General features: G+C 32.3%; 4 protein-coding genes and 1 pseudogene across 4 annotated transcripts in view; 3 read left to right on the top strand and 2 right to left on the bottom strand.

Moving 5' to 3' along the window:
• LOC130441498 (helix-loop-helix protein 1-like) overlaps positions 1-17,730 on the top strand; it is a 22,644-nt gene extending 4,914 nt beyond the window's left edge. The window contains exons 2-3 of the mRNA XM_056775211.1: positions 9,554-9,674; positions 17,434-17,730. Of these exons, the coding sequence (XP_056631189.1) occupies positions 9,607-9,674; positions 17,434-17,680 (315 nt within the window). The 5' untranslated portion in view covers positions 9,554-9,606 and the 3' untranslated portion in view covers positions 17,681-17,730. The remainder of the gene's footprint in view (positions 1-9,553; positions 9,675-17,433) is intronic.
• LOC130441165 (uncharacterized) lies at positions 4,812-7,554 on the bottom strand. The gene is made up of 4 exons (XM_056774727.1): positions 7,318-7,554; positions 6,816-7,240; positions 6,134-6,212; positions 4,812-4,904 (listed from the first exon to the last, which is right to left on the bottom strand). Exons 1-4 carry the CDS (start codon positions 7,552-7,554, stop codon positions 4,812-4,814), a joined length of 834 nt encoding a protein of 277 aa, XP_056630705.1.
• Positions 17,731-22,803: 5,073 nt separating the features above from the next.
• LOC130441152 (uncharacterized) lies at positions 22,804-23,349 on the bottom strand (annotated as a pseudogene).
• A 2,539-nt stretch (positions 23,350-25,888) lies between these two features.
• On the top strand, positions 25,889-30,131 carry LOC130441347 (39S ribosomal protein L17, mitochondrial). The gene is made up of 2 exons (XM_056774974.1): positions 25,889-26,143; positions 26,246-30,131. The coding sequence occupies exons 1-2, from the start codon at positions 25,946-25,948 to the stop codon at positions 26,717-26,719; spliced, it is 672 nt and encodes a 223-aa protein (XP_056630952.1). The 5' UTR covers positions 25,889-25,945; the 3' UTR covers positions 26,720-30,131.
• A 7,287-nt stretch (positions 30,132-37,418) lies between these two features.
• Positions 37,419-64,004, top strand: LOC130441467 (uncharacterized). Its single transcript, XM_056775168.1, has 5 exons — positions 37,419-37,871; positions 53,501-54,114; positions 54,173-54,613; positions 54,670-55,146; positions 58,998-64,004. Exons 2-5 carry the CDS (start codon positions 53,551-53,553, stop codon positions 59,193-59,195), a joined length of 1,680 nt encoding a protein of 559 aa, XP_056631146.1. The 5' UTR covers positions 37,419-37,871; positions 53,501-53,550; the 3' UTR covers positions 59,196-64,004.
• The last annotated feature ends 8,085 nt before the right edge of the window (positions 64,005-72,089 follow it).

The following is a 72,089-nucleotide window of genomic DNA, read 5'->3' as shown; positions in this document are numbered from 1 at the left end:
AACATAAAATGTAATTTAGTGAGATGGGTGCGCTTGCATGTTCTGGATGAGTTGACAGATCCTGGGTTGAGTTTCAGACAAAGCACAGCGTAGGTCACTTTCGACATCAAGTTTGTTACGGTACTTGGTTTGATGGCCACAAGAGTTGAAAACACTTTTTCGCACATGTATGTTGTTGAAAAATGCAAGTACATTCGAACAGCTTTCTCTAAAACACTGGGGTAAACTTTTAAGTACTTTAACCAAAATGTGGGCTTGTCCATTTTTTCAAAATCATATCTTGCAGTATAGTCATTTTTTATTTCTATTCCTTCCTCTTGCAACTCTTCCGGCAGCAACTGTATATCCATGTTAAACGAGTCGGTTGATAGTTTGTAAAACAAGTTAGGAATGTATCTTCTGAACTCCTTCCCCAATTTTTGTCTAAGGCTTAGACAAAAATTGTAGATCATAAAATTATCCTCAGAAAACGTATTTATATATTTTTCCCTACGAGTCACTGTTTCTGAGATAAAATGATTCCCGGTTAGGCCTATTCCAGTCTGTTGTGGTCATGTTTCATTTGAAACTATTGCAAAATAATTGAAATTAGCAGAGATTGAAAAGATAAAAGCGATTTAAATTGAAAAAAGTTGTGAAATTTAATCGTACGAGTCGTAAATTTTACATTCTTCTTATTATTTTTCTTCTTATTCGGAGTGCATGTAAATTGCGTCAATAGCGATGTATCGCATTTCGCCTCGTTGTAATCAAAGGATCCTCCACTGGGGATTCAATATTAGAACACGACCGGCCAGAGTACAAAAGAGACTTTTTTGCAACCACATTTAGCACTGCATCACTTTGTTCAGTTGCAACAAAATGTGTTCAGCAGTTTTTCCGGCGAAGGTGGGAGTAAAGTTAGAACGGCAGCAATTTAGGTTGGAGAAAGACAAGGCAATTCAACTTGGTTTTTACTTTTAGTATTTTTAGGGCAACACGCATATCGATACTTTTCTAAGCAGGTAGATTTTTAAGAGCTCCGTACATAGAAAGTAGAAAGCGAATGCCGTTGGTAATAACTTCTTGTCGAGTTGAATTAATGTTTTATAAAATTTCAGCACATAGAACTGAATCTTGTTTTTAAAAAATTTTGAAAACTGTAAAATGCAGATATCGTGTCACAGCTAGTTATTGCATGTAAAAATAGTAGTTGATATTGACACTTTGCAAAAGTAGATAAACTTTTTGAAGTTGAGCTTTTCCTGGTTTTAAGGAAAAAATAGTTTTTCAGTTGCAGTTCGAGCAGTATAAATCTACATATTCACCACAGTTACAATGACCGATAGAAAAATATTTTTAACATATACTACAACTCTAGAGATGTATATACGTGGCGCACTCATGCGTATTATGACGATTACAACTTTTTGAATCGTTATATCTCAAAAACAGTGGATCGTAGGAAAAAAGTATTCCAACGTTATTTGTAGATAATTTTATGGTCTGCAATTTTTGTCTAAGGTATTTTTAAGATAAAACTCACCGTTTCGCTGAAAATTGCGAAAAACCCATTTTTTTAACCTTCGACATTGAATAAAATTTTTTCCATACACGAGAATGATAAGGAACTTCGAAATTTTATTTTTAATTATATTTTAATCAATTATACTGATTTATAGCTTGATGGGAATTTAAGTAGCTTCACTCTTATTTTTTGATCAAATTTGACCAAACTATAAATGGAATCCGTGAAATTAAAAAAAGAAATTTTCAACTTTTATTGGCAAATAGGTGCCTTGAAAGAAATCTTATGATACAGCTATGTTATCTTCAATACATAGGGCTTTTGGTTCATTCAAACTTCTTCCTATTTTCTAATAACTCAATATTTTGAGAAAGTACGGACGGCGAAGTAAGTTAGACAGATTCATTTGGGATTATAAATTTTAATAACAAATTCATAATTTTAAAAATATGTTCATGATTTTTTTTGTTGATATTAATATAAAATCGACAAAAATGTATCACCGAGGGCGCAAATAACTGAAATCAATATTCATTTGACATTTAACTTCAATCCTCTTTTGAGTATTTTGTGAAAAATAGAGTTTTTTTTAAATTTTTATTAAACAAATGAAAATTTCAACAAAAACCTTTTATTGAATATTTTTCTTGACAATATATAAATTTTTACACTTAACAGAAACAAAAATTTGAATATTTCATTTGATTCAATTAAGCAAACAAATAAAGTAAAGCGATTAAAAAATATCGAAATGGAAATAAGCCACATCTTTTCGAAATATATTATTTTAAAGAAAATGAAACCCAATTAAATTATTTACAATTATAATAAATTCTTTCATTGCTGCTTACACAAATTCATTTGAATCCAAATCAGGATGGTAAAGAGGCAATCTTCATACGTTGTGACCCTTAGAATTAAGAAGTTCATCAATTTCATAATTCTCATTTATACATTTCTTCGTGGAATTTTTCGGGACCTTGACCATTCCTGCCTGATAGTTTGAGTTGCCCAGATTTGTAATGTCTCTTGAAATTTGTTGAGTAGGGACATTATCAATAACAACTACATTTCCATTTGGTAAATGAATGATCAATTTTTCAGTTACCTATTTTTTTGTAATTACATTTCATATCATTGTGACAGGGCCGGATTAAGATTTATAAGGCCTGGGGCTAAAATAATGACGGAGCCCCCTTAAGGAATTCAAAAACCCGGAAAAATTCACAAAATAATATCAATACGTTAGATTTGTGGTATCAACACATCAAAAAATACAGTATGATTTCCAAATGATGGGGCCCTCTTGGACCTGAGGCCCTGCATTGTGATAATCAGTGATAATCACCAGTACTACAGTTTGGCTTCCAGTTAACATATTAATTGGATACAAAACTTGTTCCATCTCCAGAATCAATTATTACAAGACGAGCTCCTATAGAAATCATTGGTTAAATCATTCCATCCTTTAAAATGTGTATGAGAAAAATAGAATTTCAACAATGTTAACAATAGGAAACTTTTCAACATCATGTAACTACATGTCGCTGTTCTTCTTCTGATAGCTTATTTCTTTGCGTCATTTTTTGTGGATTGACTTTAAGGTTGGTAAGCACTTTTAAAATGTGCGCAAAAGAGCAAAATCACATTCATCAAGTGCAACTGGAAATTGCTTGACATCACAACTACCCTTTTTCTCAATTTTAATTTGCTCAATAATTTTGAAACCAACACCAATAGCTGCAGCAACACTTTCGTGAACTTTTGAATATTCAAATTTTGTGTATTAAAATATTAAGAAGTGAATCTATAACATAAATAAAAGGTTTAAAATTATTTTGACAAATTGAAAATACCTTAGTCCCACTTGTTTCTTGCTTAAAAAAATTTAATTCTTATGTAATAATTTCACGACTTCGACTTGTTGAAATCCTATTTTTCACTTCACTTTTTAATAAAATTTTGTTTGGCAAAATATACCATACAATTTAAAAATGAGCTCTCTGCATTTAGCAAGTAGTGGGATCAAAATCTCAAGGGTCTTCCCAAGTTTACCAAGATGTATAGTTGCGTTGGTCAAAAAAAAAAAATAATATGCGAATTTATTTATGAGCTCTACTTAAATCTGCTTGAAAAAGTAAGAGACCCATCAATAACAATAAGTTATAATTTTCTAAATCTAAAGAGTGTTTTATTTCCAAATTGACACCTTGTATTGTTGAAATTGATTTCGGAGTTATCACATTTATTAACGAATAATTTGTAATAAAATTTGATTCAAATAAAAATAATTTCAAACACATGTGTCGGTTAGCTTCCAAATTTTTCCACATACCCTTTGGATAATTCCAAGAAATATTTCATAAGCAGAGTCAATATTTCCACAAACACTGACACATACTAACTATTTACTCAATCATTTATAAGGAAAAAGGGGAAATGTGAATGGAACATTCTTCGGAATTGGGATTTTAGTGGAATGTCCCGTGGGAGCAATGCAGGACTCGGGGGATTTGGATTTCTTTGGAACACGTGGCTTTAGTTATCACCCTTGAATTATCCCATTATCAATCATAGGAAGCTGGTGGGCGTAATATAATTACATTTCACGGGTACTTGGTGGGAATTATGCACCGAAACATTGTTTCGTTTCATTTTTATTGGATACATTCGTATTTCTATCTCATCAGACAAATACGATAAATTCGAATTAAAGTTTGATGAAAGATACAATTACATTTTTTAATGGAAATGTAAATAAGTTTAGCAAATTAAAAACGGAATTAGTCACATAAATTATCGGTACATAACAGCATTCTAAATAATTATATAAGAATATTCAAATTTTATCATTGGAAATAAGTAGGAAATGAAATATTCTAAAACGAGGCACGTTTTTAAAGTAACTACAGTTTTTAAGCTACAGGATAATAGTCTGGTAGCCAGGTGAAAATTTGGTTAATTATTTCCTCTCGAAAGATAATTGGTGAGATGCATCAGAGTAATAAAACCTAGCGAACGCCAGCTAAAAATTTTTTAAATTGTAACTATCCCAATATCTAGAAGAAACAAAACAATCAGTTATCACAGCAGTATATTAACAATCTGCTTACAAAGTTTCAACTGGGAGGAAGTGTCCTATCATTAATTATTCGGTATCACGCTCCAATATGTTATGATATGAATATTACGTATCAATAATTTTGAATGAAATAAGTATATTATTGAAACATTTCGGAAATATCTAAGTAAATAATATTTATTATAAAAAATCATTGATAATTACATCAAGCTAACTATGTATTTAATTTTCACTTTTGCTTAAACTCGAGTCGCTTTCATCCCTGTTTGATTCATTATCAGAATCGCTGTCACAGCTGTCTGCCGTCATCGTCATCTGTGAAAAATATTAAAAACAATATTAGGATGTATTTTTAGTATAATATAATAAAAATATTACCTTCTTCTAGCTGAATAATCTCATTAATGGATGTTGCTAATTGCCTTCCAGAAAACCACGTCAACTCAAATTTACTATCGATTTCTTGCCAGCCATAATTTTCAGGTTCATTATTAGTCGGAACCCCCATGTAGGCATGCGTCCAAATTTGGGCAATGTGGCATGCTCATTCGCAATGCTAAATGCTTCAAAGCAGTTGACATTCATCGCCAAATAACTGATGTTTCTGAAGAATATTTTGTCAGTGCTGGAATTGTTCAAAAATAGGTTAGGACAGAAAGTCCGTTGTGAACTTTGAACAGTGGCTGCGGCTCTCAAGTATTGATCCACAAGTAGTTTAGTGCCAAAGGATGTGGCCTCTCTGCTCCTCTGCTCGAATTTCTGTAAATCTCCGAGGTTCGCGTCCGAGTCGGCTTACGGTGCTCAATAAGTAGAAATTTTTACTCATGATCTTCGCATATGGTGCGAGCTCAGTCGACCAATCACAGTGCTCACTGCTTCGTATGATCTCCTCGCTTTGTGTATGGTGGACGGTCACCCGCTTTTCTCGTTTTTCTCGAGACATTATTCAATGTTGAGCTTCTTTCGTGATGGCATCATTTGCTTTTTGCCCAGTTTCTTACTTCCAGCATGGATCGGTGGCTGAAGTCGGGATCTTTAAAGAAGCTAGCAGCTTCTCTATCACCTTCACAGCAAAAAAGCGACCGGTTGAAATTAACAGAGCTTTGCAAATATTCGATTAGTTGCAGTATCCTGCGAAATTGAAATACTTAAAAAGCAAAAGTGCAACAAAAGTCGTTTAAGAAGAGGTTTTATCAATATACAGGATAAAACTCGGCGAATTTCTCCGAACAGTTCGATGATTCCAATTGATTTGAAGACAAACACTCTGTGAATTTATATCATTAAAAAAATTATTAAAAATCAAAATATCGACGAAAGCTAAATATGTGTGGTTCGGTACGAAACAAATTGTTTTTTGGGGATAGAGTCAGCATATTTTCACCCCCTTTGTATTCAAAATAATAATCGAAAAATTTTTTGTACACGTTTCTAAGAGTTATGTGATAATTAAGAATCGTTTGTCTTAGCCGAGTTTTTTCCAATCGGTCCAGAGATATTTTGGTTTTTCTGCCATATTTTTTCTTTTGTAGGGATGAATTTACTTTTCTATCATCCACCATTTTACTTTCTTTAGATGTACGAAGTACGGTGCTTCGGCTTATACCTAAAGCAGCTACACACCTTAAATATGAAAATAATATGAATTAATACTTCTCCGCAGTTTTTTGTGTTCAAAGACTTGACAATAGAAAACAAAATTTTGATATTTTCGAGAAACTTCTTGAATGCTTGCAAAAAAATAGTTTCAACAAGGATTAGCCTTAAGCTTTAAGCCCCAAGTCTTAAATAGAATAACAGTTTTTAAAATTAAACACATTTATACTTTACTAGCAAACCCGGCGAACTCCGTTTCGCCACCAGATGGCTTCGTTTTATGTAACATTTCATTTAATTAGATTAAAAGATGAAGAAAATTTTTTTTTGTTTTATATTTGAAAAGGAAAAAATTTATTTCATTTCACTACATTACAAAAATGAAATGTTATTTAGATGAACTTCTCTAAGTAAATGAAAGTGAATCCAAAGTAAATACTGAATCGAAGCGTTATACGTGTCCGCAAATTGTCCGTTTCATTGAAGTGCCCTTTGGTAAACCACATTTTTTGTTTTTTGGTCTGACGTTAACACAAACAAAGCGGATGTTTTCCCAACTCGTGAACACGCAACGTATAACTGCCCATGTGAAAAACAAAGATTTTCTAAATTTATCCCGCAAACACTAACCAATTGGCGAACGCAAGGCGAACTGGAAATTGCAATCGTTTGAATTCAAACGGAAGATCAGTCGGAATCATTGGTATTCGAGGAATACATACATTTTCATCTGCGTACTTTCCGTTAATAATGGTTGCCTCAATCAAATTCGGCATAAGTCTTTTTACCGAAAGTCGAGTACCGTTGCAAAGTCGTGGTGGATTCAAATTACGCAATATCATAATAACTGTACCACCTTTGAGTTGCAAGTTATGTGGTGGAAATCCTGGTAACTCCAGAGAGTTCAAAAACTCCGTTGGATAGTTTACTACATCATCGGGATTTGTTATAGAATCAACGGATTTGTATGTCACCAAATCGCCAGCAATTTTTGATTGAATGGTGAAATTCAGTGCGTGTACATCATTTTTTTTGCGGCAAGAATTGATCGTTGACTTAACCAAGCATAATTCTGATAATTCTCACTAATGTTTGGGAAAACATTTTCAATAAGAGCTAATTGAGAGTCTACAAATCGGCAAAAGTCGTTGGTAAGAGTAATTAATCCAGATATCGCATCAACTGGGACTTTTCCATTTCCAACAGCTAACAATGGTTTGGAAAATTGTGCAGCACATTGATCATTTTGAAGTTGAGCTCTCATATTAGTGGTTAACGATAATGTTTTTACGTTATTCCATAAAGGTGATACCTTCAGCCAAGCATTCAATTTATCTGCAGGCGTTCCACGGGGAATTACTGGCAACATCTGCCTGTAATCGCCTGCCAACAATATAATTTCTTATGTGCCATTGTGCACTCATCTCAAACAATGGGCTTGCATTGCATCAACAATTTTCCCATTGCACTGGATCGGGAAATATTATATGTCGGAGTATCAATTGTGTTTAAATTGAGTGGCATCTAGAAGAGTCGCCGCAATTTCAGATGATGCTAACGCCAAAGCTATGTCACATCTTGATCGACTTAAAATATTGATTTTTAGTACATGCTATGTATCAGAGATGGAGTTGTATGTGAAAAAAGATTTTCCCGCTTTTCTGTTGAAACTTTTCCTGAATTTTCTTTGCTATAAACCTCACGGAGCCCGAGACCTTTCCAACGAATGCAAAACCGTGAAAATCGGTTCGTGCGTTCTGGAGTTATATCGTCAGGAAGGAAAACCCGATTTATTTTTATATAGTAGATTTCTACACGACCCTTTTTTTAATTTCTAATTTTTATGACAATTCCTGACGATACAAAAATTACATTAATGAAACATACCTTAGAAAGAGATATAACAACTTCCTGCCTTATCGCTTCCTCTTTCATGAATTTTAGGAGATTACTTACTAATTCCCGACTTTAACCACACAAAATTTTATTTTTTAATTTACTTCTAAACTCCATGTTGAATAAAATGTATAAGAGTACAACAAAAATGAATAATTTCACGCCGAAATTTTTGCTACGGCGCTGGATTAGCTGCGAGGTGAACAGCACGGCTTACTGGCACAAAATGAGCTCTCGACATATTCCGACCCGCATGAATATCGCGCATCCAAAACTCAAGTCTTAAGCTACACTGGTCGAGTTATAACTACCACAATCATATTTGTGAGGGCATAATTCCAATATGATGCGTGAAACTTAACGTTTACTGGTGCCGGAAATGACTGAATTCGCAATTTAGACGTGACATGAATGAATACTGGATTGTTATTAACAGATTTTACACAAATAACATGCAAAAGACAGTGGCTCATATTAATTTAAAGAAAGTGACAGTGGATTACTGGAGAACATCAGAAAAATCCTTATATCCGAAAAGCAAATGGGTGACTACCACTAGGACAGGAAATGCAGATCGCTTAGAATTGTTTTGAGTCCGTTTTCCACTTCAAATAGTGGAAAATCTGAAGAGCAAGGCCACGTGAAGGGTGAATTAGATACGACGCAATTGCAGAGTTATATGAATGCGAGTTTAATCTGATATACTCGTAATTGATTTGGACATAGACAAACAGTTGAGTGGCTCGCTACGTATCGCACAAGTTGTTTTTCATACTAAAAATTAATAGCTTCATATCACCAGAAATAAGTCGTATTGATGAGGTACTTAGAATCATGACATTATCACAAAGACTATGTATCTGTTAAATATACAATAGTGATTAACAAAAGGTTCTATACGTACTTCAGGCCTAAGAATAGAACGACTAAAAATTTATGATCGAATTTTTTAATACATTATCCATCAAGATTTATATACTTTTCCACGCATTTAACTCAATTTTTGAACCAAGTTCTTCACTCCAACTTAAGTACTTACAACATAAACATTTTGGACGCAAAGGGGGTTTCTTCTGGTGTTAAAAAACTTGGTCGCGAAGTCTATATTGGATGTACGGGAAGAAAAGAGCTGATTTGGAGCCTAATTAGGGCTGTATGATGAATAGTCTATCAACTCGATGCATTTAGTAGAAACACTGCAAATTTTTTATCCAAAAGTAGAGTTTACACGATGGAAAATTTGATATCTTGATATAAATTTCAATAAAACGTTGTAATTACTTATAATAAACTGTACTACAAGATTCTAAACTGTACTACAAGATTCTAAACTGTACTACAGGATTCCCATTCTACTCGTATACTTCTAATCCTTTATTTGTAAATTACTATGATGATTAATGTTCCACACAAAACTTCGTTAATTATTTCCTCAATACTGTCAATTTTCTGAATCAATATTTTTGTTTCAGTGGAAATTATAGCTCAACAAAATCGTTGGTTCTCACAATCCTGTGATGATGCTATGAATACTGAAAATAGGGAAGTTTTACAATCGATAACGACATGCACTAATGTAGTATCGAAAAAAAGGTAAGAAACTTGAACTCACAACAATTTTCAATATCCTTGATTCATATACATTTGGTAAGTTCTACTGAACCCAATGCCTTTGTCCGCTACCGTTGAAATATTCGTTCAATTTTGCTAAAAAATCCGCTAGTGGAAGTTTGGAAACGTGAGTTTACGATTGCAATTTCAACAAAACTGATAACACTGTAATGTAAAAATTAACTAATGTTGCCACGTTTTGATAGAAGATCATCCTGATTTATAGGTGTAGAGTGTGGAACGTGGTAGCGAATATGCCGCCATCTATGATGTCGTTTAATTGCTTGCCGTCACGGGCCTCAGGTGGAACGATACGTAAGGCTGACAATTTAAGAAAATAGGTAAACGTAGGGTAAACAATTGATTTTCTCGTATATCCCGTGTTAGCTTTTCTTGGTTTTTCCGATTGTATTTGTTTTTTTTTTGTTTCATAGTGCTAAGAGGACTCCATAGATCTGTTTCAGTCAAACTAATACAGCTGAAACTGAGTATTTTTCAATGAGTAAGCTTTCAAGTAATTCACAAAATTTAGGTCACTTGTATTTATTTTTTGCTTAAATTACGGGAGTTTTTTTTTCATTAATTTTCACTATCGCGTCAAGTTTATCAAACATAAATAGGTAGTAAAGTGATAACCCTAAAATACAAGTACAAAGACAAACTTAAAGCTTCAGGTAGTGTTCCCCCTTTTCATTAGATGAAAAGAGGTTTAGTCAGAATCATGCTCATTTTCCACAAGTCTCCTATATTCTTGCGTTTTAAATTATATTTACCGCATGCCTACACTGAGCTAAACAAAACCTCGTTTCCTGGAGGAAATTTCGCACTTCTTCTAGCAACTCTTAAAGAAACATTTTTGTATCAAAACTGAAAATAATGAGCTCTATAATCGGTCAAATAAGTTCACAAATGACATAAAAACGGAAAAAGCATTTGCTTACTCCACGGTGAGCATTTTTAAATTGGCATCAACTGATTTTGACAATTTGCTAGATAACTCAATCGTTGCAAGCGTAAATTGGAAACTATAATTTCCAATGGAACCACCACCACGTTTTAAAATTTACTGATAATTATTCTTGAACATTGAATAAGTAACTTATAACTGGTAGAGACGCATGATCACAAATATTAATTACCTAATATTTAATATTAAAAGTATATGTGGCGGTTGTTTAACCAGAACGTCGTTAGAAAATAGTGAGTTCAAGTGTAGGCCACAATAAATCAAAAACGTGTAATTCGAGTCGATTAACAATCACGTACCGTTAGATACGCGACATTGAAACATAACAAACCTTGTATCTAGAACAGTCCCCAATCATAACATTGATATTTTGTATAAATATATTATTTAGCATAAACAAAAGAGACAATTTTATCGTTGTCAAGGATACGTACTACGGTCACCGGCAAATTGTGGGAGTTCAGTACCGACAATTCAGACATTGTTAGCTGTTACTACATGGGAAATTTAAAAATTCACCAGTGATTTTAAAGTTATGATTTTATTAAGTTCCCTCTGATCGGATACTCCTCGCCTTCAATTAACCTTATTTTTTTCAACGTCCTTCTGATGCAACAACCATCAAATATGGGCGTTATATTATTATGACATAATATTAAATGACAACCATGTAATTATAAATAAAAGATAATCGTTGAAGCAATTGAACTCATATAATTAATATTTTTTCAAAGATAAATTTTGTAAAGGTCATCCAAAATCGGCTGTTGTGCCAGAAAACGACGATGCTGTGCGTACTCTGATATTGCGAGATCCTCATGTGGCATACAGTGAGATTGAGCATATTTATGCATTAGTTCCACTCGCATACATTCAATAATGCATGAACATTTAGCTGTTAAAAAGATTTGTTCGAGTTAGATACGATGTTTCAAAATACGTCTATAAGATCGTGACAGGCCAGGCATCATGGATCTATGCATATGAACCCGAAACTAAACAAAGATGGACTGTATAGGTCTTTTGAGATCAGCTAAATCCAACAAAACTTATTCGCGCACGAAGCATTTCGAAGCAAATATTTGCCTGTTTTTTCGGAATAACTGGATATGTTCCACCATTCCATTAGAGCAACCTAAAACGGTCAATACTGAATGGTATACCAGCATTTTATTACCAGATGAGTTCGAAATAATCAGAGAAACCAATCACAGAAGACGACTTATTCTTCACCTCGACAATTCAAGCTCTCACGCATCAGTTCAAACAAAAACGTTTTTGATTAGTCAAAACATCGAATTGATGGGTCATCTGCCGTAGCGTCCTTATTTGGCACCCAATGATTTCTTCTCATTCCCACGAAAATAAATTGCAAGCTGAACGTTTTTCTACACTTGAAGAAGCAGTTGATGCCTTCAAATCACATGTTTTGGAGGTACTTCAATCGGAATGGACAAAACGCTTCAACAATTGGTTCAAACGCATGCAAAAGTGTATTGATCTTAATGGGGAATATTTTGAAAAATAATGATGCGATAGAAAATTATAAATATCTCGAAACCTAAGTAGCAACCCTTGTATTATTGTTTGTCAAAAACAACGAATAGAAAAACTAAATGATCAAACTAAGTATTCTAAACTTGATTTAATTTCAAACTACAGACTCGTCTAGAAGATCAACAGTGATATTTTGGGTTACTTGGACACGTTTTTATGAAATAGTTAATAAAAAACCGTGAGCAGCAGAGCTCCATCACGAAAGTCGAATTTTTCGTCGAATGAAGAATTTAACTAATACACAAACAAATCTTTCCATAAAATGAATTTCTTGGAAATGATATCAATTCTAAATCTCATTTCTTTATATGGAAAATTTGCTATTCCTCAATAACTTTTCATTTCACAAGTTAACTCTCTCTCTCTCGAATGAAAATTCATAATTTCAATAGACCCGGTGGTCTCGAACCCTCTAGTTCAATTCCAATTGACAACAAAGAAAAAATTGTCATAATGACAAGAAATTTCGAAAATGGGAAGTAAAAAAAATCACCCTAGGAACGATCATACTCGTATAGGAGGCGGTCCATTTCAACAATTAAAACGATCAAAATGATTTCGGGCGTTTTGTGCTAGAAGAACTGAAGAAGAAAACTTTGAACTTGAGAAAGACAATTCTTCAACATCACCCCTACTTGCATGCGAAGTTCGAACCCTCTAGTTAAACTTTTTCTGGCCAAAAAATAAGAAAATATAACAAAAATGACCATAAAATGGAAAGGGGTGGAGATGGAGAGTTTCGACCTTAGACAGGAAATCATCTCGCAACTAATTGAACCTACATGGGAAATTTCATTATTCAGTCGATTTTCGTTTGACCTGCAGAGGTAAGCAAAGGTCAAAAACCACTTTTTTGCACTGCGACCCCTCGAAAAATTCAGACATTCGAAAAACCATCATAATCGTGTTCAGGGGGTTCAAACCATGGGAAAAATAATGTGCCCCCCATTTTTCTTCTAGTCATGCCTACCGTAACAGTCTAATTTTTCCTTGAAATATACGACTAAAAACAATGAAATATCTTCCGTAATTAATCTAATTCCATATTTTTATATTATTAATGACATGCCATTTCGTGCCAGGTTTCAGTAAAATGCGGATGCAACTTTTAAAGACATAATCGTCAAATCGATTTTAAACATAATTGCATGAACATGATACAAATTTATACCGCATCACCTAAATAAATTCAATTTATACAGTACTATTCAAAAAGTTTACCACATATTGTGAACTTTCCTGGTTCCTACTAGTATGATAGACGACTTATTCGACAAAGATGATGCCACAAGGTCATTGTGACCAATATTTTGAAATAAGTCATTTTAGGTTTACGTCAGCTACCATATTGACTTAAGAGACGAACATTGCGATATTCGTTTAGAAATTTTTATTAGTAGTGGTGTTTCATCTCCATTTTTTGACCAAAGATATTTATATGTATAAAAAAGTACAATTCTATATACACAGATGAAGCAATGTCTTTGATCACCATGGAAATACGGCCGACGCTTCAGGTCACGTTACTCGAAATTATCTATGGAACCTTTGGAAAGCGATACCCCTTTTCAATTATACTGATAGAACAAATGATACTTATCTTGTCTGTGTTAATCGCAGTTTTGGCAGTGATCAGTTAATAAAAATTCAATCTTAGCCTCAGGATGCTTGTTAAATAATCTAAATTTTTGAAAGTCTCTGTAATTTGTAAGATAAGTTATGGTAAGTGAACTGCATATTTAAAACTCATCCTGATATTCGATGGAACTAAACAAAACATTCAAGCAGCAAAACACATTTTCAATGAGAAGTTTCTGATTTGGAGTAATGGTTTGTGAGAGCTTATAGTACAATCGACGAGGTGATTGAAAAAAAAATCACCCTTAAAAATGAAAAATGATTTATCAACTCTTAAACGACAACCACGATCGAATAGAACAGTTGGAAGATAATCTAGATAATGTTGATAGGGCTTGAGAATCCAATCTCTACTAGTATTCTCAAACAAATTCCAAGGTCCATAAAAATGCCCATTATAGTTTAACAACATTATTTGCAGCATAAAAGTGAAAAATTTTAGAGTACCAATAATAATGAACTGTTTACTTTCAGTCCCTGAAGACAGAAACTTAGCTATCGAAACGTGCGTCAGACAGTGTAATTGTATGTTAGTTTGGTTGTAGTATATACAGTGTGCTCAATACAATAGACAGCAGTTGATCCTTTTGGTGTTATTCAAATGTCAATAAAAAACTACTAGCACATCTAACAGCATGTTCTATAAGCGAATCTCTTAAGCAACCGGATGACAATATAAATGGTTTTGCTGATTATTTTAGTCAGTATTTATTACTTATTTACTCCTAATTTTAACAATATTAATTCAAATATAAATTGCATGCCATGTGTTCTTCCCTATTTTACTGAGTCTTAACTAGCCCTCTAAAAATTAAAATCAAACTTTTTGTCTGGTCCTAATGGTTAACCTGCCTCTCTACTACGAGGCTGTGCATCTGTTTTTGCAAAACCCTTTCGTTATTTATATAATCTCTCGTTAAAATGTGGAAAAATTTCCGGTCATATGAAATAGTTTGTTCCATTTTGAAACGAATAATTAAATCTCGATTGTATCCAACTTTTTAAGAATATTCGTTCATTAGGACGTTATTTTACACCACATGAAACATTCCATAATATGTAATGAACACTATGGTTTTATAATGGTTGATCTACAATCTCGAATTTAACATTACACTACACAAAAAATCACAAAAATTTTGACAAAAAATATATATAATTTTCAGCGTAATCTTCTTTTAGCTGTAAACACATTTCTCAGCGATGCTCAATAAGTTTGATATCCTTTTCATAATAAGAATCGTCAAGCTTCTCAAAATAGCCGACATCACCTCTTCATTGTTGGGAAATCTTTGACCATCGAGCCATTTTTTCAAGTATGGCAACAGAAAATAATCCGAGGGGGCTAAATCTTGTGAATAAAGTGCATGAGGTAGCAATTCAAACTTTAATCCATTAATTTTGGCCATTGAAATAAAGGATGTGTGCTGTTGCATTATCTTGATGAAACAACACTATTCTCAGCCAAATGCGGCCATTTTGGCTTGATTTCTTCGTTCAAACGTTGTAATAAGTTCGCATAATACTCGTCATTGTTAGTTTTTTCTTTTTCAACAAGGTCAATGAAAATTATCCCACGCGCATCCGAAAAACCGACGGAGATGGATCAGTCTTTGCCTTCTTTGGAGTAGGTTCTCCCTTTTCGATTGTTCTTTGGTTGGCGTTTTTGGTGTGAAGTGATGGAATCACGTTTCATCCATGGTTATGAAACGGCGCAAAAATTCGGCCTTCTTTCTGTGAAAAAACACGACGCTGATTTTGTTCCATAGTCAGCAAAATCAGCACCCATCTTGCGCACAGCTTTTTCATATACAAATTTTCAGTTGATATGCGATGTACCACACTTTTTGAAATGCCTACTATGTCTGCTAGCTTGCACAGTTTCGGTTAACGATCATCTAGTACCGCTTTTTGGATTTTCTTTCATCTCATTTCTGAAGTTGTCACTTCATTTGGTCGACCGCTGCAATGCTGGTCATCGCTAGTTGTACGACCTCGTTTAAACTCTGCTACCGAATATTTTACTCTTGATAACGAAAAAGCAGTCTCACCCAGAGTAGAATCTAGTTCAGCTTTTATATTGGTTGGGCTAATGCATTTCAAATAAAAGTATTGTATGACATAACGATGAAAATTTTTTTCTTTGTTTACAAATTCACTGAAATCGTTCATTATTGATGGCTGCCAAACAAATAATAAACAACGTGGTATCTTCAAACTAGAAGCATATGCTGTATAGATTGTGTACTTTCTAAAACAGAGGTATTTTTCAAGCAACTATTGCCATCCCTACGTCAGGTCAGATACTTCTGGGACCATCCTCGCACTTAACGCACTATATTGTAATATATTTAGATAAAAGTAATCATGTTGATGTTCTCGGCTTCATAGAAGTTAACGAATTCATTTTAAATATCGCATTTCCAATAATGCGATTGAAAGAACTGCAGAATCTGAAGATCTTGGTGTAACATTTGATAATTGAACCTTGTAACGATTATTAAGATTATCTTTCGGGAACCTTTAAGAAGCTTGGTTTGTTCTGAGGAACTCTGAGTAGTTTACCCAAGCTAAAACTCTATCTTCACTTTAATGCATTTTTCAAAACCTATTCCTCTCTTATCTAACTACCAAAACCATAATAGCAAAATAACTAATATTCACTGAAGGTGTGTTAAACATATGTGATTTCAGACTGATTTAAGTAACTTAAGAAAAGACTAGCAGCTAGACGTATGTCTTCTTTCTTCATAAAATTGACTGTCCTGAATTGCTAAGCGTTTTAAGAATACCAACTCCTAAGGCTGCCACCTGGACTCACTCTACTCTATTTTCCAGTTGCTAGAACTACTACACTTTTCACCTCTACATAGAATGAACCTTGTCATGTACAGAAAACACTTTGGATATTTTTGCAGCACTATCTCTAGCATAGGAAAAAAATGGAATCATCTACTTTTAGGTTTACTTTCTTTATATCTTTATTACTGTATACTGTTATATGTTTTTCCCACCCATCCATTGGCTCTTGGACTGTGAGATGGAGTAAATAAATAAAATAAAATGGTGATCTAGATGAATTCAAGAATTTGGAAATAAAATCCTAGTGGAGTGGTGCTCCTCCTTACTATTACAAATAAGGTATATCGAAGTTGATGAATTGGACATCGAGGTTCAATAAAATGACTTGCTCGTCACGGAATCTCACACCTTTAGATTTTATTTGGTGGGAATACTTTTTAAAGTTTATACCACTTTATCTGATAATATTGATGTTTCAAAATAACACATCTTTGTGGAATGCACATAGACGCATTTAAGTACGACAGGAGATTTTAATGTCATGAGGTAAACTTGGAGCAATTATTACTGTGAAATCTTCAATAAGTGATTAATATTGAAAGTTGATTAGAATTTTACTACCAACAACTTCCAATTTCACTATTTTATTTACAATCGTTCCAAAGTTAAGAGGGGGACGGAACTTTTAAAAAACATTTCATAAAATTTTTTAGATTGTTTCATTTTAATTTCTTGTTGTATTTTCACGATTGTTTACTTAATGATTTGATATTTCAGAGAAAGAAGCAATGATATGGGCTCTCTAAGTAGAGAAGAACGTAGAAGAAGACGTAGAGCTACTCAAAAATATCGAACAGCACATGCTACCAGGGAACGAATAAGAGTAGAAGCGTTTAATGTTGCTTTCGCGGAACTACGGAAACTTCTACCAACTTTACCGCCCGATAAAAAGTTATCCAAAATAGAAATTTTAAGACTTGCGATTTGTTACATAGCTTATCTAAATCATGTGTTGGATGTTTGAATACAGAATATTCGATAGCATCTTATGAAATGTAAATAAAATTTGTGAAAACTAACGATGCTTACAATTAAAATTATTGTCAAAAAGTAGTATTATTTTTTTCTTAAATCGTTACAGAAATGGCTCCTAGAATATGAACTAAAATGGGTCTACAACTGTTTTAGCTCGAAACCTCTATCTGATTCTTCTTATGCGTTCCGGATGTTGGCTATGAAGTTACCTATTCGATTTTTCTAGAAATAGCGCAGAATAGCTGAGTTGAGGGTGTAGGGACAAAAAATCCGTAAAAACTATTTGTTTTAATTCAATGATTTGGACGCCACTCTATGAGACAAAGGTTGTTACTACACTATAATTATAAACATTTTATATAACCAAATCAGCACCTCGTCGGCTCGCTTTCCTAATTTTGGTTTTTAAATGCATTAAATTAAGTAATACTGAATGTGGCTTTGCCAGAGTTTGCTCAAAATTATGTATAGCTGCTCCCAACCTTCAGAATATACGAATATACATTCCTAGACTTCTCAATAAATGGAATATTCAACCTTACAAAAGCTCTCACAACGACCTTCGCATAATGAGCAGTTGCCATAACTGGCCAAAACAAAAAATTTTCTTCATGACATTTTTTTTTGTATGAACTGCATTAATCTAGATCTTATACACTCTTTTTCATATAATTTGTGGTTTACAGAATTTCCAGAAGGATAAAGGTATGCTGAGAACTATCACGAAAAGATATCACCAGCCATGGAGACATTCTTGACTTGAACTATTGCTGTCATTTAAAATACACTTCTGAATTTACTTTCTTGTCTTTCTGACAATAATAACTCTCATTATTCGCGGTTTTGTTCAATTGGTTCCTTATCAGAATATTTGAGTGCCGATTTTCTTTATTTTTGAACTACATGCGGTTTCTTTAGAATGTTGCTTACATATTTCTTGACCATTTAAAATTTTCTACTCAATTTTCGCAGACTTACTTCCAGTTTTCCGTGAACCGCTTCAACCAAAACTTCTCTCTTCTTTTTTTGGCTTTTTGTTCGGTTTTCTGCTTGATTCTAGCTAATATCTGTCTCAACACGCCGACAGAAATTGAAAATTGTTTGTCTGGCTATTCCCATTCTTACAAAGTCTTTAATAGCAAACAATTTCTTCATATCTTGATTTTGTTCATACAACAATTTTCCATACTTGAAACTAAACTTCTAACGAAGACAATTGCCAAATAACGAGAAACAATTTTCAGTTAACGTCTACTTTACTTGCTAAGCTATCTAAAAATGTCTTTGTTCCCACACCGTTAGTTATTAATTAATTGAATCACTGTCTTAATTATTTGAACCAAAATATTCTCCTACTTGTTTCTCTTGCTCTATGGACCTTGCCTTGGAGAATCTGCTGTGAAGGGACATTTTTTACTTTTGTGTTAGTTACCCTATCTGTCGAAGGTCTCCGTTGGATTCTTCATTACAGCCTCAAATCTTCTAATGGCTAGAAAATTATTTATCTGATTTTAATTGGTTGAAAAATTGACAATCTTAAGTTTAATTTGATCAAAAATTTCTTTTCTTCCCTACAGCGTCAAATCTTTTAGAACAGCGTACATTTACTCAACTGAATTTAATTTGGTCAAAACTTGACTCAACTAAGTTTTATAGTTTCTTAATTCAATTTGTTGAATAATTCGCTTTTCTCAGTTAAGTTTGGTGAAAAATTGAATTTTCTAGGTTTAATTTGATCAATAATTGCTTTATTAGAGTTTAATTTGGTCAAAATCAAAGTTTAATTTATCTAAATATCGTCTTATCTAAGATTGATTTGATTTTCAGTGTTTTTTTTTTCGAGTGTAATTTGAAAATTGGTTTTTCTATGACCAAAAATTCAAATTCACTTATTCTTATTCAATTTGATAAGGTCAATAATTCACTTTTCTTAATTTTATTTAGGAAATTGGCTTTTCCAAAATTGGTGTGATTTTTGCTTAATATAATGTAGAAGTTCTAGTTTTTTGGTGAAAAATTAGATTTTTTAGTTAATTTAATGAAAAATTCTAAAGTTGATTCGGTTAATAATTGCGTTCAAAAGCTCTTCAAAATATAGTTTGTACAAGAATTGATTATTCTATGATCAAAAATGAAAACCTTTTCTTGATTAAATATATTGGAAATTATCCTTTCTAAAACTCAATTTGGACAAAAATTCACTTTTTCAAGTCCAATTTGGTTGTCATTTTGCTTTCATAAAATTTAATTGATAAAAAGTTAATCAAAATTTCACCTTCAATGTAAGTTAATTGGTTCAAAAATTGGCTATCCAAGATTATTTTTTCAAAACTTCGTATCTGAATGGAAATTAGCCAAAAATTTGTTCGGAAATTGTCTTTAATCAATTAATCTGGTCGATATTCGCTTAGTTTAGTTTAGGTTTAGTAGTTTAGTTTGATCAAAAATTCCCATATCTGAGTTTCATTCAAATATTGTCTTTTCTTAGATTAAATTTGCCGAAAATTTTCTTTCATTTATCAAAGTTTAACTTTAATTTGGCAGAAGTCCCTTTTGCCCATTTCAATTTGGAAAAAATTAAATTTTCTTAATTTGATTGGTTCAATAATCCAAGTTGATTTAGTTAAAAACTCATATCTGAAAGGAACTTAGTAAAAAATCTTTTTTCGAATAATGGTAAATTGTCTTTAATCAATTAATTTGGTCGGATTTCTTTTTCTTTTAGTTTGATTTGAATAAAAGGTCACTTTTCTAAACTTCCCTATCTGTATTTAAATTAGTTATTGTTGTTCCTTAGATTATATTTGCCAAAAATTTGTTTCTACTCATCAAATTTGGTCAAAATTCGGATTTTATAACTCTAATTTGCCCATAAATTCACTTTTTCAATTTCAATTTGCCGAAAATCTGCTCTCAATTAGGTCTAAATACGTTTTTTTGAGTTTGATTTGATCAAAAAGTGGCTTTTCTTAGTTGAGCTCTATCAAAAACTTCCATATCTGTATTTTATTTATTTTTTATCTTTATAATCCTCGCTTTTTATGCTTAACCAAAAATACAACTAAAACTAAAAGGAACCGTAGATTTTGGTGCAGAGAATGGATAAAGAAAAGGTGTTCACTGAGTCACGTAAATTTATTGGAAGAACTACGGCTACATCCAGGTAATTATAGAAATTACTTATGGATGGATGAATCTACTTACGTGGAAATGTGGAATTGTAGACACTGGTAACTGCTTTGATTGAAAAAAAAGACACAAATATATAAAGATACAATAAATATGAGAAGTTACCATTTGGTTTAAATATTTTCGATTTCTGGCCACCGGAAGGAGCTATGAAGATTTAAAGTTCACCAGTATCATCTCCGCTCAATCACTGGGCGGAATAATACCGGAAACTTGTTATCTCATTTATACAGTTTATTCGTCAGGAATATTTATTATATGTACAAGTATGTAATATTGCTTATGATTTTGTTTATTATTAAGAATTATCATAAAAAGTTGAAAAGAAATAAGATGTGGAGAATTCTGCATTAGTTCTATATGAGGGTTGTAGCTGAGTATTAACATTAGTGGAGCCCCGATACTGATTATGAACAGCGCTTGGTGGCCGTGTCAATTGCCATCACCTGCATAGGGCAGTACTTTCAGCTTCGAACAACACGTCATTTATCAATTTTTCAGTCATGATCCTTTGATTGTTGGGAAGGGATCTTAATTTTATAGAGACATTTTCTCCAAAAATATCGTATCTATCCTTTTCACGCACACTTTGTATTGAGTGCGGTAATTTCTCGTTCATTGTACGAAGCAGTTCATCTCTGGGACCTTCTGCTTTTCTCGTTCGTTTTTTGCGCAAAGACCGCGTTGTGATATTTGAAGAAGAAGCCATGTTTTCTGATATTGTCGACTCTTGAAACATAAGTGAATCTTCTTGGGTTTCCAAGGTTCTTGGAGAGAAAACGTCATCTGCTTTGCTGCAGATAAACATGTTTTTTTCCTAAAATAATTTTTTGAAGTTTCCGACAACAGAAGATTGGAAGGATTCCAGACTCGTTTAAATAAATGTGTTCCCCACTGTCTAGGTGCTACAGATGGAAAACACGTTCAAATTACTCTACCACCTCATTCAGGCTCTTACTATTATAATAAAAGGATTTAATAGTATGGTACTTATGGCTATAGCAAATGCCAATTACGAAATATTCTATTGTCACTTTGGAACTCACGAAAAAATTTCGGATGGAGGTGTGTTGAAAGCAGCGACAGACTTTACCCTATGTTTTTATTGGAGATGACGCTTTTTCATTAGGAGAAAATTTACTGAAACCATTTCCTCAGAAACATTTGAGCAAAGAAAAAGCCTTTTTTAATTACAGAGTGTCAAGAGCGGGTCGTATAATTGAAAATGTTTTGGAAATTTTGGCAGATATATTTCGAATATTTCATATTGACATTAATGTTAATCCGTACGCAAAAAAATAGTACTGCTATGTTGCTTTCTACATAACTATTTGCGAACGAAAAGTCCGAAGGGATATACTTCTCAACAACATTTGGATAATGAGGATCAAGAAACTGAAACACTCACATTAGGGCTTCGAGTTAGCTCAGAGGATTTTATTCGCCCACAAAGGTCTTCAAGTGCCAAAAATTATTCATAGGCTGCAAAAATAACAAGAGAAAATTTTATATGATATTTTAACAATGAAGGAGCTGTCCCATGGCAAAATAAAGCTGTGAACATATATATTTTTTATTTACTTACTTCTTCCTCGTCCGATAGTTTGGAAATCGCTGCCCTCATTACATCTTGACCATTTAGGAACGACAGTAGTTCAAAATACCATAATTTCGGTTTATAGATATTATCAGTCCCCATTCCGGACTTACTTGAGTTCTTTACTAATTTTAGTTCTCTTTTACAAGATGTTCTAAACTTATTAATTTTTTTTTACAAAATCTTCATTTGCTTCTTCATTAACCTCTCTAAATTTTTCAATTAAAATGCTCATAGCCCTTTTTCGTGCATTTCTATCTGACATAGATCACTTCTAACTTTCCATAGATACTTTGGTTCCTTATACAACACAAAAAATTTAGATATTATATAATCTTAATTTTGGTACATTTGGCTCCTTTGCATTCAAAAAATCCATTCAATTTCAAGTTATCTTTATCTGTGTCTACTGTAAAACCGTCTGCTTTATAGTGACATTCATAAAGTTGCAACATATGCACATTCTGATCCTTTATTACAATTGAATTTCTTGAGATGCTCGGGATTTACTGGTGGACAAATTGAGGATTGGAAGTTTGTACAGTTGAGAAACTGAACTGTAGTTCCATTATGGAGAGAAGTGGCATGAATCTGGGGGCAATAGCCGGACGTTTTAGTTAGACACCACTCATCACAAGAAACCCAACTACAATTATTTTCTGTACTTATGTTGATGGTTTGGCACATAACAGGTGTTTCCTCCAATCCACTACGAAAAGCTGTGTATGATGGAATGTAAATAGCCACTGTTAAATAAATAAGCGAAATGCAACTAAATACCACAATACAAGTTGGCAAAAGCATATGCAGCCACATATTCTCTTGTCTTGTTGGTTGATAATACGCGGCTTACATTTATTTCTTCTGCCCATTTTGCACGGTTGTTACTACACTCATGAAGGCACTTAATGCGTTTTGGGCGATCTATCTCTACATTTCAAAATTTTTTTTTACTTACGTTACTCTTCGATGTTGTGAATCGACTGAATACTCGATTTGTGACACAACTCTTAACGCTTGCGCACAAAATGTTGGCAGAAATATTTACGTTGTCTTTCCATATATTTCTACTTACCATAGATTAATCGTTTCTCAAATTGAGCCGATTGAGAAAAAAATGTTACGCACGCAATAATCATTTGCCACACTTTATTTCTTGTTAGGAAGTATTTTAAACTTCATGATTAGTTTGGTTTGCCGCCTTGTCCGATATTGATTTTTCAAAATGTTTTTATAGGATTATAGGATATAGAAATTTTCCGCATAAAAGCCATTTTCGACATTTACAGTTATGAGAAAACAAATTTTAAAACTAGGAAAGTTTAAACAAATCGGTCATACGGCTAAAAAATGTTCATCCAAACGACACTGCTGTTCTGCAGCAGTCAGCCTTTTTTGTCTGCAGTTGGATGCAAGGCCACACACGATCCAATTCCATTCGATTTGTTTTCATTCATCAAATTTCAACTTTAATTTGAGCAGGAGTCCACTAGAACCAGTTCAATTTGTAAACAATTGGCTTTTACTAATTTGATTAGTTCAAAAATTGACTTTTCGTAGTTGAGTTGGTTAAAAACTCATATATGAGAGGAACTTAGCCACAAATGTCTTTTCTAATATTAATTTGATCGGAAATTGTCTTTAATGAATTAATTTGATCAAAAATTTGCTTTTCTAAACTCTATATTTATATTTAATTTAGTTATTGTCTTTCCTTAGATTATATTTGCCAAAAATTTATTTCTACTCATCAAATTTGGTCAAAATTCGGATTTTAAAACTTTAATTTGCCCACAAATACACTTTTTCAATTTCAATTTGAAAATATCATCTTTTTGAAATTGATTTAATCAAAAAGTGTTTGAAGAGAAAATAAATTAATTATTCAAAATATTATTATTGACATTTTGAGGAATTTCAAACCTATTAACCAGTTTTAAATCCTAAAATTATGAAATTATATGTTTAGAATATTATATAAATTCTCAGTTCCTATCTTGTCTTTTCTCTCGGGACATATATGTATTTGTAGAAACAGGGCACAGATGTTCGATGCTCTCGTTTATCTAATTTGCCCGTTAACGGCCCGGGAAACAGACGTGCACCTACACTAAATATAAAGGTACTAAAAGTCCATTAGAAAATCTATTCAAAAATTGTAATGTAATGAATTTTTATTAATGTTTGATACTTATACGATCAATTGTTCATTTCCAAATTAAAGACCTTTTGGATTAACTCTAGCTCAATTTTCATCTTCAACTACTAATATTGTATATGTTGAAATTGCATTACTTGTCTTGGCGCATACCAGTAGATCGACTAGACATCTCGTCAAAAAGTATAATGTCATACCTTCTATTTTTTTAAATATAATCATGCATAGAAGTAAATAATTGTCCCAAACGATGATAAAGAATAAAATTGAACAATGAAATATCATTCAGAAATTGCCAATCTCAAGTATTAACAGAATATCATACAGAGTGAGTTTTATTATCTCGGAAACGCTTGTACGATTTTTATAAATTTTTTTGTACAAGGGTCTTGCGATTCGTTCGGTATTATGGTAGTATTTACATTGTTGTCAGATTTTGAGCATCTACTGTAATCGCTTTTACAGTATGTTTTCTAAAATTCATAATTTTTTCACTTCACAAATGTGGATCTACTTCTAACATGAAACAAACATTTAAAGATTTATCTTCAGTTGCAGGTTTCCTGCACCATGATTTGGATAAATATTTTACTAACTTACTGACACTAGACCTTGTTACGAGATTTGTATTAGCACATAAATTATTAAAGAATATTCAAATTAAACGAGTTTATTCAATCGTAGCTATCTAAATGTACAATATTCATTGTAACTTTGGTGGGGAGATACTGTAAATGTAGCTATAACTTCGAAATTATGGCATTATGGAGAATTTTACATGAAAAATAATCAGAATTTCTTAAGGATTTCTAAAAACACAAAATATATAGAGTGATCCATTTGAAATAATAAAGTTCATTATTTTTCCGGAAAAAGGAAAAATCTGACAACAATGTAGATACCACCATAATACAGGCCAATCACAAGACGCTCACGCACAAAAAATTTTAAAAATCGTACAAGACGTTTTGGAGATAATTGAGGCGTTCCATACATAAAACTCACTCTGTATAATATTACCGTTAAATGACCAATAAATCATTTCAATAAAGATACTTATTGTTCCCGTTTTCAAAAACCAAATAATTCAGATAATGTTTCTTTTGAATTTATGTTTATTTGGAAATCCTTAAAATAATCTTTTTTACTTTGTAATAGTAGCAGTTCCACAATCGGTGCCTCTGAACTTATTATTATTATGGAAATTTGAATAAAAGAAGATGAACAAAAAATATATAGAGCTGTCACTTCAAGCCAGTTCTAACCTCACATCTTCCATATAAGTAGTAAAAAGAAATTTCTTGATTAATATGAATCAAGCAGAAATTACCAAATTAGTTTCTAAATTAAGGATAAGAGCAAATCCTAGACTAAGAAAATTCAGAAGCATAGAGGGCCCTGAAGGTAGATTAAATAAACTTCGAAAAACCGTAACTGCTTTAATCAAACATGAGAGAATCGAATTAAATTATCCCAGAGCAGATGAGTCTAGAATGTATGCAGAAAGAGTAAGTATTGCAAATTAATTATCGATATTTTGATGTAAACAGTAATTAGTTTCACAAATAATTAATAAGACTGAAATAATGTACTACAGTAGCGTTTTTTAGTTAATTTCAGATGCCATAAGATATGGAGACTGTCACAAAACAACAATGGAAATGGCTGATTACTGGTTATTAGAAAAACAATTAGTGCACAAGTTATTCAAAGTACTTGCACCTCGTTATGAAAATTATACAATTTCTTATACTCGTTTAGTAAAGGTACCAAAATTAGATGGGGCAACTAGAGATAAAGCAGTACTAGAATTGAGAGGCAACCCTTATCCTTCTTTAAACCCGGAAAATAATTCCAAAAGTGAATTATTACACAATGTTCTTTTATCTGAAGCTAGGAAAGCTTATAGAATGGAAAAATATAAAGAAATTGCTGCTAAAGTGGAGGGAAATATTAAAGAAAATAGTCAAAGTGCTTCTAATGTAGAAACAGACAGTAAGGAACCAAATGTTCAGCAGAATAGTAATGATGAACCAAAATTAGACCAAAAAGATACAGATAAAAAGATGGATGGTAAAGAGTGAATGCTAAAGTTAGATTTATTAATTTTAATTTGAATAACGTTTAGTCCTATATATTGTTCTCATACAAGTACATTTACTAAATAAATCTGTGGAATCATTTGAAGTGGGCATATTAATTTGTGGTGGAAAGAAATAACTGTTTTTGAATTTTCGTTTCGACATAAATAATAATTTTTCTTTATATCTCGATCAAAAGTATCTACTTTCCATCCTAAGAGCAGGGATGAAAGTTCCCCGTGCTTCATGGCGATCAGGACTGAGATTATTGGGTTTTAATTTATTGAATTCTATCATAATTTATTACAATAATTCAGTTATTGACATTTCAAAATTAATATTGGAAACAATTAAACTATATCATTGAAAAAGTGACTCCAATAATTTGGTATATTTAGAATGACATTATGTGATAGGTATAATAAACTCATATGTTGAAGAAAGAAGGAAACTGAAATATAAACTTCGAGAGGTGTTTTCTGGACCCGGTTATAACTCTTCACTAGCTTCTTTATTGAACACTGTCATTCCAAAAAGCACCTGATAGATTAGGTCTAGCAAAAACTGATAAGTGAAGATTCTATGGGGAAGAGCATGAAACTCTGGTTCATCTGATTGTAGAATTACTTATCACATACAAAAATTTTTTAGGACAAACAACTTCCTTTAATCCAGTACAGATACTGTAGTTTGTTAGAATTATGGAGCTGGAAGGTGAGCTGTAGATAGCTAAAGCAACTTTGATAAGGGAGTACAATAGACCTTATTCCTTTAAACAGAACATTCGTCTGTCAGACAGATATAGTTTACAGATTTGGTACTAGACCTCGCTAGGAAGCGAGTAAAGGGGTAGGGTTTCGTATATCCCTCAGTCTTACCCTATTCTTCACTGATACTGGACGTTCGCTGCCTTTCACCGGACCCTAGTAATTACAAAGGTTAATTATTTGTCCTTTTATTAGGTACTTTTTTGTGATATTTGGCAGTTTTTTAACATAACGTAGTTAAAAAGAAGATAAATGTAAATATTTAGACTAGGGGCTCTACTTTAAACTTATTCCAAAAATTTTCTTGTGTGTATAGGGTTGTTTTTAGTGCTCCGAAAGTACTTTAAAGGTGGGAGAGACACATATTTTCTAACATAATACTCATTACCTAATGCATATTAAATGTCAGTCATTATCCAATCATATCTGAATAGGCCGTCATCGACAGCAAAAGCACATGAGGTTATGATAGGTTGGATCAATCGTTGAAAGCTTATCGTGAAAAGTGCATGTTAATCTTGGATGGTTACATTGCGGAATTTCAGTTTAGACGCCGTTATGCTAACCACACTGATAGCTTGCATACGTATTTTTTTTTCCAAATTACTTCATCAATATCAAATTATATCAAAAATTTAAATTATAATTTATTCCTCTTATTTACTTAGTCAAGTAATCAAACGCTAATCTTCTTCCCGTGTATCAGTCAGGGTTTCTTAGGGGGCATAGCAAAGTAACTGTAAACACAGCAACATAATAAGAGCATTGGATAAGGAGAAGGGTATCATACCCGTCTCCTTGGATTACTTTAAGGCATTTGATGTGTTGGATCATGATCTTCTTTGTGCAAAGCTGAAATATCTTGTGAATTGTACAGATCAGAGTTCATCTGAGGCTGACGAAATAGTATCTGGTGTGCTGCAGAGTTTACTAATTGGCCCACTTTTGTTCCTCGTACATGTCTTTGATATACAGGTATGACAGTGTCTCTCAATCTCACATTCAATCATATGCAAATTACACTCAGGTCCTACACTACTTTAATCCTGCAGATCCAGATGCAGCAGCTACATCATACTACAGGTCATACATAAAGTATGACCATATTTTTTTCCAAAATTAATGAATTAAATTGGTTAAAAATGTCGAATATTGCTAACCTTCATTTTATGTGTCCTCTTAAAAAAATGTTACAACATTTGACACCTGATTATTTGAGAGATAAACTTTTTTTTCGTGCAAAAATACATAATGTAGCTGTCAAAGGTTATAATGCTCTCCATGAAGGCCTCAAATTGTGTGGCATCTATTTTTTAACTAAAACCATTTTTTACGAGTAGCTGTATTGGAGCTGTGAAATAGAGCAACACGAGTGCAGTAAATGCATCCAATTATCCCAGCTACATTGTATTTTATAATGAACCTGAAACATTTCAAATTTATATTAAACTGAAAATGAATAATAAGTCATTTTTTCCTTACTTTCTTCTAATATCATTTACCTCAGAAATTTTTTGGAGGAATTTTATGAATGCATCAATTATTTCCTTTCTATTGAATACCTCAATAATTTTGTGAATACATCGACTCACCGATGGATTAGGAGGTACCCAACAATAATTATTACCTACATCTTGCTAGTAACTACCAGCGCCAAAACACTTCAACGCTGCCAATAACTAAATGAAATCATTTCATTTTAACATTTAGATAGCATCGAAAACTTTTAATAGTATATCAATTTTATATTAAATACCTAACAGTTACATAGTTGCAATAAGTTTATATAAATCAAAACCAAATAAAAAGTGAAACAGTTCTTACTACTATAGTTTTTACAGGTTCGTCCAGATATATTCTTATAGTTAATGGAAACAATTTCTGAAAATGCTGCCTCTAATTTAATTTCAGGATTTAGAAAATGTTGCATTGTACCTTGTGATGTAAGCCCTCTAATAGAAATTTTAGGTGTTTGCAATTTGAACAAATTTAGGAATGAATATGATAGGAATAAAAACGAAATAGAAAATTCATTTATAACCTATTGACAGTACCAGCTGGAAAAAGCATTGCACACGGAGAAATAAGTTCCACTGACCTGCCTGCGGGAATTTCCGGAACTTCAAAAGAAAAAGAACAAGCGACTGACGATGTTTCTGAAGAAGACGTGCCGCTCTGTGGTCCACTTCTGACATTCTGACATTATCTATGTCTGATGTCGACATAGATAAAGTAGGGGATATGGAGGAAGAGAATGATTTTAGCAAAAAACTAAACTCTTACTACTTCAGTAAAACCAGTGCTCAGCAAATTAAAGAATCTGGACTGTAGAATGGTTGGTGAATACATTCTGTTTCTGTACGAAAACGACGTGTATCCTAGAGAAATAACTTCGGTGGACTAAGATGGTGCTATCATTAATGCCATGGTTAGAGCATTATAATTTTGGAAGTGGCCTCAAAACGTATTGAAGTTTGGTACAAATGGGATCAAATACAAAATGTGGCCTGTATACTGTACGAGAATGTGACAAACTGTGGTGGAATTAATTTTTTGGATTTAAGTAACTTTAGATATAATAAATGTGTTTATTCCATAACGTTTTATATATTTTGTAGGCAATAAACGACTACAATATTGAAAAAGGTCATAATTTACATAAAATTTATTAGAAATTGAAAAAAAATATTTCAAAAGAACGACAATTGCTTTGAGTTCTGAGTTTACAATGGTGTGGGTTTACTTTATTCCAAACGTATTTTGATCGTAGAAAATCAGTTCCAAATCTATCGGTGCAAAGTAACCCCAGCCTACAGTATACTTTGCACCTGATTTTAAATACTGACATTTACAAATTGGGACTATACATTAATTTTATATAAAAATGAAATACATTTTGACATTTCTGGAGTAGCCCTGGTCGATCGCCAAATTGCTGTAGTAATTTTCAAGGAAACTTTTAGAATTATAAGTGAATAAGAGCAAAGTAACTCCACTTTACGGTACTCTTTCTTCATATATTTGTTTACTAAAACTAATACAGTGAGGATTGTGTGGGCAGGTACAAAACTGCTGCGTTCCTGTGGAGCTATAACCGAGTTGGTTTCGTACAATTTACACATACGCGTTGATACGGGAAAAACGTCCCTTCGTTACGGTGCCGATAATATTAATTTTCTCTCTCGTTCGAGACACTTTATCTATACTGCGCATGCTTGAGAACCGAGCTGGAACCTCGGAGGCTAGAGAAATCGTTGCTATTCTGTCTTCCTTAGTCGGAACAGCTGCCATTTATAGGAACTGTCCATCCAGAACTAAGTATTAAATATTTGCTTAAAACCGTGACAGATGAATCAGTGATGTGGTAGTCAAACTTCCGTGTAGTTTCCTCCTGATTTAATTATTCTAAATTTATTAAAACTAATCGTTAGTGGGGATAAGAAAGAAAAAAATTGTTAGACAGTTTTAGTTTGCATATAAAATCGATTTTTATTTTGTTATGTTGGATCGTTGATGCCCTAAAAACGGACTTGGTCGTTTAATTTTTTTAGTCGTTAGAGAGAGAAAAGAAAAATTGTGAAGAGTAATTATTTCAATTAATATTAGAAAATTACGTAAAGCGTTTTACTTTAGGACTGAAGCACTTCCGCAGTGTGCGTAAATCCAAACAAACCCATGCGAGTAATCGGCTAACATATATTTAATAATCGTAATAATGTGTGAGCAACTGATATTGGAATATCACGAACTTCCAAATCTTGCATAATTTATTAAAGTACTCAATTGATTTTGTTCGACAACAGTAAAAGTATCTCAATGAATGGATTGTGAACATTTTGCGATCGGCGATGCAGATTTTGATTCAGTAGCAGCTGGTGCATCCATTCGGGAATGTACGAGGATGTATTGATATCTACTTGGCCTAAACCAGTTCCATGCATAAACAAAATATTGCGTTACCATAACAACGAACAATAACATATTAGAAGTGTCAAAAAAGACGTCAAAAGAATAAACCAGAGTTGAGCAATAAATTAAAATAAAAAAGATGTTCACCAAAATTGTGAAAATCGAAAAATTGTAGTATAGAGCCATCATCAAGTACCTGTATTTAAAAGGGTTAAGAGGTAAGCAAATTTACGAAAATATTGCTTAATACCATTGGTGATCAATGTCCTTCGTATGCGACGTGAAAAATTGGACTGGAAGCTTCAAAAGAGGTAAGTTTTCCATTGAAGATGATGACCGAACGAGAAGGCCAATTTCTGTGTTATTCCCCGAAAATATCGATACAGTTTATGACATGATTTTATCAGACCATCGAATAGGGCTAAAACGGATATCTGAAGCACTGAATATTTTATACGAACGCGTTTATTATATAGTTCACGTCAAATTGGACATGAGAAAAATTGATGTAAAATGGATCCCCAAATGTTTGAATGTTGACCAAAAGCGTGCAAGGGTAGAAGCATCGCGTTCGATTTGAAAACGATGTAGACTTCTTAAACCGAATTGTTACTATGGATGAGACTTGGGTACATTTCTACGATCCAGAAACAAAGCAATAATCGATGGAATGGCGACACTCTGGTTCTCCAAGACCTAAGAAGTTTCGTATCCAAAAATCTGCTGGAAAAATTCTTGCTTCAATTCTTTGCGATTGCCACGGAGTAATCATGATTGATTTTTTGGATAAGGGTAGAACAATAACTAGAGATTACTGACCGCTCGATGTGAAAAAATTAATATCGCGGAAAACTATCCAAAGATGTTTTGGACAACGCCCCTGCATACAAATCTCATGTTGCTATGCAAAAAATTCGTGATTTAGGGTTTGAATTAGAAAACCTCCGACTATCATCTCTTTCATCAATTAAAAAGAAGTTTGAAAGGTCGTAGATTTTCTTCCATCGAGGAGATAATAAAAGCTGTGGAGGTCTGGTTTTCAGAGCAAGAAGAAACATTTTTTCTGAAAGGTCTAGAGACGTTGCAGGTTCGCTGTAATAAATGTATCCAATCAAGAGAAGGAATATGTTGAGTAATAAAATATTTTGACATTGAAATTTTGTTTGGTTTTAAAGTAGGTTAAGAATTTTCCAATATATCCTCGTATATTGACAAGGGACGAAAAAATTTCCCCAACAGCAAGATACATATCGCTGCCAAGTCACAGTTGCTCAGTATGCTTCGGCTGATCCTGTGGGTTGATCACATTCAATCGCTTCCTTAACGTGGGATATTCGCCTGGAATATTGGCCTTTTGTCCAAATAAGTAGCGGAGGTGTCCTTTTATGTTCATGATGTGTTTTATCTTGTCGAAGATGTCTTTCCCCAATGCAGTTATCACTGCAGAGGTTCTATCGAGCGACTCGAATTATTTCCCCCTACTTAAATTTTTAATATCAATTAAAATAATAAATAATTAAATAATAACAATTTTCCTTTCCTCTCTCTCTCTCTCTCACTGGCCATTTAAAAAAAATTGAACGTCCAAGTCCATTTTTCCGGCATCTGAGAGGCAACTTCACATTAAAACCGTTTCTATATAAAAATTAATTTCTCTCTAACCATATTTATTTTGTATCTTATCCTTCTATCATTAACGTAATTTCAAAATAATTAAATCAAGGGGCCAACTTCACGGAGATGGCAGTCAATATGGAGCGGTCGTTGGTGGCTTCCGCGGCTTTCGTTGTGATGAACTCAACCACGTAGGCGTACAAATTTCTATGGCGACGGAGCCACCTCCAGATGTAGCCTTAACTTTTTTAACGAAAGCCCGAAATGTGGACTTTTTTCTTCAGCTCATCCAAAAGACCGTCTCATGTTCGTAAAAATAAAGAAACTCATAAAACACAATGTCATATGTTCACCCCATTTCAATTTACTAAGAATATTCGCAGAAAAGTCAATTATTTGTGCACTGTATGAGAGCATCTCTACAAGTATAGACATGTGTGTACTTCGCAAGTGTACGAATAACGTTCAATTTATAAACTTTTACGCTCGCTTCCGAGTTGGCAACCTCGTTCACGTTCAATATAAATTCAACAGATTACAAACGGTGACTTCCACTAAAAGTTCTCGGCACAGAACATACCAAAAAGAAAGTCAACTTCTATGTAAATCTCGGCAACACAAATATAGTTCTGACACCTACCAATCGTGACGCTATTGTAATACAAATTTGCCATTACTGTCAATGTCAATATGTTATTTGACATTAATGTGTAAATTCTCGCCACATTTCCTTCAGATTTCGATACACAGGTAGGTGATATTATCAGAAATGTAATTTGTAATTTCTTTAAAATATATATACGTTTATGAATTTTCGAGACTTCTGTTTATATAGAATATTTATTTGTTAAATCACAAAATGATAGTACTCTATCACTGTAATGATATTATTATATTTCTGATTAGTATTTATTTACATATTACACTTTTCAATTTGTTAAAAAAATCCGCATTTTGGTTAGTTCTTATTTTAAAAGTGATATTGTAATCATGTCTACCAATTATCCTTGGTTTAGTTAAAAATATATGTAAATATTATTTCATGTTTTTTTCTGGTGAATTCAGGAAACTACGAAATCGGAACTGGATGGAAATGAAGAATATAGTAGATAAACTACAAAGTAAATTTAAATGAACCGCGAAAATAGATTAGTTCTGCCACCTACCATCGAGGGCACTGGCATCGAAAACCCGCCATGTTGTTTCCACTGAATAACAACTAAGTTTGCATTTCTTCTTAGGGTATGTTCTGTGGTTCACAACGCCTGAACAACGTCTTTTGGGCGTTCCACATAACGAGTACAACGAGTACGATCGTTATGGTCGCGGTGAGAAGTTCACTTATGACGTCATGACTAACGTTCACGACGACCCTTATCAAGAGATGGTTCGAAGTGAGCGTTGAAAGAATTGGCAGAATTTTCAAAACTCAAGCGACACAGATTGCAACCATGAGAATATATCTCATTATTTGATGCGGAATGGGATATTATAAATACTTTTGAAGCATTTTTGTAGCGCACTATCAAATATTCTACTATCGTCGCAGAAGATATTTTGATGATCGAGGTCGTGAACGTGATTGTTGTGAGTGCTTAGTGGAATGTACCCACAGAATGATTTTTAAATACAAACGCCCGCGCATGCGTACCAACGTCTAACTAAGTCGAACAAAACGTCAACGAGGGCGCGAAGTTTATAAATCCACCTTAATCGTGATCCCTTTGACTCGGGCCAATTTTCAAAGACCACAATTAGAAAACCAACATGGAACGTATACGCAACTAACAATTATACGCCACGTACAAAAGTCGTTTGAGCCCGACTTTATAATCAATATATTATAAATAAGCATATTTTAATACATATGTTGTACATATTCAATTATAGATAACACATAATACGGAAAGCTTAAGCTAAAATGCATGTTATGTGATGGGTCAAAAAACTTTAAAACGACTTGCAATTGTTTGCACAGTTCAAATTGTTTTCAATAATATTTCAGAGTAAAGTACTATACGTTGTAATGCATTGATTATATCAATGTGAATTATTCAATAAATAGCTGAGGGAATAATTTACGGAACATATGGCACTCACATCTTATAGTAAATAAATATGCAGTTTCTAAATAGATTTTATTTTGAAGATGCATTAACGCATTTCAAGCTTATTCATATTTTTAAATTTAATATCTATGTTGCCATAACTATTAAACTCAAGATGGAACAACAGAGATTATTAGAGGTGGATTAATCGACACTTTAAAATTCCATTAATTATATAATTACCATGAAAAACCATTGGAAACAATATGAGAACAGTACAAAAGCAAAAACAGAAGTATGAAAATCAAATATGTCTATATTTAAAGATAATTGTAAGGATTCGTAAAACTAAAGCCGGTACTACACGATGCGTCCAACGTTTGCGCCAACATTAACCTTCCAACGTTGGCTGAACATTGAATGAAGGCTAGAACTTTACCTATACTAACTTATAGAAATGAAAATGTGGCAAAAGAGTGATAAACAGCATACAACAGATTTAAATTATTTTAAAATAAACTGTATGATACTGACAACTTTGGTTTTTCTTACAAAGCACGTAACATTTACACGAAAGAAGACAAGAAGTGTTTCATGTTGAAAGCAACACATTCATCAAATGACATGCGCACTAATAGTATAGGCCCTGGAAAATTATTTAATGTCAAACTTTAAGGTAATTATACACTTTCACGGTCACCTCTAAAAATCGAAAAATGGATGGATTTTAATGATCTTGGTCTCAAAATGTTCCATTTTACGGCGGATTTATAAAAAAAATTAGTAGAAATAGCTGGAATGAAAATTTCTTATAGTTTTACTGTTTTAAATCGTAAAAAAAACGGTTTTGCAAAATAATCCTTTACAAAAAATTATCTCATTATCAGATAAAGTTCTTATATTTTTTTTGTATTCTACATAAATTAATAAACAATTTAAAAAAAAATCCAAAAAGAATGATTTTCTCAGTTTTTATAGCTTAAAATGAAATCGATGAAAAACAATCAATTTTCGTGAATAGTTTCGTACTATATTCTTCAATGTTAATAGTTTTTGGATCATTAAAAATCGAAAAATAGATAAATTTTATAATTTTGGTCTCAAAATGTTCCATTTTACGACGAATTTATGAAAAACATGGGGGTAGTGGCTGAACTTGCGGTTTTTAATAGTTTTAAACCTTAAATAGTAGAAAAACTTTTTCAAAATATTCATTTTTTTATGTAAGTTGCGAAAAAAAATATACGAACTTGATTCCACGACGTCAGAAACAGTTACGAAGGATGATATGTAGAAAATCCTTTTTTCTTACATTTAAAGTCATGAAACTGTAAAAAATATTTATTTTTTTTAATTTTCGTATTTTTTTATAAATCCGCCGTAAAATGAAACATTTTGAGACCAAGGTCATTAAAATCCATCCATTTTTCGATTTTCTAGAGCCAACCTAACCTAACCTAACCTAACCTAACCAAAAAAACCAGGTGACCGCGAAATTCTATAATTACCATAATTTTTTGTAAAGGATTATTTTGCAAAACCGTTTTTTTTACGATTTAAAACAGTAAAACTATGAGAAATTTTCATTCCAGCTATTTCTACTAATTTTTTTTATAAATCCGCCGTAAAATGGAACATTTTGACACCAAGATCATTAAAATCCATCCATTTTTCGATTTTCTAGAGCCAAAAAACCAGGTGACCGTGAAAGTGTATAATTACCAAATTTAAAAAATCAGATTTGAAGAAAATGATTTGTTACCTGAATATTTCGATAATTATGAATAAAGAATTTCAAAAAAATGATATTGCTGAAAGAAATTATTGTTTGAAATTCAATATTTGTTTAATGGTATTCTATTATTTTCAATGTTTTATTTATTTGAAAATATTTGATCATTTATTATATACAAAATCAAATTATTTCAAAGGGAAACCCTGGTACTTGTGGAGATTTCAGTGGTTTTTGGAAGCGTTGACGCATCGGGTGGTACCGGCTTATATTTGTGCTGCATGTGTGTATCATATATTTTCATTATTAATAATTAATATGATACACAAAACAGCGAAATTATAGTTTAAATGGGAGGAAAGCCTTGGAAGATTTATTGATATATTATATCATCAATACACTGAAAAATCTTTAACAAATTTAAATTTTTAGTTTCTTTTAAATACCATGATTATACCTATTGTATATTATCATAAACATTTTATTTTACTGGGGTTATTCCAAATTTGTAAAATTAATGGAAAATCACATTCTTTGCCAAACTTGACGAACTAGAACTGTTACGAGAGTAAAACTTAGCGCATCTCTAACATTAGTTACGCCCACTGCAAAGAAGGCAAGTAACAATACTTGTTTACATATTCAATGTTTACTAACATAATAAACTATTTTCAAGTTATTTTATGTAACAATTTTAAAATTATATAATTTTTAACAAAATTTTTTCACCTATATGAATTTGTGTGTCACAAGGGCAAGGCTGCATCCTCTCAAAAAGAAAGAAATAGAACAATTTAGGAACTAAATCAGCCAATCCTGTTTATCTCTATAATTAGGAGTAGGGATTGGTGGGGAACAGCTGACAGGCAAACATTTAGACATCTTTGATTATATTTTATGCACTTCATCAATGGGACTTAAAATTTTAGTATGACAGAAACATAAATATTGGGAGTTTATTTTAGATTAATAGTTTTTAAAAGTTCACTTTTAACTATTTATTATTTCTAGTTACCAGTTAGTTTAGTGTTATTTTAAAAGTGACGTCATGTGATTGGTTTTTCATGGAGTATCATTTATTTAAGGTAAATTTTATATTTTTCTGTACATAATTAAATGGATACAGCTAGATTATTTCATAAATGTGAAGTATAGCCATTTGATGCGTCGATTTAAGTAATGGCAATTGAACTAGTTGCCTTTTTCAGTAACTATTTGCATTTTAACCAATAGTAGCTTCGTCCTTGAACGAATTTGTGTTTTAAAATAATTCATTTTCAATTATACTCATTTAACTAAGTACTAATATCTTAGTAAGGCATACTAATTAGACGATTTTATTTATGAATGCAAGTGATTTTGTCAATATTAAACATCTGGCTGGAATTTTCTTGAGAAAGTTAATACCAAGTAGGACATTGGGTTTATTTCCCAATCTGTGAAATATTTGTGCTTTTCTTTACTGCTTGACATTGAAACTGATCAATTATTTATATTATGTATTAAACAAGGTTTTTATTGCGGCCGCCATTATAAATTTCAGTTTAAATTTTTTGTGAATTATCTATATCTACAGATTGTTTTCTCAACTCTGTTTACATTTCTGTTCTTATAAATAAGTAGGTATGTCCGATAAAAACAAAGCACCAATTATTTATCATTGTAATTGTGCGATTGTCAATAATTGTTTATTAGTAATTTAACAATCCAGTCACCTTGAATTTTTACATGGATCCAAGAGCTTCAATATTTTTTATAAGTACTTTACTTGAGTTGGGCGTGATTCAGAAAACTATTTTAATAAAATACATACTTCTGTTATGTCTAAAAATAACAATCATGAATATGACACAGGTTTGTGTTTATGTTATGATCATTACTTAATCTTTTTTTTATTACCTAATTGTTAAATATAAAAGTGCATATGATGATGTTAAATGTAAGTAAAAGTATACTTCTGTTCCAAATTTTGTATTTTAAGTATTTTCCTCAGTTTATCATATTTCATTTATCTGTGGTGAAATCAGTGACTTTATTGGCCACAAAAACATGTTATTATTATTTCACAATGCTTGAATGTTTTTGTCACTTTCAGTTTCAATAATTTCAAATAGGTATGATTATCATACAGCTTTTAATCAAAGTCTAACATAAAAAGATTTTAATTTTTTAATAGCCAAAACTCATCTAAAATGATGATAATAAAAGTTTGCTGATAAACCTTGGAGAAGCAGGAACTTCCATAGACGTACAATATTAAATTGCCACCTTTGTGAATATTAAATATGTGTTTTGAAATGTTGTGTACTATCACTTCCATTTTTATATATATACATATATACACATATACATGAACATCCAATGGGGTATATATAGTACTTAATAATTTTTTTTCTTTTTTCAGTACTTCTCCATAATGTCGTATCAATTGCAAAAATTACAGTAAATATTTGTCTTATCTTCTGCTTCTACAGTAATTTCTTCTATACTTTCTTGTATATGCTGTTGGTGTACTTCTGTAGTTTGTTTTGGAATGCAGTTGTACAAATTGTCTTCACATTGATATATGAATCCTTAAGTGATAGTTTGATGGTTTACACATTCATAACACAGATATCAATATAATAAACTTAGTTACTTTAAACTATTCAAGCTGTTCCCTAATTTAAAAAAATGTCCTTGGTTATCAAAAAGTACCTTACACATCAAAAAGTAACTTATATAAAAATAACAATAAGTAACAAAAGCTATTGGATAAAGTGGTTAAGGCTGCTTGTTATGAGGCAAGCATACTCAGATGAAACTCAGCTGATACTATTTCTGCAAGATATCACAATTACAACTTTAATGTTATTTCTATTGACTGCATGCTGCAACTCTAGGAAGAAATCTACTTAATTTTGATTGAATGGGCAACCAAATCAGTCCAGCTGATTGATTGAAGCATTCTTGGAAAACTAACTTTTTGTCTTTTCTGGTAAACTTAACCTTCTTGATTCATATTTGTGGACTGACAAAGTGACAAATGAAGAGATTCTAAGAAGAATGGGAAAAGACAGATAAATTCTCCTGAATATAAAAAGAAGAAAAACAGCCTATTTGGGTCACACACTCAGTCAACTCATAGTTGAGAGTAGAATAGATGGTAAACGGGGAGTTGGGAGAAAGCAAATATCTTGTCTGAGAAACCTAACAGAGTGGACAGGCCTGAGAAATATTAGAGATCTGGATCACACAGCTGTGGGCAGAAAAGCCTACGAAAATGTAATCGCCAACATCCATAATAGTGGATAGGTAGCAGAAGGAGAATTAATTCATAAGAGTACACTATTTTGTATATCTTAAATTACAGCCCTACTTTTGGTGAGTTGGTAGCTATATAGAAGAGAAAATAGTTCTAGTGCGTGATAGTTATACTGTATGTATATGTATGTGAAATATAGGATGTCATATACACTGCAACTCAAAGTGTCTACTGTGTCCCTTTTTCTAGATGTGGCACTGGAGATGCTCAGTGCTTATAGCTGATCTATTAACCCTTCCCCTTTCAGAAAGTTCAGTATGTAGGATCGCTGAGGCTGCCAAAGATGTTCATTTTTTAATTCATATGTCTCGAGATGTAATATTTTGGAGCTTCTGTTGTCCTCTACTTAGCGCAATCTGCACTTTACATCCTAACTAAATTATTTAGGTGTGTAGACAGCAATTCCCCACAAGACTCCTATCAATATTGATAGATTATTTCACTTAGGTTGATAAAATTAATAGATCTTTGGCTATAGGTTCCCCGAACAGTAACTGATTTTTTTCCCATCTATATTCTTTTCTAGTGTTTTCTCCATTGTCCTGTAGCCAATTCCACTCAAGGATTCAGGCCCTATAAAAGTTTTATCCGTCCCATTTTAGAATGTACATACAGTGTGTCTCGAAACCCATTTTGAAGGGTAACTTATTCTTTCTGCTTAGGCAAGTTATGATGCAATGGAAAGAACCTTGAATAATGTAAACCAATGTTTAGAATTTATCACATTCTACTATTATTAATTCATTAACTGTGTACTTCCATGGACATTGGGTTAACTAAGTAACCAACGTGTTTTGGAAGTCGCTAGTACTTATCGTTAAGACTGTGTTTCCCATATCCAGAATTCAAAGCAAATATAAGAGCAAGAATAAAAGCATTGTGACAACAGTAAGAAATAACGCTTCTAATTGTTTGAAACCATTAAAAAAATATTTTATTGGGTTGGAAAATTCTCTTGTCAAAGCCAATGGCAGTTTTAAAAGTTTCTGAGATTAAGCAAAAACTAGAAGATTAGGTATAAATTATATTTAAATAGTTTTTATTGCAAAACAAGGAGGGAAAACTAAAAAGTGCCCAGATAATTGTGCATTAGGTTATTGGAAAATTATTATTGGAACTCTGTATCTAGTAGCTGTGAAACTTGAAACATACATAATAAAGAATGTAACTTTAAAAGGATTTCTATGATTAATTTAATATAAATATTCAAGCACCTCATATTTAATAGTGAATAAATAATATTCCTTCATTGTTTATCAGTATTTTTTATATTTAAATATTCATATTTGTCTAAATAATGGAGCTTCTTAGATAGCAATAAGTGTTGAAGAATACTCATATCTGATAGGGATTTTTAATTTGGCTTAAAGATATGAGTAGATCCTATATAATGGTGAAAAAATATGAAATATTCAAAAAATTTAACATAGTTAAAATAGTTTTCAAAATTCCTGCGAAAACGGTCCAAACTGTAAGCGGTTATGATGTACGTCCAAGACACCGATGAAAAAATTTTCAGAAAATCTCCCATAAAGTTAAAGTTTTCTTATGAATATATATTTGTTACCACGTGAGGTTTTAAAAAATTAATCTTATCAGTTTCAGCCCATATTATAAAATCAATATCTAATTTTATTTGTTTTATCTAATTTTTCTCTAGATTGAATCCCAATTTTTTGTCTTACTTTCTTATCATAACAATATAGAAATCTATAACTCAATAATATCAAAATAAAGAAGACAATAAGACGATATAGCTACGAGTATAGTAGCAAAAAATATAAAAATGTAATTAAAAAAAATATTTGAAGAATAAAAGAATACGAAAAAATGGGTCTAAAAATAAACCCCGAGAAGACAAAGTATACGGAATGTAGGAAAAAGAGAGAAGAAAGAATAGACAAAGTCAAAATTGCTAGATATGAGTTTGAAGTGGTGAAAACACATCTATAACGTAGTTTTATGGTTACAGAATAGATGGAGCCACCCACCATTTATTTTATAGTTTCCATTATATTAAGCTATAATCGGCACCGTTAGATGGCGTGCGGCTGTGTCCTGTCACAATATAAATGATATAACAAAAAACAAAAGACTCTCACTAAAATATCAACCATTTTGGACTCTTAGTTTTGATCAAACGCTCGAATGAATGGCTCGTTGTTCCATTGTTGAAATGGAACAAATTAAGTATCGATATAATTTTTTTGCTGATTGTTGGCTTGAAAAAAAAAGTTTCTGTTGAAAGTTTATTGAAAGTAATGAAAATGAACAAATTTAGTTTGCTATGATTTTCGTTGAAACAAAAGAAATTTCGAGCCCTTCAGTAGCGTAGCGAGTATTCCCTCCTCTGGCAGTGATAACAGCTTACACACGACAAAGCATGCTTTGGAGCAGATTTTGAATCACATTCTGCTGAAAACTGTCCCATTCCTGCACCAGTATGTTGCAAAGCTCTCTAGAATTTCAGATGACTGGCACATGTCTCCGTAAACGTATCCCCACCTCATCACAAGAGTGTTCAATTGTATTTAAGTCTGGATTGCGAGCAGGTCACACAAATTGCGTGATTTGAATCTCGACAAGATACCCAGCAACTATCAGAGCAGTATGAGACTTTGCATTATCATGCATAAAGTTTGTGTCGACTCGCAAGTCGGTTCACAAAGCACTAGAAACGAGTAAACTGTCTTCTCTAGCTGTTATAGTCCTGACTCGTCCTGAACCAGGTCCTCGCGTGATCAAACCTCAGACAGAAACAGAAAATATAACGATAAAGGTTTTTAGGAATTTAGGTGAAGGCTCTTTTTGTGTCAAAAGCTTATCAAAACATCAAAAACTTTTTGTTTATTGAAGCAATGAGGAAGCTAGGGTACGTACGAAGAAAAAACCAAAAAAAAAATTATACTCGGCAGTGTATTGGTTTTTGGAAGGCAATACGCCTACGAAAATGTAAAAGGAGTTATACATTGTATATGGAGACTCTGGACTATCATTTGCGACCGTAAAATTTTTGGTAGCTGAATTCAAACGAAGCCGGATCAGTTTGGCTAACGACGGGACAGCCAAAATTGCGACAACCAGCTATAGCATCGCAAAAGTTCACTAAATGTTACTGGATGAACGTCGGATTAGGTTAGCTCACATTGGATCAAAAGCTCATTAGAATTAATATTTCCCTGGCCTCATTGACGCGGTTTAAGCAAAGTGAGTCGGATTTTTCGTAACTGTAGATAAAACCTGAACACACCACCACACTCCTGAAAAAAAAAACGCTTAAAACAGAGCGTTGCAAAGGACGAATCTGCTCACGGTGATCATTTTTTGGGATAATCATGAAATTGTGTTCATCGACTACTTTCAAAAAGTCGAATCAATAATAGCAAAACATTATTGATTCATAAGGTAAAGGCAGAAATTGCAAAAACACTGACTGCATTGAAAGAAAAAGAAAGTTATTTTCCATCAGGATAACATTTTCTTACTTCCAGTCGGAAAACTTTTGGAAGGACTCAAAAGTATCTGAATGAATAATTCCCTCATTATAATGAGTTCACAACCAGAAAAATTGAGATATAAATAAGTATATCCTAAATAACCTTCTGGTCAGTTCTGATCCAAGGTTTTCAACACTGAAATACAATTTTTGCTTGTTGAATATAAATTACCTGAAAAAAATGACTGTGAAGATAACGAAGATGATTTTTTTTGGAATCTGAAGCACCCAAAATATTGCATAAAATCACCACCCTTAATGCTATGAGATGTAACTGAAATTTGCATCGTTTAACTGAGTGTAACCAAAGGACCAAACATACAAAGAATACGATAAAAACTCCAAATTTTTAAATAAGGAAACTACTTTGATGCCATATCCAGAGAATCACAACTTTCTAACCTCTGCGCGTCTCTACCACAGTAGATGAAAAGGGTCTGTGGACGAAAAATACTTGCCTTCAGTAATAGTCGATGTTTCATTCGTCGTTCCTAAATATTTGTATTGTAGTTTTAAAGACAGTTTAGCTAAACTTATGCAATATTATCACGAATTTATTTTATATGAACAAAATACAAGAAAATCTACAGTATTATGTATTGGAAAGGGCAGTTATCTCAGATATCATTGTACCACAGTTCATTAAATTCAATTATATATTTTTATCTTAAATGTTGTATTTGGATTAAGCAGGCTTTATCTAAAAATATCAACAAATAGAAAAGAGTACTTTTAACCTTATAATTAATTTACACTTGTATTTTACGATATTGAACAACAAATAAACTTGTAGCAGTATAAAAGCATTATCTTAAAGTGAAATTTAAATATTGATTTCAATGTAAACTTTCAAATAGATATTTTGAGGTTTAAATAAATTGCGCTGCAAAATTAACGTATTTTTTGAAATTTAAAAATTGACCTCATATATATTTTCAACTGAATTACGATAATCGTGTTCACCGTATTTTTTCACAGTATTGGAAAAATGGCCAGAAAAATAAAAAAGACATTGGTCAGCTACTTTATTGATACGTAAAAACAATCGAATGGGGGCGCCACTGGCGAAGGGATAAGAATTTCCTATAATATTCTGATATAATTATTCCCCTTCTATTTTTTTTTTTTTGGAAAGAATGAAAGTATTTCAGAAGACATCGAACAATTGACGTTAGTCGTTAGTGTAGCATTCGTACTCACTACTCTTCTTCCTCGCTTATCTCTCCGAATACTCTACCCTTTCATGTTTACCAGTATAAACTTCATGTATAACTCGTGAATACTGTCCAGTTTTCGTTTACTGTTAACAATCAGGAAACGCCTTTTTTATCCCTCGAGGCACTTGTTATTTTGTAAGCGCAGAGGTCTTTTAGATCAACGTTGACAGTCGGGTAAGGTGTGCTTGGCGGAGCTAACATCGCCCGAACAATACACTTATTTAGGAACGTTTTGGATCCCCATAGGATGCAAATAGACATTGTACAGTAATAAATCCACCCAAAAGTCTATAAATTCAACATGTGGTTTCAGTAGATTCTTAGCGCTGTTGCCAGAGCTACTAGTATCGTTTCATCGGATCCCGATGTTCGTCAGAGATCCATCATCAACCTATCGAGCATCTGAGGTATGATTTCTAGTAGTGGAATCGCAACCATCAAGGCAGCTTCAGATACTCTTGGATAGACACAGCGCACCTCCACGTCGTATCGATGTAAGTCGCGTTCGTAGAACTTTGAATGCTTCTTCTCCAAGATAATTCAGGGACGCTCGACGCTACAACAAGAGGATACAACAACCATCTTTGATGCAATGAGTAGCAGTATTTCCGTATTAGTGGCCAATAGAATACCATGTTCGTTTAGATACATATTGTGTTTGGTCGCGACAATGCTCGTCAACTTTTACGCGAACATATAGATCTCAATTCGTAGACCAAGACGCAGAAATGCATCGCAAAGTATGATCAAAAGTCCAGGTCCAAGAACCGTACCTTAACTGAGTTCCTTCTTTAACTCCTAAACTTTATATAGCTTTGAATTCAAAATATAGGAAATTACGTCGTTGTCTTTCATTATAACAAGTATCAAGTTGACATTCGTGATTTCTTCATTAAAATTCGTCTTAAAGCTTTTTCCCAATCTCATAAAATTTCATTGAGTCTCATCGTCGTAAAAGTCTCTCCACAACATTATTTTTTTATGTAAAATCTGATCTCGAAGCGAGTTGATCGGCACACTGCTGTTGGTTTAATCCACGTCGAAAGTCATAGAAAATCATTGCACGTAAATGTTTGCGATGCATTTCGATTTTTGACCAAGATTAATGTTTCAAGTATCTTATTTATTCACCATTAAAAATGTCGAAATTCATAAAAACAATGTCAGATGTGTAATATTCATATCAGTGTTGCTATAACTAAAAACTTAAGTATCAATCCTCGTATGACCTGGACTAGGTAGATCATCTATCAGCTGCTATGCTAACCTAGAACGAGATTTTTATCAGAGTTTCCAAATTCCGCACTCCTTTTTATGTGGATATTCCAAAATTAAAACTAAACCTACTAAACCCTCTTGTTTTTATTACTAAAGTTTCGAACATTAATTTATAACTATAGTTCAAACTGAACATGGAGGGGCCAACATTCATATACCAATTAGAGAAAAAAAACAATAGAGCTCAACAAGCCCATGATCATCTTATTTGGTCCTCACAAAATCCTTTGACGAAGTACGATTGAGGGACATATTGAAGATTATAGAGAAGAACGATATAGGTAAAAAATATAAACATTTGATTAAAGAATTGTACACCGGAAATATAAGAAGAAACAAAACTAGAACGGGACTGTCTAAAGAGTCCTACATTATTTAATATTACCTTAGAGAGAATCAAACAAAGCGTCAATAAGGTCAAGGCAAGTTTCAGAATGGGAGATTCATCATTAAAAATGTTATATGCAGATGATTGACTAGTAGTAGCAGATAATGAAGATGATCTACAGCGACTACCATTTAAGATGAATATAAATATAATATGAGCATCTCAACTAAAAAGACATTAGTCATAGCTAAAGACCCGATTAAATGTATACAATAATTAAACAAATATCAAATGAAAGGGAATTAATAGAGGAAACACGAACTCAAGCGATAAAATCATGAGGGCCAAAGGATGATTGAGAGAAATCAAATGGAAAAACAAATCAAATATGAGAAAACATGCCTATTCTCACGTAAGCAACGAAAACAAGAACCGAATAATGGATGATAAGAAGAAAAATGGGGATAATTAAGGGAATGAGCCTCAGAGGCAAGATGATAAGTCAGGATATTGAATGATAACTAGGAATCCAAGATGTGGTGTGATGGGTTAGAGAATGTAAACAAGATTGGAGAGATCATGTTCACAGAATGCCACAAAACATAAAAAATTGGATAAAAAACTAGAAAACATACATACGGTGACTTATGGAGAACTCAGAAGAAAGCAATATCCCATATAGGATTCTACGATGGGCCTATACTTGAGTAAAGTATGTTCAACTCTAGCCTTAGCTTGAAAGCCGTTATCGGCCCAGACTTGGTAGGACTCTGGGATGATAACAATGTCCTTCGCTTGGTTTGCAAGCCTACACCTGGTTGCCTAGATAAACTAAAGAATGGCCTGCAACGCTGGGCCTAGCTGGTTGCTTATTAAAATAGATTTTTAATATATTGTTAATAAAATTATAGTTTTTAACTACTAGTTAATGTACATAAAAATATTAGTTAAATAATTAAACATATAAAGAAATGATACTATTTTTTATTATTCTATTTTTTATTGTCTTTTATGCATAAAAGATTTTTATTCATAAAAAATTATTACTTTCAATGGTAAGATATCTATTATGGATAAGATATTAGAACAAAACTTTATGTAGTTATTTAGAGTTCAGCCAAGCCTGGTTGACTGTAGGATGGTCGAGGTCGGGTTACCCAGAGTTCAGCCAGGCTTGGATCAATATGGGATGGCCGACGTAAGGTTACTTAGAGTTCAGCCAGGCTTTGATGACTATTGAACGGCTGGGTCTAAGTTACCCAGACTTCAACCAGGCTTGGGCCATTATTGGTTTGCCAAGGCCGGGTTTCCCAGCGTTGGCCCAAGCTAAACCTCGTCCTTTGAGTCTGGGGGCTCCTACTTGGGATATTAGGAATTAATCACAACTCAAATCGCAAACCTCAGAAAGCTTTCAATTACGCTGCTCATAAAAATTACCATGTACGGCGGAATAGTAACATTTAATGTTGTCGATAAAGTTTGAAATTCGTCACTCTATAGATTACCTCTGCACTCTATATTATACCTTAAATTAACAAGAAACGTAGGAAATAATTGATATGTTAAACATTTTATAGGCATTCTAGAGACCGTCAAAGGAGAAACCGGCAAAGTAAAAACAACATCCCCGATTCGTGTCAACACTCGTTACTTTTGACGTGTACCTCAAGCACAAAATTTATTACTAAATAAGGAGTTTTTTTAAAATTAGTTCAAGTTAATAAAACTTGACATAAGCAAAATATAAATGTCTTTCAAGCTTACCACCATTTTTCCCTTTATAATGAAGTCTTTGTTATACTTTGTACAACTTTCATTCTTCTTTACGTTTCTTGAATAATTTTTTTAAATACACTCTCAATGTTTTATTATTTTTTGAGCATAACATTCGTATTTTTGAGAAATACATAATAACCTCATCAGGACGTTTTGTTTCATATGTACGAGGATGTATTGATATTTAGTTAGCCTAGACCAGTTCCATGCCTAAACAAAATATTGCGTTACCATAGCAATAAGCGTGCGAGGGTAGAAGCATGGCGTTCGATCAGTGTTCGATTTGACAAAGATGTAGACTTCTTAAACCGAATTATTACTATGGATGAGACTTGGGCTCATTTCTACGATCCACAAACAAAGCAATAATTGATGGAACGGCGACACTCTGGTTCTTCAAGACCTAAGAAGTTTCGTGTCCAAAATCTGCTGGAAAAGTTCTTGCTTCAGTTTTTTGGAATTGCCATGGAGTAATCATGATTGATTTTTTGAATAAGGATAGAACAATAACTGAACGTTACTATTCGACATTACTGACCACTCTACGGGAAAAATTAAAGAGAAAAAACACAGAAAGCTATCCAAAGGTGTTTTGGTTTTGCAGGACAACGCACACAAATCTCATGTTGCCATGCAAAAAATTCGTGATTTAGGGTTTGAATTACTAGAACACCCCCCATATTCACCAGATTTGGCTCCGCCCGCCTATCATTTCTTTCCTCAACTGAAAAAAAGTTCAAAAGGTCGTAAATTTTCTTCCAACGAGCAGGTAATAACAGCTGTGGATGTCTGGTTTGCAGAACAAGAAGAAACTTTTTTTAAAGGTCTAGAGACGTTACAGGTTCGCTGTAATAAATGTATCCAATTAAGAGGAGAAAATGTTGAGTAATAAAATATTTTGACATTGAAATTTTGTTTGGTTCTATAGTAGGTTAAGAATTTCAATATATCCTCGTAGACTAAGTAGCATTTGTCATTCTATAAAAGAGAAAGTATATAATATTGCTCATATTTCATTCCATAACTAAATATGTCCGCCATTAGGCATTCTATATAATGCCGGCGTTTCATACTTTGTCGATAACATATAAATTTTTTACCTTTGTTCTAGCTATACTGTCTTCTCGTAATAATTCCAATTCTTGCTGTGCCATGAAATTTCTTACAATATTTTGTCGGTTAAGTAACTTGCCGATCCAAACAGGTTTTTTGCAAAATTTCGTTTTAAATATCAAAATAGTTTCATTCGCGAGTGCTGCAATCAATCCAACGCTATTTTAACAATCACGTGTTATTTTTATAAAACTATTTTTTTTGTTTTCAAAGTTGGTTCCTGACGATATTTCTTCCCTCGTTAAATATTTTCATGTGTAAAAAAACTTATCATTCGCCCGTGGAAAAGTTAATTTCATTAAATTTGACCATCATTTTAATCGAATTCTGGTATAGAATTTTTTTTCTTCTGCGTTTAGGCACGTTTCTTTATAATTTCCTATATCAATCATCCCAATAATCTACAGTAATAACAATGGCTTTTCACTTTTCTACATAGTTGATGAACAATAGTCCATGTGTGTTCCAAAATACAGTCCCCATGATCTATCCAGCTGATTATAGAGTTTTTGTTTATTTTGGAAGGCTCTCGCTAGGTCCAAATCACTCAGATGACTACCTGTTTTTATCAGGTGTGTAGTGGTGAATCTACTATTCACCAATTGCTCATATTAAATGCTCATATTAGTTATGTTTAGTACATATTTAAATTTGACTTTTTGTTTTTCTACTGACTCTGTTCGACGTTCAAATCTACGAGCCGCATCTTTACTTTTACGGTCACTTATATGCCAATCAATGACAATTGAAGGAAATCAGCTCTAAATTAGATATATGGTACTTCGATAGAAAAATATAAAAAGTGGTGTATGGTAACCGGTATTTGTCATATCAGGGATGCTATAAAATTAAATAATTACCACGTCATACATTCATGAATTTAAATTTCCACCTACGCCTCTGATACTCAATCTTAATAGTTAAAAGTGATTTAACCCGTCGAGTTGATAACGGCAATTACCGTGTTATTAGAGAAAATGTAACGATTATAGTTTTATCACATGAACTAGTTTTTAAGTTGTATCTCGTCGAGAAAATTCGTTACGTTTATTATTCGTAGCTCTCCTAAATCATTAATCATATTAGGTCTCATTTTCATAGAAAATTTACTACTTTCGATAGTATTTTATGATTGTTCAATAATACTTAACAAAACCACTCTTCTCTAAGTACAATTTTTTCTAAACTGAATAATAAGGGTAGTACAGCAACCCTTTAAAAGGGATCAATTGATGTTTTTTCTATCTACCGTTAATAATTAAGTTAATAATGTCTACTCTAGTCTAAACAGCCATCACACCACTGCAACAACTTTTCTTGATTTTTCTAAGGCTTTCGATTGTGTTAATCATAATATTTTAATACTACGGTTTCAGTGGAACACTTCTCCCATGATTTAAGTCATACCTTACCAACTGAAATCAGCTTGTAAGGGTTGCAGACGACACTAGTTTCTATTGAAATAACCTTGATCTCGCGGCACTTCATAGGACCTTATCTAGTGACCTAATTACCCATAAATTATGGTATTCAAGTCTTCTCTGACTCAACGCTTCTAAAACCAAAGTTTTATCATATAAAAATACATTGCAGCCTTTTTTATTGAATAACACCATTGAAGTCGTTGAATCTATAAAATTCTTAGTGCCTATTGTGGACAATTCCTTGAAATGGGAGTTACATATTGCCATCTTATGTAAAAAATTAAGTTCCTCCTGTTTTGCGCTGAGATCAGTTTCGAAAGAACTGAACGTATCCATTTCCTTAACAGTCTATTATGCTCTTATTGAGTCGCATCTCCGATATGCCCTTCCCTTTTGCGGTACGCGTTGTGCGACTAAATTTGAGCGAACTTTTAAACTACAAAAGCGAGCTGTTAGATATTTACTCGAACTAAACAGCAGGGCCCATTGCGGGGATTTCATCAAAAAATTACAAATTCTCACTCTTATTAATCTTTGAATCCGTTTGCCTAATTCGTAAGCACGCTTCTACAATTTCAGAAAAATCGTTGCACGGCTATCCACTCAGGAACGCAAAGCATGACCTTGACCTACCTACTCCACGTACAGAATTAGTTAAGGGCTCAATATTTTACAATGAAAAAATATGCACAATCACTTGCCAATTCAAAGTAAGTCGATATCATCTTTTCCGGCGTTCCACAATAATATGAGAGCATATTTACTGGAAAGTGCCTTCTACTTTGAACTTCTATTCTAATAGTAATATTTAATTCAGGGCTCTTAATTTTGCTATCGATTTATATACCAATTATTATAGTTATTACCTATTACTATTACCTATAATTTTATTACTCATTGGGGTTTTCTTCTGTATATTGAAATTTTATTTTATTTGTATCGTTATTTAATTATTTTTATGTTTGTTTTTTAGTTTTCACAAGCTTTTGTCTACAAATTGTAATAATTTTTTGACAATAAAGCATTCTCTCTTCCTCTCTCTCTAATTACGGATTTCATATTTTGGATGTGATTATAACACATAAACTTCAATGAGTTTATATTAAAGAAAACGTTATTCAGGTAGCACAAATGGAATAAAAGGAAAAGCCATTTTGAAAACCTGTTGACAACTGAAAACCATAATTTATGTTTTCGCTCGATTAACTACAAACGAGTGTTTTCGATTATAATTTATTTGTTAAATCAGATATGGTTAGAATATCAGAATAATACTTCACCGTTTTATGGAATTCTACTTGTTAATTTTCAACAATAAAGTTCTTCTATTCGTATGGAGTTCAATTCTATTACATAAGTTTGTTCAGTAACAAACATCCGAGAACACAGATAAACGACAGCATAATTAATGGTATAGCTCTGTATGTTGTGGATACTCTTGGTGATATTAATAAGGAGGATAGGGGAAAATACTAAATTTTTGTTTTGTTATCACTCCTTAAGAAGTGTGCAAAATCTGGCGAAAAACGATTCCATTACTTACATAAAAGCGTGTTAATGAAAAATAAATGAGTCGTGAGGAGGAAGAGACAGAGGAAGATCCACGATATGAAAAACTAAACGAAACTATAGAACGGTTTAAACATAACAAAGTGACAGCAGTAGATGAAATCAATGAAGAACTGATAGAAATAAGAAATTATTCATGGGAATAGAAAACTGCCTGAATTTTACAACTACAGAAAAAGAGACAGGTTAGAAATAAAAATAAGCGCTTTCCAGTGCGGAAAAATATGGAGGGTGCGGCAAAAGTCAGTGAATAGATTTGTTAGCAGCTCAAATTCCGAATCAGTTTAGCACCAATTGCATGCGAACCTTCAAAATTGTCATTTGCGAGTCGATCCCCTAAACTGAATTAGAATTTGATCCGCGAAAATATACACATATAATCATGTGTGACTGATTTATTGCGTTTCAAATACATATAAAGCTCAAAGTTAGTTAAGTATTCTCGTGTCGGTCATCCGATTCTCATTGCGATGACAGCACAGCTTCGTATAAAGTACATGACAGCCGTGACATGTGCCTCGTTTCAGGAACCTACAATTGCTACAAGAGAAATAGTGTATGAGCTACATAAAAGAAAATTCAAAGGACGGGTCAGTTGTAGAAGTTCCTCGTGGTCGCCGCCCCACCACCGTAAACACGAAGGAAAATATACAAGTCCTAAGCATTAATCAAAGCATCTACCAAATCTACAAATCGTAATTCTTGTTATATAGAAATATTGGCTCATAGTTTATATGTTGTACCATTCAGAATTGAGCTTTCTACGTTGCTCTAATGGAACAATGGCGACATACGTGCCTTAATCTGACGGTATGTCAGATTGACGATCTTGCAATATCATCGAAGTGCAACCACGATTGAATTCGGAAAACCAGCGAAACACAGTCGCTCGAGATGGTGATTCATCACCAAAAGTCGAAGCGAGTTTATCGGTCCTCAGCTGTTGGTTTAATCCACGTCGAAAGTCATAGAAAATAATCACACGAAAATTTTCGACATTAAATTCCATTTTTTGACCAAGATAAATGTTTCAAGTATTTATAAACAACTCAAATAGCAATGACAACACGTTCTGAGTCCTAGTATGTTCCCCATTAAAAATGTCAAACAATTTCAGATTTGACATATTCACATCAATGTTGCAATTTATCAAAACTTCTCATACGACTCATATATAAATATTTTTTTATTAATTCGTTTTTGTTTCAGATTTCAGGTTACGTTAAAAGTTGATGTTCTATTTCTTCCAATAACCAAACATGAACTTTCTGTTTCAAAATCCGCAAAACAGTTTTCCGAAACAACACAATAGTAATTTTCTGTTATCACCAGAAACACCTTCGAAAACCACCTTTAACGATAATAAGCCTCAGGTGAACGAAAATAATAATCAAATAAGTCCTAATGGTCCGGAGAAAACATTAAAAGAGCTTTGGTCAAAGCATAAGATAAAAATGAGCAAAACCAAAATAGAATCGACTAATAATCTCGACAACAATATAAAGATGACTTGGGACGTGGACGTGGAAAAAAATATTTGCGTAAATGTTATAAACCAAGAGAAGAAGGAAGAGTTACCTCCAGAAATAAAAGAAGTGGTTCCAAAAACCGAGCAAAATACCAAAGATGAAAAAGAAGAATCTCCTTCGCATCACGCAAGAAGACCGCCCAATGCCTTTTTGATATTTTGTAAAAAACACAGACCTATAGTTAGAGATAGATTCCCCAATCTAGAGAATAGAGGAGTTACAAAAATTTTAGGAGAATGGTGGGCCCTACTGAATAATACTGAAAAAATGCCATATAATGACTTAGCAAGAGAGGTAATTCAAATTATCATTCAAGATTATTAAAATATTCTTATGCTGTTATTATTTTCAGTACAAAGACGCCTTCCTATCAGCCAATCCAGATTTTAGGTGGTACAAGTTACCAGCTCCTCCACTACGCACTCTAACTACTCGTCCTTTGACTGTTCCCAAACCGCATCCATCCATATCTAGTCCTTCCAATCCTTATACTATAACCTCAACTCTATCAGAATTTACTCCTGGAAAATTGGCCGATGAATCTCAACTTGGTGGTCTGACATCGCTCATGAACAACTTCACATCAATACCAAAGACAGAAACAGAAAATAATAATAATGTACTGAAGATTGAAGATAAATTAGAACAAAAGATTGTCAGTCCAGTTAGTAATATTTCAGTAAGCACTCCTCCCAAACCGATCAAGAAGAGATTTACCGAGTATTACGAGAGTAATATTTGTGTCAGAAATATTTTGAATGACGAAGAACAGGTCCAAGATTCCTTGCATCAGGTAAGAAGTTCAATTCGTACTTGGCATCATAAGTACTGTTCTCATTTTTTTTATAGGCAATGGAATCTGTTTTACCGAAACGTCAGAGCACCTCCCCGGACAGGAACGGTCTAAAAGACCAAAGAAAACCAGAAAGAATGTGCAAAGGTAAACGCTACGAGATGTTCATGCTCGAAGGTAAACTATTGGGCAACAAAAGAGATACCAAACTCGTCCACCAAAAGCAACCACTGAAATCAGATCCACCAGAACTTGTTATTATCGAAAAAAACGAACCTCCGAATTTAGGCAACACCATCAAAAGGCTTGCAGAACGTACCAACATAAAAATAGATTTTGATAGTATAGATAACGTAGAACCAGAGATCAAAAGAATACGCAGCATATCCGAGACTTCAGAAAGCGGAGGAAAAGCTTCACCTCCTAATTTTAATTTAGATTTAAGGATATCAAATCTTCCAAGTTTAAGTTATGACGAATTTTTACAAAGGAAACGCGATAGTAAGAAAAGGAAAGCACGTAGTAAATCCGAGGTAAATTTCTGTTTTCACTCCTCTTCATCTACTTGTAGTTAGTTTTATACTTCAATTAGACGAATTACTTTTTATATTGTATCGCATTCCACACTTGAAAATTTATTACATCACACTAATAGTCCTTCGGCCTATGGACAGTTTTTTTTATTTATGACTACAACATGACGCGCTCTAGACGTTCATAAATGTTGAAAGTACACCCCAAATTTAAAGGTGCACAAAATGATAGCGTTGGTTCTAATAAACATAACCTCAAAATCTCAATTGTGCATATATATATATATATATATATATATATATATATATATATATATATATATATATATATAAAGAAAAATGATAAATCAGTGATTATATAAAATTACCGGTAATTATACATAATCACCACTGAATTTGATAAATTTGATGAATTATTTCATATTTATGAGATAATTGTTTAAATAAACATGTGTTCTGAAAATAAAAAATAACGACAATTAAAGTTTGTTTCTTCCATTACTTCTGCCGTAGATAAATAAAGCAAATCCTGTCTCCAACTTAAGAAATACAATTTCTTTATATCTCCACCATCCAATAAGGCAAATTTGAATAAAATTTCCTCATCACGTTCTATTCCTGTTTTTCTTCTGAAATTTTTCTTTGATTATGTTTTTTTTTTATTCTTCTTTTAATGCCAATGTTTTTCTATGTCCAGTATCAACTCTGCAAATTTTTTCATCTATTTAGAATGGTCCTATTCTTAATTCATCTAATTTCTTCCTAGCTAGTTTGTTTCTATTTTCCACAAACATCATATCTCCTCCATTTTATCTGTATAATTTTCTTTTTTTATTAAATTGTTTCTTGTTGTAATTATATGATTTTATAGTATTCTGTCTGTAATCCAACCACTATTTCCATATGAATTTTCTTGTTTTAATTCATTTGGTAAAATCCTGACATCTTTTCCATACAGTAAATAACTTGGTGCAAATCCGGTTACTGAGTAATTGGTTTCATTATATTTGTCTACACATTCTTGAGCTATTGTTATTCAAGCCTTATTCTGTCTTTCTTCATTTGTTTTACATCTTATTTTATCTACTAAAGTTTGATTTCGTCTTTAATTTAGACCATTTAAAAATGGGGCATTTACTGCTGTAAATATCATAAGTATTTCTGGATCATTTAAAATTCTTTAAATTCCTTCGAATTTAGTCCTGGATATTGATCAAATAGAAACCATATCTTGTAAAATTATCTACCAAAAAATGTAAATTTTTTTTGTAGATGTTGACCCTCCAAAACCTCCAATTAAGTCAATTGATATTATTTCAAATGGTTTTGTTGCTGGACCTAAATGTGACATTAAACCATATTTGTGAAATCGTCTTTATTTAATTTTTATACAAATTTCAGTTTTTACAAATTTCTTCAACGTTTCTTGTCTGGTTCTTTGCTACATACATAAATTTTCATGTGCTAATTTTAAAAACTTCTAGCTTAATTCTTCTGTTATTATTCTTCTTCAAGTACATTTTCCCCTGTATTTGTTCATTTTTATTTTGGCCTGATATTATATCTTATAGTCTTATTAAATTCACGACCTCATCTGTATTTTCATCCGATTTCAGTACTGGGTTTCTGCTAAAACAATCTGCTTCTAAATTTTGTGTTCCTAGAGCATATTTTATCTTGAAGTCGTACTGTGATTAATAATATGTTTAATCTCCCAGTTCTTCATCTGTTCTAGATTTCAAATTCATTTTTTCTAATGGTTTATGATCCGAATGATTTTCCCATCAACTAATATTGCCAATATTTCAGTCCTCTTTTATTGCTAGACATATTAAATATATTGGTTTCTTTTTCTTTTGAGCCTCATCTAGATGATTAACTTTTACTCTAAAATCTTCTTCTTTCCTGTGCTCATTAAAATTCATTCTGTATTCTTCTATATAATCAATATCTTCATTCTTTTCTTTGTTTCTTTCTATGTTCGACAATTTTTCTTGTTTGCAACAACTTTTGAGTTATATCCAAATTTTAATTTTGAATTGAATGTTTTTATTAAATCTAATCCAATTAGGAAATAATATTTGAAATTTTGTTCATCCATTACGTATAGGTATATCTACTAATTTTGCAATATCAAATATTCTTAACTTTGTCAAACCACTCGACTTTTGAACACCATTAATTGTTACCGAATCAGCTTTGTTAAAACTGTTCCCTGTTCCTTACAATTTCAAAAGTTTTGAATTTATTAGGGAAACATTGGAACGTAAATCATAAATTTCAAATATATCTAATTTATCATTTAGTAGCAGTTTGACCTCTATTAATGGTGTCACTATTCTTTTTTTTGCTCAGTATCATTTATTTCTGTTTCTATAACTGAATTTCTTTTAACTTTGTCATCATCTTTTGTTCGGAACCAACATATAGCTTCAAGATGGCAACGAATACCTTTATTTGATGTTCCACAAATTTTACATGGATATTTTTCATCATTCTTTTCATTTGTTTTCTGATTCCCATATTTTATTTAGCCAAAACATTTCCGACATTTACCATATGTTTATAGCTACTCACTTCATGAAACAAATCTACTGTGTCTTTTAATGCTTCTGTATCAATTTTATTCAGTACTAATTCAGGCAATTCTGCAACAATCAAATCTATCAAAGTCCCCATATAAATTGTGCTTCTCATTTCTAACAAGAGCTTTTCTTTTCTCATAGCATAATCCAACAATGAACCATCCATATATTTAAAAAACAATTCATACGTAACTGGATTCGAACTCTTATTCATGAATGATTTCAATTTTCTTTTCATCTGCTGCCACATCAAAATCGAATACCTAATAGTTTTTATAAATGCCAATCCTTTGATTTGCATTCATACTTTTTTAGCATTTTTCCAAAACAAACATCTCTGCAATGTGTTTTAAATTTTGTTGTTTAGTTTCTTGTGTATTCTCCATTATATTTTCAATCATTTTCTCCAATGTAGCCGTTTCTTTTTGATGTGCAATTGGAACCGGCTCTGGTTTATTTCTTCTAAAAATTGATCTTCAAATTGTAGGTTGCCATCTTCGTCTAAAAAATTTTTCTTGCATTGTTCTCTTCTCGTTTGATATTATTTTAACTAAACTGTTCTTCATCTTTGTATAACCGGAAGTTTTTAAAATTCCTTTATAGAGGTGAACTGGTTGTAATGTATCTGGTATTGCATACACTCTGTTATCAAGCGTTCCTACTGCCAGAGATCTTCGTTTTCTATTTCATACTCACCCAGATGTAGTGTTCTGGAGTGTCCTTAGTGTTTCACACTTCGAAAGAATGTGAATAGAGATTTCGTCCTCTGTGCAACAAAATCTGCACGCCGCATTATTTGCTAGGTCTAGCGTCTTCAAATGTTTGTTGAGGAGTCAGTGTCCCTATAGAACTAATGTTAGTATTTGTAGATTGTTCTTACTTAGGTTGATACATTCAGCAGATCTACTCTGGTTATAGTTTCTCAGAAGAGTCTTTGTCTGTATCAGCCCCTGTAGGTTGTGCCATTAATTGGTTTTGTTCCTAGAGGTGATAAGTAGTTGAGTCAGTGTCAAAAGCGTTTTCAGAGTAAAATTTTTTTATATTTATTAGGTGTTTTAACCAATGCCTTAATTTATTATAGATTTGTTAAGTGACCCTCGGGGTTGAAAGCTATATGAGGATTAATGGCAATTTTAATTAATGAAGTGTTCATTTTGCACAGGTAATTTGATTTAGAAGAGTGTTATTTAACTTTTAAAAACGTACCAATAGAGATTATATAAAGGTCATTATGTGTATCTAATATAAGTTTTATTTTCCAAACAGGGCGATCTTCGTAGAAAAATGCAGAAAACTAATAAGGAAACGCAACTAGTTGGGTCCAAAAAACGGAAAAACAAACAAAGCATCACTCATCTCGGCAACAAAACGGATACTAATTTAAATAACGATCTTATCGGTTTAGCAACATTGGCCGAAGTCGCAGCCAATACCGAAAAGATCAACGAAAAAATCTCAGAATAAAATAAGTATTACAAGTAGCATCTATATAAATATTCTCTTTTAATGGGTAGAGGATTTAATTCGAAGTTACGTGCCTCAAGTTATTGGTATCTTTATTGGCCTTGACCAGAAAACGTTTTTCAAATGGTCTCAATATTTTCAAATATTTTAAAACTTATCTTAAATTCCCAATTTTCTTCACTCAGTTTTATCGAATCCACTCTAGTCAATTTCAAATAAGTTTGTGTAAATTTGTTTATTCTACACCAAATACATTTACGATATTAGTAAAAAAACAAATTCTTGATATGTCCCAAAATTATTGAACTAGAATTTCATACTCAAATTTAGAGAGGTGAAATCTGGTACTGCATATTGATTGACTTTTTAGTGCATCTCGTATTTTTTAAATAATTTTTTATAATGGAATACCCATTTGGAAACCGATTTCTAAACTGTTTTAAAAACAGATTATTAGCAATAAAATTATACAAAGAGGCCGTTTATTGAATATGCAATTTCTCAAAGACGCTTGTTGAAAATGTTGATTAAAAGTGGGAAGTTCTATTGATTGTTATTTTTATTTTGTTTTTATTTTTCTTTGTTATAATTCCCACGATATATTCGCGTTTTCTCTGTTATCTAATATTTTGTTTTGTCAGTCATAGAATTTTGTGAGAGTTGTCCAGCCATATATTTAGAAATATTGTTAATTTAGTCACAATTCTGGTGTACAATAATTTAACTACATCAAATTAAATCTCAACATGTTAAGAATCTAAGAGATTTCAGTTATTTAATGCTTTTTTTCAATTAGTTGTGGTGTATTTGTTGACTTGTTCACCAGAGAGGTTTTATTAATTTTTTTATCAGAATGAGATCATTTATTTTATATTTATCTCAAAAAATGAAATGTTAGGAGCGTTTCAGTATTTTTTCTTTGTTCTAAGTTCTATAAAAAATAAAAAATTTAATCTTCTCAGATATAATGACAAAAATCTTGATTATACTTTTTCTATCTACTTAACCTTATAGTCCAGTCATTATAGGGGGTTGACCTCGGAAAATCGACATACCCAGTATATTATCACGTAAAAACTTGTACTTTGACATCCTAAAACTATTCTCTAAATACACAAATAATTGGACGGTTGCAAATTTGAAAGTCAGAAGTGAAAGGTCAGTAAAATCGATTTGTTTTAAATTTTTTGCAAAAATCTCGTTTTCTATGTGCTTTACGCTATTTGTATTTATTATCAATATGTAGAAAATTCAATTCTCTATAACTTTTATATTTAACATTTGTTTATACATTGAACTGTTTTCGAGATAGAGGGCGTAGAGCGCGAGGACAATAAATTACATGATGTTAACTGGTAGTCCCAATCAAAAACTTGTAATATTAAGGTTATAACTTATTGCTAAATATATAATTATAATTTTTTATCAACTTTTGGGGTTACAGTGCTCTTTAGCTTGCGGCTGATAGTAAAATGTAAGGTTTTTTCCATGCTGTACCATATCAGATCAATATTAATGATGATAGCACCTTCGGTACAGAAATTATGAATGAATTGGAGACAAATGTTGAAGACGGTAATGAGGAACTTGAAATTTTGCAGCAAAAGGACGATAATGAAGAAGAAGAGAATTGAACTGAATAGAAATTGTTCTCGAAATTTTTATTAATTTTAACAATAATAATATAATATAATAAAATTACACGCTAGATAAAAGCATTAACTAAAAATTTATTTCTTTTCTTCTTTATTTATATAGAAAGTCATTAGTATAAATTAGATTGGAATTAAAATACAATTTGAGTATTTTCCTCAACAATTTCTCAGTTACATGACCAAATAAGTGTTATTAAATAAATTGACACTTAATTAAAAATAGATAAGTGACCAAAAAAATTGAATTTAATCTAAAATTTGATAAGAAATGATAATTATACGTCTAGCAATAAATTATTACCTAAATAGCCAGAGATTTTGACCGAGACTACCGGTTGACATCAGATAATTCTCTAACCGCGCGCTCTACGTCCTCTATCTCGAAAACAATTCTAGATATAAAAAAATGTTGAATATAAATGTTGTAGAGGATTGAATTCTTTACATATTGATAATAAGTACAAATAGAAAACGCGATATTTGCAAAAAATGTAAAAAAATCGATTTTTCTGACCTAATTTGGCCTGAAACGACTGGACTTCATGTATTGTGTATTTTGGATTGTTTCTTTACATATCTTTTAATTCTGTTTTATTTTTGTAAATTCATATTTTCTTATTTTAATCTGATTCTTCAGACCAAATTGAGAGATCAATAATTTTTTTTTAATTTTCTTCAGGAGTGTCTGTTTATCAAAAGTTTGTGCTTCCTGTCGTATCTTTTGGCACAGAATGTAAACTTCTGGAAAAAACTGAGGGTTAATGTGTGAAATCTTTATTGAACCGAATAAACTTTTTACTCTGTCTGATTTCCTTTAGTGCATAAAAAATTTACTTGCCTTGTTCATGGAAAAAGCTATTTTACTACTTTTTAAATTCCAATTTAGGGTGCTGTGAAAAGATTATTGCAATTTTCTCAATTACCCTAATACACACATGAAAATTGAAGAAAAAAATATGAAAAATGGGAAAATTTCCTGATTTTACATGTCATATCAATACGCACAATAAAATATTAGTATCTGTTAATAAAAAAAGTTATTTAACAAATTTGGCAGACTGATCCTAACAAAATTCCATGATTTAAATAAATTTACAAAATATTATCTCGTGCTTAAATTTGTTTTTGAGTTATTTATATTATATTAGAGAATATTTGTTTTTTATGTTTATGTTGTTTTTTTGTTATGTTAACCTTCTATTCATAAGTACCAAAATCACACTAGTTACTTGTAAAATAGTCATATTTTTGTTAATTTTAATGTTTTATCTTGTACATTTATATAGTCAATGGGATTACAAACTGATCTGATTTGGACTACGCGTACATACAGATTGTTCCAGACATCTTCAATTCAATACATATAGCAGATTACTAAAACCTGTTAACTGGGGAGTTCTCGTTCAAATTATGCAACATGTACCGGGCGCGCATTATTTCGCTAAGACATGTCACGTCACGCCCAGAGACCGTCATTTCATATTTCTATATTTTAATTTATTCATAAAATGAATGATAAACTATGAAATGTATATCGTTTATTAATAATTTTGAAGTACAAAAGGAATCACAAAACAATTAAAAGCAAGTAAATAAAATAGAATTACACATAATACATAATGCTACACTACAATTCGGACACCAGTAAGTAGATTATTTTCTAGCACCTTTTTTGTAACACACTCGACATTTCCGGTATTTAGATTTTCCTGTATCACTTTTCATTTGCTCTGGAAAATGCCTTTCCACTATGCATGATGGTTTAGGTGTAGAGCTGCTTGTTGATGGTCATGGGTGAGTGTTCACGATATTGTTATCAACTAATTTCTCTATATACTCTAACAAAAAATGAAGTCTGTCTATATGACCTTTATCCTTTTTGTACAAAATATATGCATTTAGGCAGCACATATCAATCAACCTTAGAAAAATTTTTTTACTCTATTACGAGCAGCTGTGTAAGCCATCATAACTCCATCTCCCAAATCTACGCCGCCCATATTCTTATTGTAATCGAGGACATCATTAGGTTTTTCTTGACTTCTTCCTCTCTTTTCAATCATTGTCTTTTCGTCATTATGAATTGAACTGAGCAGCAATACGTCCTTTTTGTCCTTCCACTTAAAAACCATAAGTTTGCCTTTGTATCTTGCAATATGTTCATTTTTTTTTCAATCGGTTTGTTTTTATTTCACTGGGGATACCGATTCTATTTATTCTCATTTTCACAACAATGTCGGTGTTGTTTTGACACAAGAGTTCAGCCAAATGAATAGAAGTATAGAAATTATCCAGTTAAATTCTATACCCTTTATTCAGTAAGTATGTACTAACTCCAACACAATTCTTGATGATTGTTTTTCTTGTGGGTAATTTGAACCGTAGTTTGTGTCCTTTCCTGTATATAAAATGATATTTAGAACGTATCCAGATTGGCTTTCACACAAAATGCCAATAACTTTATGCCAAATCTAGCTCGTTTCGTTGCTATGTATTGCTTCCAGGATAAATTCCGTTTCCACAATAAAAAAGACTCGTCGACACATCTGTCTCGTTCACAAATATAAAATGTTTTGAACTTTTCTGTCAAATAATTTATAATTGAATCGATTTTGTATGTTTTTCTATTAGACGTATTAGGATGAAAACTTAGATTGTCTGCAAAATGTAAAAACTTACATAATAATCCAAATCTGTTTTCGCTCATAGCTTCATGAAAAAAGGGTGTTTCAATAATTCCTCTTCTAGAAAAATAACACTCTAAAGTTGGTTTTCCAATTATTTCTTGTAAAACTAGGAGCCCCAAAATTATCTTCATCTCAGCTTCATTTGTATCCTTCCATTTTCGAAATCTCGAATGTGGTTTCAACTCCGGATTATTGGCAAAAAATTGAGCAGCATACAAATTCGTTTGTTCTGCTAGTAATTTTATAAGGTCGTCATCTAAAAACTTCTCTAGATCAAATAAAGGAACTTTTTTTGAAGGAGTATTGAATGTTTTTCCCGGATGTGTAGTAAAGGGAAATGGTGGTCTTCCTGCATTTTGAGCCACCCATTCTTCAGAGACATCAGAGACGTTGTTGCTAGGACCAACTTTATCAACTTCTTCATTATCCTCACTCTCTGTATCGCTCACTTGTATATATATATATATATATATCAGTCAATGCCTGATATCAAAAGGTAGTAGTTTTTATTTAAAACAGAAAAATGATTGTTAGGAAACTTTGTTATATTAAAAACTTTTTACATTGGATCTGTATTTTTAAATATGTTTAATAAAACTTGTATCGTTGTAACAAGTTTCAAAGACATAAAGGCCAGTAATTTAATATCGTTGTATCGGCGACATTGGTGTTGGTACAATCTGTTTGTTCGTTATTTATTTTTGTATTGTTAGTGTTAAGAAATTATGGATTGTTGGGTTTCACGGTAATTTTGGAAATGTAAAATTAATACTCTTTTACAGTAAAATTTTTCCTCATTTTAGATTGTAGTAGCAAATATTATAATCTGTTTGAAAGTAAAGAGAGCGATAATCGGTAATTGTCTATTAATTAGGCAATAAAAAGATGTTATAGAATTGTACAAAGTTTCCGAGAAAAGTAATTTTTTATTTACCAAAACTTTTATTTTGTGTTAACAATATTATCTTCATCAAGTTAGTCTCCTTGTGCAGCTATACACTCACGGAATCTTTATTCCTACTCTTGGTAACAGTGCAGTATGTCTCCAACTTATAAAGGTTTTAACTGGACTTTTAAATGTTCTTTTAAAATGTGTAGTGGTCGTTAAAGTCAGCTTGAAATGTTAGTTTATACACTTTCACAAATTCAGTGGTGAAATTTCAATTTTGGATTATATCTTTTCATTGCCTACATAACTTAAAAATTAGCATTATATACTGATTCCTTTATCACTCTCTTTGTATCTTTATGAAAATTACAACAGTTCATAATTTAGACCCTAAACTATTCTCTTTACCGATACGTTTATAAAATCTTACAAAATTTTGCCGTTCCTATGTAAAATCTGGTACACAATTCGTAGTTTAAAAAAAAATTTCGTGGATTATTAGCAAATATCAACCTAACTCGGTAACATTATAACCCATAGAAATAAAGTAAAGAAAGTGAATTTGCGATAGGTAAAAGGGAATAATATATCATATAGATATTTTTGTCAATATCGATATAGGCAAAGTAACAATTATTGATATTTTGATATACTGATATTTTTACTGTTCAGATCACGACGACTTTATGGTAGCATGTGACGAAAATTCATTAGCTAGCATAGAAAATTTCTTTTTTTGATAGAATTTTATTATTCAAAATATTTGCATTCAAGAATGATACAATGATTATAGCGGTCATACATTTTTTTGATACCAATTTGTCTCTAGCCTCAAAATAGGCTTCAGTTTCGGTGATAACCTCTTCATTGGCGCAAAATATCTGCTCATCGAGCATCCTCTTGAAGTTTGAGAACAAGAGAAGTCGCTAGAGCCAGATTTGCGGAATATCGTGGATGCCGAACCAATTGAGAGTCCATCGTTTCCATTGAATCATCACATGGTGCATTGTATTGATGAAACAGCACTTTATTCTTGTTTTTTCGAGTCATGTTTCATTCACTGTCACATATCGATGCAAAATTCGGGTTTATTACCATTGAACATATGTAAACACTGCTCACAGTCATCAATTCGTTATTTTTTTTGTCGATTCTGAACTCGAGCACCACCCACTTTAAACACAGCTTTTGCATACCCAAATATTCATTCACGATATTTCCTTTCATATTTTTAGGGTCTCAGCTATCTCAGACAACTTCATTTTCCAGATATCTGAAATTATTTTGTGGAATGATATCGTCAGTTACAGCCTCTTTGGGAAGTCTGTATGATACTGCCAGGTTAGGCTCCCCATCTCTTATGATACAAACACTGGCCTCAACCCCCCATAACTGTTAAGCCAATTAATTGTAACTTAAGAATTGTTAATTGTTTCGTATATAGCTAGCGGCACAGCTATTATATGAAATAAATACACAATTCATGATCTATATAATACAAAGTCCACTACTATGTCGTCCTCGGTGCTTATTTCGTCTCGATTCTCCTGGGATAAAATCCTAATAATGTTTGTCAAGCCCAGCTTTGGCTTCAATAGTATTTTTACTACCAAAAAGCAATGTTTTATCAACATATCAAATTTCTTTTTATCAATTTTTTTAAACTAACAAAAGTTGTTTGTGCTATAACTTAAAAACTAATAGTAAGAAAGTTATGAAATTTATAGACGTATTTTTTTACCGTTAATCTTAACATATGGATTTAATACTAGTAACGCCATCTTTGTGTCAGCCAACGATGTTTTCATCCCATCTGATATAGCTGCTGAAAGCAAAATATTGTTCACAAAGGGAGAGAGTTTTATTGCGATTTTTTTAGTAAAACCTTTTCAACCGTTACTCCTATAACTTGACAAAGTAATTTTGGAACACGAATCGTTAAGTTGAACTACACGTCATTTGCCTCTTTTATCCCTTTTTTAAATAGACCATGACATGAGGTCTCATAATGTATGAAGCTGGGAAATTGCAATTAATATCAGTTGTTGTTTTATTAGGAGCACTTTAACAAAGCTCGCTTTTTCTAGTTTCTATTAATTTATACATGGAATGGTCAAAATATTACAATAATTAGTAAAATACATAAATAATTGAAATTATATTACTTGGAAAAAACGAATTTGATATTTAAATCTCGATAATTCTAGATTAGATACATCAACGATATAAGTGAAATGTTAAAGGCTATAAACTGCTTTTTTTGGACTGGTCCTATCCTGTTTTTCTTTACTTTTTATATATGCAAGATTCTGTCTGTCTGTCTGTATTTTTCCAATACAAATACTTATTCATAGATTCTTCCATCTTCAATCCTAATATCGTTTTGGTTCGATTATGCCAAATGTTTTGCTTATTTTTGTTGCTATACTAGGTAAATTTCAAACTCTAGTATTATCAGGCAAAATAGTCTTAATAAGAAATTGTTTATTTTCTCGGAAAATTAAATATATTGTTTTATCTCTTGTTTACAGGAAAGAAAGTCAATTAATGAAAAATTATCAACATTATTTAATAATATAATTTGAATTATATATATTCTCGAGGAAGGTAGTTAATTTTCAAAAATAAACTTGGTATCGGTAGAATTTGTTTTTGTATTGAATTATATACAAGTAATTTTTATCATAAAAATGTCATGGCAAATTGCAGGACAGAAAATCGACCAGTTTTGTCACTGATCAAAATTATTAATGAGGCAAATTTTTATCTATAAACAAATGTATCTTCAAGTATTTTTTGGCTAAATCGAATATATGAAATAGATAAACTTCCATTATGTCGCTTTGATCCTTTTTGTACATTCCGGAATTGATTTTTTGTTCTTATTTTTTTAGTCGAAATACTTATTTTTCTTGTTGTGTCTATCCGTGTCGAATGTTATCGATCATCATCGCAATATTTATTCTATCAGCAGCAACGCGAAGGAGTTAAAAAAAGGTTTTATTGAACCAGGTTCTAAGGTTCATCTTCTTCCTCTTTTTCCAAATATTTTGCCTTGCAGGATGTCTTGGAACAATGCACATCTGGTTTCGTTTCGCATTATGTGGCCGAAGTACTATAGTTTGCGAGTTTTTTTGGTTATCACTATAAGTATGTATATTATGGTATCATTTATACCGCGACCGCTTACAGCTGATCTGTTAATCCGAGTCCTCTTAGAAAGTTCAGAATGTGGGATGACTGTAACTACCAGGGATCTTCTTCTATTTAATACGCTAAGTCTAACATCTTCGGGTGCCCATTGAAGCGACACTATCTCGATAGCACTATTATTCCTAGGCTGTTCTTACTTGGGCTGATACATTCTCTGCTTCTCAGGAAATTCTCTTGGCCTGTCTTAGCCTCTGTATATTGTCCAGTAATTGGTTTCATCTCTATTTACTTTCTTATCGAATTCTTCTTATATTGTTTTCTAGTTAATATCACAAAAGAAATCAAATCCTATGAAGGGTTTGTCTGCTTCTACTTTAGAGAGTTTGGATTTCATGATATTGGAGCTTAGAGCTCTAATAGCTCTTTGGCTATCGGACAGGATGATGATTTCCTGTTTGCGATAGTTCCTATCTAAATTGAACTAGACACATTTTTCTATTGCATGAATAGATCTTCCATTTATTCTTTATGTGTTGCGGCCATATTTCACATGCTTCGAATTTTTTGCTCATATCTTAGCATCTCAACATTCTTATTTTTACTTTAAAGAGAAACATTAAAATGAGAACTATCTGTATCCTATTTATGAGAATCAGGCGTTTTCATCTATGATGGAAATGAAAACTCAATATATAATTAATATTTGTTAGCATGGTAATTACAATTAATAGTAATATTACTACAGATATTAAAAGTTACATAAGGATTTTCTTTTCCTGTCATATTATGTGATTCTTATGTTATTGTTAACACTTTGTATGGTACAGTTATTCTTGTTAATTACTTCCTCGTTCTAACTTGTTATTTATGCTGTCGTCTATGTAACATTCGGTACCTGTAATGTGTCCATTCCCTCTCATACAAATTGTTTATGATTGACGACATAATGACTGGTATGAAGTTCAGGATTTTTCACCTACTTGCGCCCAAATGAATTATAATTTAATTTTGACATGACGATTGAATAATATTATGTCATCAAATTGTCAATATAATTCTATCGAATTGTCAATATTATTCAATTAAAACCAATAAGAAATGTCAATATGCTAGTAATTCATAGATTATCTGAAAGTTGTAGATAAATATTTTTATCTATAATTCAGTCTAGTTTGACAAATTTCTATAAAGGAAAACTACGAGAACGGATTTTGAATGAAACCAAACAGTGTTTTGGATAAAAAATTATCTTCTTCTCCAACGTAGTCCTCTTTGAACTTTATACACATTGTTCAACATTTCTCCAATTTTTTTATGCCTTTCACAAAATAATATTTGTTAAGGTGATCAAAATAAGTAATTGTGTGTGAGATAATTCCATCATTGGAGTCTCTTTTCGATCTATCTTCTCTTCAGGTTTGGAAACGTGACATAGTTACTAGTGGTCAATCTGGATAAAAAGGCAGAGGTCGGAGTAATTCGTGTCCTGATCTATGGATTTTTCTTAATGAAAATGACACATTTGTACATCTTGGCTTTGTTCTCATACCAATGGACTCCTTCTAGCGGTAATCTAATTGAATCAACCCAATAAGTTGACATTATTACTGATTGGTTCTCCTTTTACCTTATTTGAAACCACTAAGCCAAATGAGATACTCATGACTCCCATAATCCTTTAATCTTCGATTGACCAATGCCATGAATTTTTTAAATTGTTTTGGTTGTAAAGACTTTAACTGGGCGTCCAAACGTTCAGTGTTTACGGTCACAATGAAATTCAGTGAACCACTTTTAACAATTGTAGTTTTTCCATTTCTTTATCTATCATGAGGTAGTCTGCTATTAAACTAAACGATGCAACTTGTTCAAATTTTGATAGAAGTCAAATAACAGATACCTGTTGTCAGGAGTCATGTCCAGCTTCCAGACAAGAGGTGGAAAATTAAAAAAATCACAAACTAATTGACCCATCCTTGTATTTATTAACTGATATTCTACATTATATCTTTTATTAGTTTCCACTTCAATAATCACATAATCTTTTCACATTAATTTTATTTACGGGAGAGTAGGGCTAGATAGGGTACCGGGGTAAGATGGGGTAGATGAACTCTTGACCTTTTAAATGCTGCAGCCTAGCGAAAAACCGCAGTATTATTAAAAGGGTATAGTAAATAAATCTTACAATAAAAGGGGGCCAATTTGAATGAATAGTTTGTCTTGTACATATTTTTTTAAACCATTTCATCTTAAAGTAGTTTTGATCATTGTCAAATTTCTGTTGATTATAGATAAGCCACAACAACTTTAGTTAAAAACCTTGGGCCAGCTACAACACTTATTACAGCAGAAGAAGAAATTCTATTAATCGATTATTTGTTTAAAATGAAGGAAAGGCTGTCCGGGCTCACCTCTTATGATCTGAGAATACTTGCGTTTCAAATAATACTTTTTCTAGAGGAAAACAAGGGGCTGTGAAATTCTAAATAATTGCGTTAAATGCCAAACAAACAGTTCATCCTCATCAGAAGATACAGCCGTAGAATGTTTCTTCTTCTTTCAATGCAAAACCACTAATGGATGTTCGCGATAACATTTTCCATCGCTTCTCTATTTCATGCGGTGTGTTTTAAATATTGTATATCGTGTAGTTCTGTCCACTGCCTGATATTTCGCAGCCAAGACATGTTCTTCCTTGCGATACCTCTCTTTCCTTCAATTTTATTTTAGATAAGTGGGTGCAAAAATTGATATTTGTTGTTTCGTATAATGTGCCTAAAGTTCGCCGTTCTGCTCTTCTTAATTAATTCAAATAATTCACGATGTTTGCCGCTTCTTCTCAGAATTTATTTATTATTTATATACCCAATTTTCTGAATGCTGAATGAAGTGTTCCATACGTCAACGGAGGGTTTATTGCTCTTGTGGGAGGAAGATAAAGATAACGAAGTATTTTTAGCATTGTTAGAAATTAACCTCATCATGTCTGGTACTTTCCCTACTGGAAACTCCATCTTAATTTTCCTCGCCAGGTGGGGTAAAATGATTTTTTGTTCTATAAACGGGAAAATATTTTGAATAATAGTTATCTTCATGGAAGTGTATCTTTTTGTAGTGAAATTTTTTCACTTCTTTTGTACAATTACATATTTCAAAGAGTATTTCATGAAACTGAATTTTTTACTATTTTATTTACCTCTAAATGTTAAGTAATCCTACTTTCCTTTACTTGTTATTACTTGTTTTTTGTTGAAATTCATATTTAGTTGTACTATCCTAATAAGAATCAAACAAACCCAAAAAATGGCAAAATTTTGTAAGAAAAAATCAAAAATTTTCTGTAAACATTTCATTAATTTAGAAGTGTATTTCAAATATGCATTAGTAGTAACAAAAATTATTGAGGAAAATTTTTCATTTTTGCTAATGAGAATAGGCCTTAGACGAAGAGACCAAATATTGATAGGATGTAAGTAAAATATATATATTTATATTTTATAACAAAAAAAACATACGCCTTATGTAGTTGTAGTAAATATTTAAAATTTTATAATATATATATATATTAACAACATTCAGTTACGTTGTATATGAAATTTTATAAAAAGATTTTATTGTAACGTTGCATATTAATATCTCATTATCGACCAATTGTAATGACAAGATTGAGACGTATTTCAAATATTTTAGCCATCCTCAGAACGTTGTCACGTGTACAAGTAACTATTATCTATCAAATAGATACCGTATAATCAGTTCTAATATTGTATTTACTTGTAACTTTTTTTCAGTGCCTGCAATCACTTTTGATTAGTTTTAAAAATTTTACTTTTCCAACTTGTTAAACATTATATATGAGGTTTGTACGGGAAATGTTATTCGGGTATTACAATATGATCTCCTTCAAAGTACTCTCCCTGAGACAAGACGCATTTCTACTAACGCCGTTTCCTCTGTTGATAACATTGCTGAAAGTCTTCAGTTGCGATGCTGTTTATTTACCATTTTGGAAACAAAAAGAAGTCACAAGGGTCTAAATCGAGTCAATAACGTGACACGGTGATTGAGTTCCGGCCCAAAACTCACGCGCAACGAGCGACATATGAGTGGGCGTATTATCGTGATGAAGAATCCACCTGCCTCCTTGTGCCACACGAGTTATGAAACGTATCAAAACTTCAAAGTAATAATTTTCGTTCACTATTTGGACGGGAGGAACAAATTTCTAGTGAACAATACCGCTACAATCAAAGAAAACAATCAACATTGTATTCACATTGGACGTTGTTCTCGGTTATCTTGCTAGCCTCCATTCCTTGCATACAGAATTGAAATCCAAATCGAATTCGTAAAACCATATCTCTTCGTCTCCTTCATCTGCTTCCAACCAATCCTCACAGCACTTCACCCTTCTGCTCTAGAGACATCTACGATTTTCACATACAATTCTTTCATTTCAAGTTTTGTTGTCAGAATTTCGTGATTAATTGTTTTGGGGATTGTCAGC

This window comes from Diorhabda sublineata, chromosome 3 (assembly GCF_026230105.1).
Source record: "Diorhabda sublineata isolate icDioSubl1.1 chromosome 3, icDioSubl1.1, whole genome shotgun sequence".
NCBI lineage: Eukaryota > Metazoa > Arthropoda > Insecta > Coleoptera > Chrysomelidae > Diorhabda > Diorhabda sublineata.
This window is presented reverse-complemented; position numbering and strand designations above follow the sequence as displayed.

Bases quoted from the DNA above. Each gene is read 5' to 3' on its own strand.
- LOC130441165 (XM_056774727.1), bottom strand. From the start codon at position 7,554: ATGTTGCCAGTAATTCCCCGTGGAACGCCTGCAGATAAATTGAATGCT. The intron at 7,241-7,317 runs GTAGACTCTCAA...TGCTTGGTTAAG, and splicing joins CCAACGACTTTTGCCGATTT to TCAACGATCAATTCTTGCCG. The intron at 6,213-6,815 runs GTTAGTGTTTGC...TTCATATTTAAG, and splicing joins CGCCTTGCGTTCGCCAATTG to GTGTGTAGCTGCTTTAGGTA.
- LOC130441347 (XM_056774974.1), top strand. From the start codon at position 25,946: ATGAATCAAGCAGAAATTACCAAATTAGTTTCTAAATTAAGGATAAGA. The intron at 26,144-26,245 runs GTAAGTATTGCA...AGCGTTTTTTAG, and splicing joins CTAGAATGTATGCAGAAAGA to TTAATTTCAGATGCCATAAG.
- LOC130441467 (XM_056775168.1), top strand. From the start codon at position 53,551: ATGAACTTTCTGTTTCAAAATCCGCAAAACAGTTTTCCGAAACAACAC. The intron at 54,614-54,669 runs GTAAGAAGTTCA...TTTTTTTTATAG, and splicing joins TCCAAGATTCCTTGCATCAG to GCAATGGAATCTGTTTTACC. The intron at 55,147-58,997 runs GTAAATTTCTGT...TTTTCCAAACAG, and splicing joins AAGCACGTAGTAAATCCGAG to GGCGATCTTCGTAGAAAAAT.